This window comes from Triticum aestivum, chromosome 2D (assembly GCF_018294505.1).
Source record: "Triticum aestivum cultivar Chinese Spring chromosome 2D, IWGSC CS RefSeq v2.1, whole genome shotgun sequence".
NCBI lineage: Eukaryota > Viridiplantae > Streptophyta > Magnoliopsida > Poales > Poaceae > Triticum > Triticum aestivum.
Genome location: NC_057799.1, coordinates 509,613,716 through 509,685,804, shown reverse-complemented (window position 1 = coordinate 509,685,804; position 72,089 = coordinate 509,613,716).

The window sequence follows — 72,089 nt, the reverse complement described above, 5'->3', positions numbered from 1 at the left end:
ACTTGGTGATGGTGACTAGAGAATTCTGTCAATCACTATTTTATCTGGAATATTAACTCCCACTTGATTCAAGCGATTGTAGTACCCAGACAATCTGAGCACATGCTCACTAGTTGAGCGATTCTCCTCCACCTTTTAGCTATAGAACTTGTTGGAGACTTCATATCTCTCAACTCGGGTATTTGCTTGAAATATTAACTTCAACTCCTGGAACATCTTATATGGTCCATGACGTTCAAAACGTCTTTGAAGTCCCGATTCTAAGCCGTTAAGCATAGTGCACTAAACTATCAAGTAGTCATCATATTGAGCCAGCCAAACGTTCATAACGTCTGCATCTGCTCCTGTAATAGGTCTGTCACCTAGCGGTGCGTCAAGGACATAATTTTTCTGTGCAGCAATGAGGATAATCCTCAGATCACGGATCCAATCCGCATCTTTGCTACTAACATCTTTCAACATAATTTTTCTCTAGGAACATATCAAAAATAAACACAGGGAAGCAACAACGCGAGCTATTGATCTATAACATAATTTGCAAAATACTATCAGGACTAAGTTCATGATAAATTTAAGTTCAATTAATCATATTACTTAAGAACTCCCACTTAGATAGATATCCCTCTAATCATCTAAGTGATTACATGATCCAAAGCAACTAAACCATGTCCGATTAACATGTGAGATGGAGTAGTTTCAATGGTGAACATCACTATGTTGATCATATCTTCTATATGATTCACGCTCGACCGTTCGGTCTCTGTGTTCCGAGGCCATATCTGTATATGCTAGGCTCGTCAAGTTTAACCTGAGTATTCCGCGTGTGCAACTGTTTTGCACCCGTTGTATTTGAACGTAGAGCCTATCACACCCGATTATCACGTGGTGTCTCAGCACGAAGAACTTTCGCAACGGTGCATACTCAGGGAGAACACTTTTATCTTGAAATTTTAGTGAGAGATCATCTTATAATGCTACTGTCAATCAAAGCAAGATAAGATGCATAAAGGATTAACATCACATGCAATCAATATAAGTGATATGATATGGCCATCATCATCTTGTGCTTGTGATCTCCATCTCCGAAGCACCGTGCTTGTGATCTCCATCTCCGAAGCACTGTCATGATCACCGGCGCAACACCTTGATCTCCATCGTAGTATCGTTGTCGTCTCGCCAACTAATTGCTTTTACGACTATCGTTACCGCTTAGTGATAAAGTAAAACTATTACATGGTGATTGCATCTCATACAATAAAGCGACAACCATATGGCTCCTGCCAGTTGCCGATAACTCGGTTACAAAACATGATCATCTCATACAACAAATTATATCACATCATGTCTTGACCATATCACATCACAACATGCCCTGCAAAAACAAGTTAGACGTCCTCTACTTTGTTGTTGCAAGTTTTACGTGGCTGCTACAGGCTGAGCAAGAACCGTTCTTACCTACGCATCAAAACCACAACGATAGTTTGTCAAGTTGGTGCTGTTTTAACCTTCGCAAGGACCGGGCGTAGCCACACTCGGTTCAACTAAAGTGAGAGAGACAGACACCCGCCAGTCACCTTTAAGCAACGAGTGCTCCGAACGGTGAAACCAGTCTCGCGTAAGCGTACGCGTAATGTCGATCCGGGCCGCTTCATCTCACAATACCGCTGAACCAAAGTATGACATGCTGGTAAGCAGTATGACTTATATCTCCCACAACTCACTTGTGTTCTACTCGTGCATAGCATCAACGCATAAAACCTGGCTCTGATACCACTGTTGGGGAACGTAGTAATTTCAAAAAAATTCCTACGCACACGCAAGATCATGGTGATGCATAGCAACGAGAGGGGAGAGTGTTGTCCACGTACCCTCGTAGACCGACAGCGGAAGCGTTATCACAACGCGGTTGATGTAGTCGTACGCCTTCACGATCCGACCGATCAAGTACCGAACGCACGGCACCTCCGAGTTCTACACACGTTCAGCTCGATGACGTCCCTCGAACTCCGATCCAGCCGAGTGTTGAGGGAGAGTTTCGTCAGCACGACGGCGTGGTGACGATGGTGATGTTCCACCGACGCAGGGCTTCGCCTAAGCTCCGCAACGGTATTATCGAGGTGTAATATGGTGGAGGGGGGCACCGCACACGGCTAAAATATCGTATATCAAGTGTGTTCTTGGGGTGCCCCCCTGCCCCCGTATATAAAGGAGCAAGGAGGAGAGGGTCGGCCAAGGGGAGGTGGCGCGCCCAAGGGGGGAGTCCTACTCCCACCGGGAGTAGGACTCCTCCTTTCCTTGTGGGAGTAGGAGAAGGGAAGGGGGAAGGAGAAAGAAGGAAGGGGGCGCCCCCCTTCCCTAGTCCAATTCGGACCAGATCATGGGGAGGGGCGCGGCCACCTTTTGAGGCCTTTCTCTCCTTTCCTGTATGGCCCATTAAGGCCCAATACGAATTCCCGTAACTCTCCGGTACTCCGAAAAATACCCGAATCACTCGGAACCTTTCCGAAGTCCGAATATAGTCATCCAATATATCGATTTTTCCGTCTCGGCCATTTCGAGACTCCTCGTCATGTCCCCGATCTCATTCGGGACTCCGAACTCCTTCGGTACATCAAAACTCAATAAAACTGTCATCGTAACGTTAAGCGTGCGGACCCTACGGGTTCGAGAAGTATGTAGACATGACCGAGACACCTCTCCGGTCAATAACCAATAGCGGGACCTGGATGCCCATATTGGCTCCCACATATTCTACGAAGATCTTTATCGGTCAGACCGCATAACAACATACGTTGTTCCCTTTGTCATCGGTATGTTACTTGCCCGAGATTCGATCATCGGTATCTCGATACCTAGTTCAATCTCATTACCGGCAAGTCTCTTTACTCGTTCCGTAATACATCATCCCGCAACTAACTCATTAGTCACAATGCTTGCAAGGCTTATAGTGATGTGCATTACCGAGTGGGCCCAGAGATACCTCTCCGACAATCGGAGTGACAAATCCTAATCTCGAAATACGCCAACCCAACAAGTACCTTTGGAGACACCTGTAGAGCACCTTTATAATCACCCAGTTACATTGTGACGTTTGGTAGCACACAAAGTGTTCCTCCGGTAAATGGGAGTTGCATAATCTCATAGTCATAGGAACATGTATAAGTCATGAAGAAAGCAATAGCAACATACTAAACGATCGAGTGCTAAGCTAACGGAATGGGTCATGTCAATCACGTCATTCTCCTAATGAGGTGATCCCGTTAATCAAATGACAACTCATGTCTATGGCTAGGAAACATAACCATCTTTGATTAACGAGCTAGTCAAGTAGAGGCATACTAGTGACACTCTGTTTGTCTATGTATTCACACATGTATTATGTTTCCGGTTAATACAATTCTAGCACGAATAATAAACATTTATCATGATATAAGGAAATAAATAATACTTTATTATTGCCTCTAGGGCATATTTCCTTCAATTTTGAGTGCGTAGTTATGTATGCGCGGTACGAATGCCGCCACTTGGCTGGGATTGGGACGGAAGCCAAATTGCTAGTCTAGCTCTTGACGAGCTGGGCTGTCCTGCTGTAGAGTAGTCCGGACTCGTTTGACAGTGTCCGGGAGCTCGGCCGACGAATTAAGGTTCTGCTTGAGAAGGCCGCTCTGTACTTCTGCTGCTAACGCAGCGGTGTGCTCCTCGGTACGGAGGGAGCATTCCGTGTTTCCATTGACTGTTATGACACCGCATGGTAAGTGTAGTGTGGCACCGCGTTAAATCGAGCAAATGCGGTTCGTCCAAGCAGTGCGTGATAGCCACTGCGAAAGGGGACGATATTGAAGATCAACTCTTTGCTTCGGAAGTTGTCCGGGGATCCGAAGACAACCTCTAGTGTGATTGAGCCCGTGCAACGGGCCTCTACACCTGGTATGACTCCTTTAAAGGTAGTCTTGGTGGGCTTCATTCTTGATGGATTAATGCCCATTTTGCGCGATGTATCCTGATAGAGCAGGTTCAGGCTGCTACCACCGTCCATTAGGACTCGCGTGAGGTGGAATCCATCGATGATTGGGTCGAGGACCAGTGCGGCTGAACCACAGTGACGGATACTGGTCAGATGGTCCCTGCGATTGAAAGTGATTGGACAGGAAGACCATGGGTTGTGTCAGGACCCCGATTCTAAGTCACACCGATCTAGCCTGTAACACCTCATATCGCTTACCGGCCTCACGCACGGTACTCCCACGGGTGTCGCCTTACCATGGCCCGGGACCGTTTGCGCCTTTTGGCTCACGTATATGACAGTGTCGCTAGCATCCATATGATAGAGAACCCGGGCCGACATGGCTAGTCGTGAACCCAAAGCAGCACTAACGTATGGGGACAGCCATACATGAATCAACATCGAACGTGTCGGTCAGCAGCGTGTGAATCTGGGCTGTAGCACTGGGCTAACAGGACTCCGGGAACCCGGGCTGTAGCAGGCTAGGCAGGACTCCGGATGTCACCGCGTGACATTTCCCCGAAGGGACAGACACAGGAACAAAGTGAAACACATGCCGGCCAGTCAAGTGTCCGGAGCAGTAGTGCTGGGCTAGCAGGACTCCGGTGAACCGGGCTGTAGCGGACTACTATGGCTCATGGAAGCACTAGACTACATTTCCCCATAAGAGAGGCTGCCAAGGATAAACAACTAGATTATCGGATCCCACACATACCAAGCATTTCAATCATACACACAATATGCTCGATATGTGCAAATACAACATGGCATCACAACAAGACTCTACGACTCAGAGTATTTATTCATTAGGCTCCGAAGAGCCAGATATTACAAACATGGGTCTCTCGACCCAGCATTCAGAGCATACAAGTCAAACACATGCGGAAGCTTAACATGTCTGAGTACAGACATCTATAAATGAAAAAGGCTGAGAAGCCTGACTATCTACCAGATCCTGCCGAGGGCACAAGATCGTAGCTGAGGTATCAAGCTAAACGTCGAAGTCCACACGGAACTACTAGCGAGACTGACGTCTCTCTGCAAAACATAAAATAAGCAAACGTGAGTACAAATGTACCCAGCAAGACTTACATCAGAACTATCTACATATGCATCGGTATCAACAAAGGGGGTGGTGGAGTTTAACTGCAGCAAGCCAGCTTTGACTCGGTGGCTATCCTAACTACGACTGCAAGTAACTCTTTTGAGGTGGCGCACACGAGTCCACATATTCACCATATCAATACTCCACTATGGATCCACTCCCGTCTCCCTACGAGAACGCCATCCATAGCACTCACGCTTATCTTGCGCATTTTAGAGTATCCACTTTCACTTGTCTATGAACTGTTATAGGCAACCCAGAAGTCCTTTACCGCGGACACGGCTATTCGAATAGATCATATTAACCCTGCACGGGTGTACTTCGTCACACACGCTCTCACCACTTACCGCCGTTTACACAGCATGTACTCGGCAACCTTCAAGCAGAAGCCCAGCGAGGGTGTCGGCCACAGCCTACCTAAACACTCAAGTCTCTAGTCCAGGTTTATCGCCTATTCAGGTTCCATCCACAGGGAGTCCGGCCGAGGTTTCCACATACGGCCCCGAACGATGTGTACAGGGTTCTGCGACACCAAATGGGCGCCCGGCATACCCGGCCACGTGCCTACCGCATCACAGCCCACCCCTCGGGTCAGCGCTGCCCACGGCCTCCAGCATACTACAAACACCAGAAACTACTTGCAACTCCTGGACAGAGGACAAGGGTGATTAAGAAGCCGAGAGGGTCCATTGGTTTCGGGCCCAATGTGTGGTAGTAACTGTTTCATGGATCACAAACACAGAACTCAGTTCCTGAGGACGGTTTCAAGGAGACAACCCACCATGTACTCCTACATGGCCTCTCACCGCTACCTTTACCAAATCGTGTTCACACACTTAGCTCTCAACAGTAGGACATGTTCACACACCTCCGATTCATCCCCGATGAATCAGACCTGACTCAACTCTAAGCAGTAGCAGGCATGACAAACAAGCATGAATGAGTAGGCACATCAGGGCTCAAACAACTCCTACTCATGCTAGTGGGTTTCATCTATTTACTGTGGCAATGACAGGTCATGCAGAGGATAAGGGGTTCAACTACCGCAACAAGTAACAGATGAATCGATGTTGTCCTAATGCAGTAAAAGAGAGGAGGAGCGAGAGAGTGGGATTGTATCGGAATGAACAAGGGGGGTTTTGCTTGCCTGGCACTTCTGAAGATATTATAGTTCTTCATCGGTGTCATCGACCACGTCGTCGGAGCATCGTCTACTGAGAGGGGGCGGTTACCGGCAAACAGAGAAGGACACAATCAATGCAATGCAACAATATGACGCATGATCATGACAATATGTTGTGGTTTGAGCTAATGCAGCTAGCAACGATTTAAATGGAGTTGGTTTGAACACTAGATTCAAATTTGAACTCCACATGAGGCATTTCAAATACCATTGATTCAAATTGTCATATACAGTGGTTGTAAGTTGTTCAAACATGCATGACAATGCCATAAACAGATTCTTCATATTTTTCTGATAATTTTTCATATATAATTTATTTCATTTGGAGTTACGGTTGATTTTCTATGATTTTTAGAAGTTTAGGCAATTTTCTGGATTTTCTAAATATTTAGAACTAAACTAATTCCGGAAAATGCATTACTGCGTCAGCACTACGTCAGCATGACGTGAGCGAGTCAACGGGGCAGCCCAGGTCAAACTGACCAGTGGGGCCCGCGTGTCAGTGGCTAACTGAACTAACCTAGTTAGATTAGCACTAACCTAGGTTAAACTAATTAAGTTTAACCTAAACTAGATTAACTAGCCGGGCGGGGCCCGCATGTCATAGACTCAAGGGAGGTCAAATCCCCTGGTCAACCGGGGCTAACCCACCGGCGGTCAAAGTGGTCAACCCGCCGGCGTTTAGCCGCCGGCGAGGCCGAACGCGGCGGAGGGCATCGGGAATCGCCCACAGGCGACCATTTGCATGACGGAGAGGCTCTACGTGACGAGGAGACTCGTCTGCGTCCAGTGGTGCTCACAGCAGCAGCTCTAGTGGCCTAAAACGATGGCGGCGGTGACTTGTGCGGCGGCCGGAGTTCGGGCGTCAAGCGGATCGGCGTTGCATGGAACGGCAGGAGCCGCGGGTGGTCGCAGTCGACTCCTGGGAACGTGCTGAGCACGGTGGCGCGCTCGGTTGTGAGCTTGCGCGGCTGTGGCCACGGCTACGCCATAGCCGGCGGCGAGATGCTTCGATCACGGTTGGGGATCGGGGCTAGAGGACGAACGCGTCGACGGGGAGAGGGGCGACGGGCGTAGGAGCTCACAGCGGTTCCGCAGGGTTGGTCAGTGGGCTCGGGGAGAGGCCGGAGCAAGCGGGGCGGCGATGAAGATCTCCGGCATTGCACAGCTCGACGAGGAGGAAGAGGGGTACTAGGCGGAGCTCTTCGGCATCTCAGAGCGTCGCCGGGATGGCGGTGTCCGCGGTGGTGGCGAGCGGCGGCGACGAACCCGTTCGGGTGGGTGAGAGAGAGAGGTCCAGGGGAGGGAATGAACACGGGGGAGAGCGGGAGGGGTCGAGGGGAGCGCGTGGCGTCTTCGAGGACGTCCAGGGAGAAGCGGCAAGCACGAGGTGGCCGGGGCGCGTGGGCGTGCACGACGGCCACACGCCTCTCGTCCTACTGGCGAGAGGTGGGAGATGACTAGCAGCGGCGCTGGGCTGGGCCGGCCAGGTGGGCTGGCCAGCTGGGCTGCGACGGGTGAGGCCAGGTAGGTTTCCTTTCTCTCTCTTTTTTTTATTTGTTTCTGTTTTCTAATATTCTGTAGTCTTTAGGGCTTTATTAAAAATACTTAGACACTTCCAAAAATCATGAAACTACTCATGATCACTGTTGGGAATATATCCTACAGTAAACATTTTAGTTTATGATTATTTGAGCATTTAAAATATTTAATAGCATTTAAATGCCCAAATGCAAATAGAGTATGATTTAATCCAGAGCCCAAATATGTCATGGAAAAATGTGCATCACCTCTGGTTACTGTTTCCAGCATTTTCCAAGAATGATGAACATTTTTGAAAGCCATTTGGATTTACTGGAAATATTTTAGTTGAACCTAGTGAATTCCTTTAATGCTAGGGTTTAGGCAATCCCCATTTCAAGTTTCTGGAAAAAAAGAAACATGATGCAACACTCTAATGCATGAACTAGCTAGGATGTGACAGGTTGAATTTTGGGGTGGCTGGCTCCATTGCGTAGACGTCCCTGAGCGCACGCTTGCGCTCCCTCTTGGGGATTTGGGTGGCGTATATCATGTTCACCGTTTTGACCTGAGGGGGAAACTTCTTCTGTCCCCCTGTGTTCAGTGGACGGGGCTCCTCATCATCGTCCTTGCTTTGTGATCCCTTCTCCCTGTTTTCGGCAATTAACTTGCCGGCCTATTTAAAAACCCAACAGCCTCTGTTGGTATGATTGGCTGGCTTGTCGGGGGTGCCGCGTATCTGGCATGGGCGATCGAGTATTCGGTCCAAACTGGATGAGCCCGAATTGTTCTTTTTGAATGGCTTCTTCCGCTGGCCGGACTTGGAGCCATTGAATCTAGCGTTGACCGCCGTGTCGTCGGTATTATCACCGTTGTTTCGATGCTTGGGTCTGTTGCGTCGGGGCTTGCCGTTGCTATTCCTCGCTTCCACAGTGCCAGGTTCGCTCACATTGTTGTTGCTACGGGCTAGCCAGCTATCTTCGCCCACGCAAAAGCGGGTCATAAGTGCCGTAAGGGCTGCCATGGACTTCGGCTTTTCTTGGCCGAGGTGTCGGGTTAGCCATTCGTCTTGGATGTTGTGTTTAAAGGCCGCCAGGGCTTCGGCATCCGGACAGTCGATGATCTGGTTCTTTTTGGTTAAGAACCTACTCCAGAGTTTCCTGGCTGACTCTCCGGGCTGTTGAATTATGTGACTTAAGTCATCGGCATCCGGAGGTCGAACATATGTACCTTGGAAGTTGTCAAGGAAGGCCTCTTCCAAGTCCTCCCAGCTGCCGATGGAGTTTTCGGGCAGACTGTTCAACCAGTACCAGGCTGTTCCTTTGAGTTTTAGTGGGAGGTATTTGATGGCATGGAGGTCATAGCCGCGGGCCATATGAATGTGAATAAGAAAATCCTCAATCCATACCGCGGGGTCTGTTGTCCCATCGTATGATTTGATGTTTACGAGTTTGAACCCTTCTGGGAATTCGTGATCCATTACCTCGTCAGTGAAGCAAAGGGGGTGTGTGGCGCCTCTGTATCGGGCCACGTCGCGATGTAGCTCGGATGGAGTCCGTCTGCGGTTCTCGGCCCGGGCGTGAGTATGATTGTTGCGTCCGACTAGATAGCCGTTGTCGCGTGTCGGGGCGCGTCCCCGTGATCCATAGATTGATCTGTTCTGACCTGCTCTACTATCCAAGCCCTGCCACAGGTCGTAGGTATGTCCCCAACCTGTTTTATCTCTGCCTTTACGGTGAGGTGGGGCGGGCTGGTGTTCGGCTTGAGTTGCCGCTTTGTCCCGACCACGTGGTGGTCGGTCAGCCGCATGGTGCGATGATGGTACGGGCTCCAACGCCTCATCATCGAACTGAGGTAGCAATTTACGCTTCGGGTAACTTCTGGCTGGGCGCTTGAGGCTGTATCCTCGGCTGCCAGGACATCAGTCCATCTATCATTGAGCAGATCTTGATCAGCTTAAAGCGCTCCTACTCGAGAGGTTCCTCAGGCACGATAAAATCCTCGTTACCGAGGCTCACCTCCTCCTCGGAGAGCGGAAGATCATTATTGTCCTCCGAGTCTTTGTGTATGGCCTGTTCATCAGGGCTAACTTGCCCGTCTTCCCGTTCGTCCTGTTCGGAAGTTGCCTCAACGGGGTCTTCATTGTCTTCGGCACCGTCCGGAGTGTTATCTTCTCTTTTGCCGGTATCGCTGTCTTTTGCACGGCGTGATTTAGAGCGGCGCCGCTGATGTCGGTGTTTTGGCTGTATCTCGGGAGGTTTATCCTCGACTGGATCCTTCTTGCTGTCACCATTGTTCTCTTTAGGTGTGTCCACCATGTATACGTATACGAGGAAGTGGCCGTCCAACATCCGGTACACGGCGGATTTTGGGCCTCCTCTTCTCCGGCATCGTCGTCCATACCGTCGATGTCTTCGGAGCCGTAATCGAGCATGTCGGTTAAGTCCTCGACAGTGGCTATGAAGTGGGCGGTGGTGGGAAACGAAATTCTCCGTCATCAGCCTCCAGTTTGAACTGGATATAATTCGGCTGAGAGTCCCCCGCTAAGGAGAGTGTTTTTAATGAGTTTAGCACGTTGCCTAAAGGCGAGTGCCGGAAGATGTCCGAAGAGCTGAATTCGATGATCGACACCCAATCAAGCTCGTCGTGCGCGGACGCACATGCTTCGGAACCTGTAGCCGGAAATGTGTCCGAGGTTCCGGTAACACAAATCCCACTTGAGGTTGGGTCTGTGTGCGGCTCCAACGCCGCTGAGTCCGCGGCCTCCGTGGCGGGGTTGAGCCTCCCGTCCTCGGATGGCGTGATCTGCTCCGGATCTGGGGCCAGAGCAGTTGCACGCGCTATCTCCTGGGTATGGTCCGATGACAGATTTAAGTCATGTTCATCGCGCTAACAGGGAGCGGCTGCCGCGGTCTCGAATCCGTCAAAGATCAAGTCTCCGCGGATGTCCGCGACATAGTTCAAGCTTCCGAATCTGACTTGATGACCAGGGGCATAGCTGTCGATCTACTCCAGATGGCCAAGCGAGTTGGCCCGCAGTGCGAAGCTACCGAATACGAAGATCTGTCCGGGGAGGAAGACTTCTCCCTGAACAGCATTGTTGTAGATGATTGACGGGGCCATCGAACCTCTTGACGACGACACAACGGTACTCTCAATGAAACCACCAATGTCGGTGTCAAAACCGGCGGATCTCGGGTAGGGGGTCCCGAACTGTGTGTCTAAGGTCGATGGTAACAGGAGACGGGGGACACGATGTTTACCCAGGTTCGGGCCCTCTCTATGGAGGTAATACCCTACTTCCTGCTTGAGTAATCTTGATGAATATGAGTATTACAAGAGTAGATCTACCATGAGATCATAATGGCTAAAACCCTAAGAGTCTAGCCTGTATGACAATGATTCTTGCCTCTACGGACTAAGCCCTCCGGTTTATATAGACACCTGAGGGGACTAGGGTTTTACAAAGTCGGTTACAGAGAAAGGAATCTTCATATCAAGACGCCAAGCTTGCCTTCCACGCCAAGGAGAGTCCTATCCGGACACAGGAGAGAGTCTTCGGTCTTGTATCTTCACAGCCCATCAGTCCGGCCCACGTACTATAGTCCGGACGCCCGAGGGCCCCTTAATCCAGGACTCCCTCAGCTAACAGCTGGGTCCACGGCCGCACACAAGGAAATGCCTCCTTATTACGCGCAAAATAATGATTCCTCCACCTGACATCTACGACCCACCAGAAGGGCCTCTGTATTTCGTGAAAAAAATGTTCCCCCCGCTGACAGGTCAGACCCACCAGCTATATCTTCGCACGCAAGGAAGTGCCTCCTTATTACGCACAACAAAATGAATACTCCCCCTGCTAGCTAGGACCCAGCATAGTGGGAGGCTGACTTGTGGGCCTACTAAGTTGACGGGGATGGAGGGCTTTGTCAACTTAGTCAATATGAATGATTCTAGCTCCAGTGACCGTACGATGTCCATCCAACGGCCGTAGAGCTTTTTCAACCTCTGGTCTTCTTGCTCCAGCTGCCTAAAGCAGCGCTGGTCGTGCCGTAAGCTCCTGCCTCCAGTGGCAAGCTGTGATGCTGCGGAGGCCTCACCGCCCCCTACTATTCCCACCACTGGCCAGGCCCTGCGGCGACGGCGGCCTCACACCACAGCCGAACCAGTGAACCCTCATACTCCTCTCCGCGTGGGCATCCATTGCCGCGTCTTCCCCGGCTCCGCGTCATCCCCTTCCTAGGCCTCGCCGCCATCCACCGCCCTGGTGCTCTCGGCGCGGCGTGGTCAACGTGGTCAAGGAACGACTTCCATCGGAAGAGTACTATACGTGGAGAGGCTGACAGCTGGGTCCACGATCGCAGCAAGGAAGTGCCTCCTTATTACGCGGAAAAAATGATTTCTCCACCTGACAACAGGGACCCACCGGATGGGCCACCGTATTTAACGAAAAAAAAACATTTCCCCCCTGACTGCTGGGACCCACCAGCTACATCTTCGCACGCAAGGAAGTGCGTCCATATTACGGGAAAAAAGATTTGCCCTTGACTACTGGGACCCACCAGCTACATCTTCGCACGCAACGAAGTGCCTGACAGTCAGGACCCACCTGGTCGAAGCATACGTAGCATTGTCATTCTGGTCGCGAACGTGTACGTACATACTGGTCGACCGGTCTGTCTTCAGGCTGCAGCGATGAACCGTGGCCGTGTAAGGAAGGGCACGTGTCGTAGTAGAGGCGCGCATGTAGCATGTCACGCAGTCCCGTTAATATCATGTACACGTACGTACAGCGGCCAAGGTGTAAGAAACTAAATACGGCCACGTACGTACATACGGGTGGGGTCTCGAACGCCTACTCGCACATACGTACGGCCAGGGCTCGTGTACATGGCTGGGTTGGAACGGAAAAACTGCGTCATCGTGTTCATGGTGAGGCAACGGAATGCGTCGTGTTCATCGGGAGGCAACGAAATACGTCGTGTTCATCGGGATCCAACTGGCTTGGATGGAACAACCGGTCGAAACGAGGCCTGGCATACGCAGAACGGAGGAAACGGCCTTATGTTCGACCGGCCATGGTCGAAACGGGATCCTGTTCATCTGGAGGGGTCTGGCATACCGCAAAGCGGAGGAAACGGACTTCTCTTGGACCTCCTACAGTCGAAACGGGGTCCTGTTGATCGGGAGGGGTGTGGCGTACCGCAAAACGGAGGAAACTGACTTGTGTTGGAGCGCTACGGTCGAAACGGGGGTCCTGTTCATCGGGAGGGGTGTGGCGTACCGCAAAACGGGACTCCACGGGATACTGTTCATCTCCACCGTCGACCTCCTCCAGCCTCCACGGGCTACTGTTCATCCACCGTCGACCTCCTCCAACCTCCACCTGCAACTGTTCATCCACGGGCTCCTATTCATCCAGCCTCCACCGCTCCTCCACCGACTACTGTTCAACCAGCCCTCTCCACGGGGTCCTGTTCAACCGCCCCTCCACGGGCTACTGTTCATCCAGCCCTCCACCGGCTACTGTTCAACCAGCCCTCCACGGGATCGTCTTGTTCATCCAGCCCTCCACGGGGTCCTGTTCGTCCACCCCCAACCGACTCGATAGATCGGGGTCCTGTTCATCCAGCAGCAACGGCCTCTACTACCACGGGGTCCTGTTCATCCACCCCCACCGGGAACTATTCATCAAATCCCCCCCAACAACGCTCACTGTTCATCCATAGGCAGCATCGATCGGCTTCAGTTAGCAGCAGTAGCGAAGGAATCGCTCGATTGGGTTCAGTTAACAGCCATCGATCGATCGCTCGATTTCAGTAACGCGTAGCCTGCAGTGCAATCGGTCAGGTTCAGTAGGCGAACGCCTCGCTCGGGTTCAGTTAGAGCCCAATGCCTTGCACCCATGCGCGTACGTGTACGAGAGAAACACGCAAACCTCCATGCATCGCTCAGCCCCGACCACCCACCATAACTGGGAACTCCCGATATTTTCCTCGCCCTCGCTTCTACCATGGTTTTTTTCGTCATGGACGCCCCAAAGAATGTCATGCAGTTGCGTCTCCGGCCCGCCCAGGACAAAAAGCCCATTTTCTGTCATGATTTTTTGTCATAGAAGTAGGAGCCCACCACATCTATGATGATACTGGGTTTTTTCACAATTATCATCATAGAAGTGTCATAAGCATGACAGGAAAAAAATTCGTTCGGCCCAAAATGTCACGGATGTGTCTTTTTTTGTATTGAAAACAGAATCTGTCAAAAACAGAACAGTCTGTAGCAATCTGGATATTTTGGATACTTCTATAACTCCAAAATTCTAAAATAGGACCATGTGAAAAATTTGTATATTAATCTTCTGCAAAAAGAATCAACTCAAAAGCACTCTTCTGATAAAAATGAGAACTATTTTCGTGAGCGCAAAAGTTTCTGTTTTCCAGCAAGATCAAATTAACTATCACCCAACATGATCCTAAAGGCTTTGCTTGGCACAAACACTAATTAAAACACAATCATAATAGTAACATAATTGTGCAAACACTCAAGAACATGAAGCAAAAAGCAAAAATAATTTTTATTCATTGGGTTGCCTCCCAACAACCGTTATCGTTTTACGCCCCTAGCTAGGCATAAGATTTTATTGATGCTCACATGAAAGATACTAATTGAAGCACAAAGAGAGCATCATAAAACATGTGACAAACACACTTAAGTCTAACATACTTCCTATGCATAGCCATTTTATAGGAAAATAAATTATCAAGACAAGCAATTTCTAGCATATGCAAAGAAGAAGAAACAAACAATAGCAATCTCAACATAACGAGAGGAAATTTAGCAACATGAAAATTTCTACAACCATATTTTCCTCTCTCATAATAATTACATGAAGGATCATAAACAAATTCAACAATATAATTTTCACATAAAATATTCTTTTCATGATCCACATGCATGCAAAGTTGACACTCTTCCAAAATAGTGGGATTATCATCAAATAAAGTCATGACCTCTCCAAACCCAATTTTATCAAAAATTTCATAAGATTGAACACTCTCCAAATATGTGGGATTATTTTTAGCTAAATTTGACACTCTTCCAAACCCGCTTTTAATATTATCGTAAGCATATTCATCATGAAGCTTAAATAAATTTTCAAGATCATAGGAATCATTATCACCCCAATCATGATCATTGCGACAAGTAGTGGACATAACATAACAAGAATCCCCAAGCTTGGGGCTTTGCATAACAATAACACAATTTTCATTAATAGAATTTATAATAACATTATTCAATCATGCTTTTTATCCAAGGATCTATCATGAATCACTTTATAAATTCCTTCTTTTAACACTTCATCACAATTTTCAGATTCATGAATCTCAAGCAAAACTTCATAAAGATAATCTAGTGAACTTAATTCACTAGCAATTGTTTCATCATAATTGGATATTTCAAAAAGATTAGCAAGTGGATGAGGATCCATATCAATAGGCAAACGGAAAGAAGGAAAATAAACGACAAATTTTGGTGAAGTGGGGGAAAGAAAATGAGAGGCAAATGGCAAATAATGTAATTGCGAGGAGATGAGTGCTACCTCTTGAGCACTGTGTTGGTTTTCCCTTGAAGAGGAAAGGGTGATGCAGCAAAGTAGCGTAAGTATTTCCCTCAGTTTTTGAGAACCAAGGTATCAATCCAGTAGGAGGCCACGCACGAGTCCCTCGCACCTACACAAACAAATAAATCCTCGCAACCAACGCGATAAGGGGTTGTCAGCCCCTACACGGTCACTTACGAGAGTGAGATCTGATAGAAATGATAAGATAATATTTTTGGTATTTTTATGATAAAGATGCAAAGTAAAGAAAGCAAAATAAAAATGGCGCCAGAAATAGCTTGTTGTCGGGAGATTAATATGATGGAAAATAGACCCGGGGGCCATAGGTTTCACTAGTGGCTTCTCTCAAGAGCATAAGTATTACGGTGGGTGAACAAATTACTGTTGAGCAATTGACAGAATTGAGCATAGTTATGAGAATATCTAGGTATGATCATGTATATAAGCATCACGTCTGAGACAAGTAGACCGACTCCTGCCTGCATCTACTACTATTACTCCACACATCGACCGCTATCCAGCATGCATCTAGAGTATTAAGTTCATAAGGACAGAGTAACGCTTTAAGCAAGATGACATGATGTAGAGGGATAAACTCATGCAATCTGATATAAACCCCATCTTGTTATCCTCGATGGCAACAATACAATACGTGCCTTGCTGCCCCTACTGTCACTGGGAAAGGACACCGCAAGATTGAACCCAAAGCTAAGCACTTCTCCCAGTGCAAGAAAGATCAATCTAGTAGGCCAAACCAAACTGATAATTCGAAGAGACTTGCAAAGATAACCAATCATACATAAAAGAATTCAGAGAAGATTCAAATATTGTTCATAGATAAACTTGATCATAAACCCACAATTCATCGGTCTCAACAAACACACCGCAAAAGAAGATTACATCGAATAGATCTCCACGAGAGAGGGGGAGAACATTGTATTGAGATCCAAAAAGAGAGAAGAAGCCATCTAGCTAATAACTATGGACCCGAAGGTCTGAGGTAAACTACTCACACATCATCGGAGAGGCTATGTTGTTGATGTAGAAGCCCTCCGTGATCGATGCCCCCTCCGACGGAGCTCCGGAATAGGCCCCAAGATGGGATCTCACGGGTACAGAAGGTTCCGGCGGTGGAATTAGGTTTTTGGCTCCGTATCAGGTAGTTTGGGGTACGTTGGTATATATAGGAGGAAGGAGTACGTCGGTGGAGCAACAGGTGGCCCACGAGGGTGGAGGGCGCGCCCGGGGGGGTAGGTGCGCCCCCCTACCTCGTGCCTTCCTGGTTTGATGTCTTCGCATAGGGTCCAAGTCCTCTGGATCACGTTCGTTCCGAAAATCACGTTCCCGAAGGTTTCATTCCGTTTGTACTCCATTTGATATTCTTTTTCTGCGAAACTCTGAAATAGGCAAAAAAACAGCAATTCGGGGCTGGGCCTCCAGTTAATTGGTTAGTCCCAAAAAATAATATAAAAGTGTATAATAAAGCCCAATAATGTCCGAAAACAGAATATATATAGCATGGAACAATAAAAATTATAGATACGTTGGAGACGTATCAAGCATCCCCAAGCTTAATTCCTGCTCGTCCTTGAGTAGGTAAATGATAAAAACAGAATTTTTGATGTGGAATGCTACTTGGCATAATTTCAATGTAAATCTTCTTAATTGTGGTATGAATATCCAGATCCGAAAGATTCAAGACAAAAGTTTAATATTGACATAAAAATAATAATACTTCAAGCATACTAACTAAGCAATCATGTCTTCTCAAAATAACATGGCCAAAGAAAGTTATCCCTACAAAATCATATAGTCTCGCTATGCTCTATCTTCACCACACAAAATATTTAAATCATGCACAACCCCGATGACAAGCCAAGCAAATGTTTCATACTTTTGACATTCTCAAACTTTTTCAATCTTCACGCAATACATGAGCGTGAGCCATGGACATAGCACTATATGTGGAATAGAATGGTGGTTGTGGAGAAGACAAAAAAGGGAGAAGATAGTCTCACATCAACTAGGCGTATCAACGGGCTATGGAGATGCCCATTAATAGATATCAATGTGAGTGAGTAGGGATTTCCATGCAACGGATGCACTAGAGCTATAAGTATATGAAAGCTCAACAAAAGAAACTAAGTGGGTGTGCATCCAACTCGCTTGCTCACGAAGACCTAGGGCATTTTGAGGAAGCCCATCATTGGAATATACAAGCCAAGTTCTATAATGAAAAATTCCCACTAGTATATGAAAGTGATATCATAGGAGACTCTTTATCATGAAGATCATGGTGCTACTTTGAAGCACAAGTGTGGTAAAAGGATAGTAACATTGTCCCTTCTCTCTTTTTCTCTCATTTTTTTGGGCCTTTTCTTTTTTTATGGCCTCTCTTTTTTTTCGTCCGGAGTCTCATCCCGACTTGTGGGGGAATCATAGTCTCCATCATCCTTTCCTCACTTGGGATAATGCTCTAAAAATGATGATCATCACACTTTTATTTTCTTACAAGTCCACAATTACAACTCAATACTTAGAACAAAATATGACTCTATGTGACTGCCTCCGGCGGTGTACCGGGATATGCAATGAATCAAGAGTGACATGTATGAAAGAATTATGAATGGTGGCTTTGCCACAAATACAATGTCAACTACATGATCATGCAAAGCAATATGACAATGATGGAGTGTGTCATAGTAAATGGAACGGTGGTAAGTTGCATGGAAATATATCTCGGAATGGCTATGGAAATGCCATGATAGGTAGGTATGGTGACTGTTTTGAGGAAGGTATATGGTGGGTGTATGATACCGGCGAAAAGTGTGCGGTATTAGAGAGGATAGCAATGGTGGAAGGAAGAAAAGTGCGTATAATCCATGGACTCAACATTAGTCATAAAGAACTCGTATACTTATTGCAAAAATCTACAAGTTATCAAAGCAAAGTATTACGCGCATGCTCCTAGGGGGATAGATTGGTAGGAAAAGACCATCGCTCGTCCCCGACCGCCACTCATAAGGAAGACAATCAATAAATAAATCATGCTCTGACTTCATCACATAACGGTTCACCATACGTGCATGCTACGGGAATCACAAACTTTAACACAAGTATTTCTCAAATTCACAACTACTCAACTAGCATGACTCTAATATCATCATCTCCATATCTCAAAACAATTATCAAGCATCTAACTTCTCTTGGTATTCAACACACTCATAAGAAAGTTTTTACAATTCTTGAATACCTAGCATATTAGGATTATTTAAGCAAATTACCATGCTGTTTTGTAGGACTCTCAAAATAATATAAGTGAAGCATGAGAGAACAATAGTTTCTATAAAACAAAACCACCACCGTGCTCTAAAAGATATAAGTGAAGCACTAGAGCAAAAACTATATAACTCAAAAGATATAAGTGAAGCACATAGAGTATTCTAATAATTTCCGAATCATGTGTGTATCTCTCAAAAGGTGTGTACAGAAAGGATGATTGTGGTAAACTAACAAATAAAGACTCAAATAATACACGACGCTCCAAGCAAAACACATATCATGTGGTGAATAAAAATATAGCTCCAAGTAAAGTTACCGCTGGAAGTAGACGAAAGGGGGGATGCCTTCCGGGGCATCCCCAAGGTTTGGCTTTTAGGTGTCCTTATATTATCTTGGGGTGCCATGGACATCCCCAAGCTTAGGATCTTGCCACTCCTTGTTCCATAATCTATCAAATCTTTCACCCAAAACTTGAAAACTTCACAACACAAAACTTAACAGAAAATCTCGTAAGCTCCGTTAGCGAAAGAAAACAAAAGACCACTTCAAGGTACTGTAATGAACTCATTCTTTATTTATATAAGTGTTAAACCTACTGTATTCCAACTTCTATATGGTTTATAAACTATTTTACTAGCCATAGATTCATCAAAATAAGCAAACAACACACGAAAAACAGAATCTGTCAGAAACAGAACAGTCTGTAGTAATCTGTAACTAACGCAAACTTCTGGAACTCCATTCAGCCAAAATAGGACGACCTAGAAAATTTGTTTATTGATCAGCAGCAATTGGAATCAATATTTTATCACGTTCTGGTGATTGTTAACAATTATTTTCATGAACAGAAAGTTTCTGGAATTTACAGCAAGATCAAATAACTATCATCCAAGAAGATCCTATAGGTTAAACTTGGCACAAACACTAATTAAAACATAAAAACACATCTAACCAGAGGCTAGATCAAATATTTATTCCTAAACAAAAGCAAAAAGCGAAAAACTAAAAATAAAATTGGGTTGCCTCCCAACAAGCGCTATCGTTTAACGCCCCTAGCTAGGCATAAAAGCAAGGATAGATCTAGGTATTGCCATCTTTGGTAGGAAATTCATAAGTGGCTCTCATAATAGATTCATAAGGTAATTTTCTTTTATTTCTAGGGAAGTGTTCCATGCCTTTCCTTAACGGAAATTGGAATCTAATATTCCCTTCCTTCATATCAATAATTGCACCAATCGTTCTAAGGAAAGGTCTACAGAGAATAATAGGACATGAAGGATTGCAATCTATGTCAAGAACAATAAAGTCTACGGGCACATACTTCCTATTTTCAACAATAAGAACATCATTAATTCTTCCCGTAGGTTTCTTAATAGTGGAATCCGCAAGGTGCAAGTTTAAAGAGCAATCATCAAAATCACGGAACCTAGCAAATCGCACAAAGTCTTTGGAATCGTGGAAACACTAGCACCCAAATCACACAAAGCATAGCATTCATGATCTCTAATTTTAATTTTAATAGTAAGTTCCCACTCATCATAAAGTTTTCTAGGGATAGAAACTTCCAACTCAAGTTTTTCTTCATAAGATTGCATCAAAGCATCAACGATATGTTTGGTAAAGGCTTTATTTTGATATAAGCATGAGGAGAATTTAGCACAGATTGCAACAAGGAAATACAATCTATCAGAGAGCAATTATGATAATTAAATTCCTTGAAATCCACAATAGTGGGTTCATTAATATCTAATGTTTTGATCTCTTCAATCCCACTTTTATCAATTTTAGCATCAAGATCTAAAAACTCCGAATTTCTGGAACGCCTTCTAGGTAAAGGTGGATCATATTCAGTCCCTTCATTATCAAGATTCATATTGCAAAAAAAGATTTAAGAGGGGACACATCAATAACTTTTAGATCTTCATCTTTACTTTCATAGAAATTTGAAGAACACGCTTTCACAAAGCAATCTTTCTTAGCACGCATCCTAGCGGTTCTTTCTTTGCACTCATCAATGGAAATTCTCATGGCTTTGAGAGACTCATTGATATCATGCTTAGGTGGAATAGATCTAAGTTTCAAAGAATCAACATCAAGAGAAATTCTATCAACGTTCCTAGCCAATTCATCAACTTTAAGCAATTTTTCTTCAAGCAAAGCATTGAAATTCTTTTGCGAATTCATAAATTCCTTAACACTAGTCTCAAATTCAGAAGGCATCTTATTAAAGTTTCCATAAGAATTGTTGTAGTAATTACCATAATTATTAGAGGAATTACTAGGATAAGGCCTAGGATTAAAGTTTCCTCTATACGCGTTGTTACCAAAATTATTCCTACCAACAAAATTCACATCCATAGGTTCATTATTATTCTCAATCAAAGTAGACAAAGGCATATCATTAGGATCAGAAGAAACACTCTTAGTAGCAAATAATTTCATAAGTTCATCCATCTTTCCACTCAAAACATTAATTTCTTCTATCGCATGTACTTTTTTATTAGTAGATCTTTCAGTGTGCCATTGAGAATAATTAACCATAATATTATCTAGGAGTTTAGTAGATTCTCCTAAAGTGATTTCCATAAAAATGTCTCCCTCGGCCGAATCTAAAAGATTTCTAGAAGCAAAATTCAATCCGGCATAAAAATTTTGTATAATCATCCACAAATTCAAACCATGCGTAGGGCAATTACGTATCATTAATTTCATCCTCTCCCAAGCTTGTGCAACATGTTCATGATCAAGTTGCTCAAAATTCATAATATCGTTTCTAAGAGAGATGATCTTAGCGGGAGGAAAATATTTAGAGATAAAAGCATCTTTGCACTTATTCCAAGAATCAATACTATTTTTAGGCAAAGATGAAAACCAAGCTTTAGCACGATCTCTAAGCGAAAAGGGAAATAGCTTCAATTTAACAATATCATTGTCCACATATTTCTTCTTTTGCATATCACACAAATCAACGAAGCTATTTAGATGGGTAGCGGCATCTTCACTAGGAAGGCCGGCGAATTGATGTTTCATGGCAAGATTCAACAAAGCGGTATTCATTTCACAAGATTCAGTATCGGTAAGAGGAGCAATCGGAGTGCTAAGGAAATCATTATTGTTGGTATTGGTAAAGTCACACAATTTAGTATTATCTTGAGCCATCGTGACAAGCAAGCAATCCAACACACTAGCAAACAAGAAGTGAGCGAAAAAAGGCAAGTGGAAAAGAGAGAGGGCGAACAAAACGGCAAGGGTGAAGTGGGGGAGAGGAAAACGAGAGGCAAATGGCAAATAATGTAATGTGGGAGATAAGGGTTTGTGATGGATACTTGGTATGTTGACTTTTGCGTAGACTCCCCGGCAACGGCGCCAGAAATCCTTCTTGCTACCTCTTGAGCACTGCGTTGGTTTTCCCTTGAAGAGGAAAGGGTGATGCAGCAAAGTAGCGTATTTCCCTCAGTTTTTGAGAACCAAGGTATCAATCCAGTAGGAGGCCACGCACGAGTCCCTTACACCTACACAAACAAATAAATCCTCGCAACCAACGTGATAAGGGGTTGTCAATCCCTACACGGTCACTTACGAGAGTGAGATCTGATAGAAACGATAAGATAATATTTTTGGTATTTTTATGATAAAGATGCAAAGTAAAGAAAGCAAAAAAAGCGGCGCCAGAAATAGCTTGTTGTCGGGAGATTAATATGATGGAAAATAGACCCGGGGGCCATAGGTTTCACTAGTGGCTTCTCTCAAGAGCATAAGTATTACGGTGGGTGAACAAATTACTGTTGAGCAATTGACAGAATTGAGCATAGTTATGAGAATATCTAGGTATGATCATGTATATAGGCATCACGTCCGAGACAAGTAGACCGACTCCTGCCTGCATCTACTACTATTACTCCACACATCGACCGAGACAAGTAGACTGACTCCTGCCTGCATCTACTACTATTACTCCACACATCGACCGCTATCCAGCATGCATCTAGAGTATTAAGTTCATAAGAACATAGTAACGCTTTAAGCAAGATGACATGATGTAGAGGGATAAACTCATGCAATCTGATATAAACCCCATCTTGTTATCCTCGATGGCAACAATACAATACGTGCCTTGTTGCCCCTACTGTCACTGGGAAAGGACACCGCAAGATTGAACCCAAAGCTAAGCACTTCTCCCATTGCAAGAAAGATCAATCTAGTAGGCCAAACCAAACTGATAATTCGAAGAGACTTGCAAAGATAACCAATCATACATAAAAGAATTCAGAGAAGATTCAAATATTGTTCATAGATAAACTTGATCATAAACCCACAATTCATCGGTCTCAACAAACACACCGCAAAAGAAGATTACATCGAATAGATCTCCACGAGAGAGGGGAGAGCATTGTATTGAGATCCAAAAAGAGAGAAGAAGCCATCTAGCTAATAACTATGGACCCGAAGGTCTGAGGTAAACTACTCACACATCATCGGAGAGGCTATGGTGTTGATGTAGAAGCCCTCCGTGATCGATGCCCCCTCCGGCGGAGCTCCGGAACAGGCCCCAAGATGGGATCTTACGGGTACAGAAGGTTGCGGCGGTGGAATTAGGTTTTTGGCTCCGTATCTAGTAGTTTGGGGGTACGTAGGTATATATAGGAGGAAGGAGTACGTCGGTGGAGCAACAGGGGGCCCACGAGGGTGGAGGGCGCGCCCAGGGGGGTAAGTGCGCCCCCCTACCTCGTGCCCTCCTGGTTGATGTCTTGACGTAGGGTCCAGGTCCTCTGGATCACGTTCGTTCCGAAAATCACGTTCCCGAAGGTATCATTCCGTTTGGACTCCGTTTGATATTCTTTTTCTGCGAAACTCTGAAATAGGCAAAAACAACAATTCTGGGTTGGGCCTCCGGTTAATAGGTTAGTCCCAAAAAATAATATAAAAGTGTATAATAAAGCCCAATAATGTCCAAAACAGAATATAATATAGCATGGAACAATCAAAAATTATAGATACGTTGGAGCCGTATCAATGAGATTTGTGATTAGGAACCTGGTAGATGTTGATGATGTCTCCCCAGCAATGGTGCCAGAAATTGGCGAGTTGTTGGGAGACTATCTTGACTTGATCCCCCCCGGCAACGGCGCCAGAAATTCCTTTTGATGTCTGCTAGAACTACGTCAGTATTTCCCCAAAGAGGAAGGGATAATACAGCACAGCGACGGTAGGTATTTCCCTCAGTAATGAGACCAAGGTTATCGAACCAGTAGCAGAACCAAGCAACACTACGTAAACAGCACCTGCACACAAATAACAAATACTCGCAACCCGACGTGTTAAAGGGGTTGTCAATCGCTTTCGGGTAACGGCGCCAGAAATTGCAAACGGGCGTGAGAGAGTTGTAAATATTGATAGATCGAGTGTTAAATAAAATAAGGTGCAGCAAGGTATTTTTGTATTTTTGGATTAATAGATCTGAAAATAAAAGCAAGGGAAATTAGATCGCAAAGGCAAATATAATAAGGAAGAGACTCGGGGCCGTAGGTTTCACTAGTGGCTTCTCTCGAGAAAAATAGCAAACGGTGGGTGAACAAATTACTGTTGGGCAATTGATAGAACTTCAAATAATCATGACGATATCCAGGAAATGATGATTATATAGGCATCACGTCCAAGATTAGTAGACCGACTCCTGCCTGCATCTACTACTATTACTCCACACATCGACCGCTATCCAGCATGCATCTAGTGTATTAAGTTCATGGAGAAACGGAGTAATGCAATAAGAACGATGACATGATGTAGACAAGATCTATTTATGTAGCAATAGACCCTGTCTTGTTACCCTTAATAGCAACGATACATACGTGTCAGTTCCCTTTCTGTCACTGGGATCAAGCACCGTAAGATCCAACCCATTACAAAGCACCTCTTCCCATTGCAAGATAAATAGATCAAGTTGGCCAAACAAAACCCAAATATCGGAGAGGAAATACGAGGCTATAAGCAATCTTGCATATAAGAGATCAAAGAAGACACAAATAACTTTCATGGATAATAAGATAGATCTGATCATAAACTCAAAGTTCATCCGATCCCAACAAACACCCCGCGAAAAGAGTTACATCATATGGATCTCCAAGAGACCATTGTATTGAGAATCAAACAAGAGAGAGGAAGCCATCTAGCTACTAACTACGGACTCATAGGTCTACAAAGAACTACTCACGCATCATCAGAGAGGCACCAATGGACATGATGAACCCCTCCGTGATGGTGTGTAGATTGGATCTGGTGGTTCTGGAACTTGCGTCGGCTGGAATTGATTTTCATCGACTCCCCTAGGGTTTTTTGAATATTAGGGTATTTATAGAGCAAAGAGGCGGTTCACGGGCACCCGAGGTGGGCACAACCCACCTGGGCGCGCCTAAGCCTCCAGGCGCACCCTGGTGGGTTGTGCTCCCCTTGGAGCACCCCCTAGGTGCTTCTTCGGCCCACCGGATGTCTTCCGGTCCAAAAAAATCCACAAAAAAATTTGTTGCATTTGGACTCCGTTTGGTAATGATTTCCTATGATGTAAAAAACATGCAGAAAACAGCAACTGGCACTTGGCACTATGTCAATAGGTTAGTACCAAAAAATGATATAAAATGAATGTAAAACATCCAAGAATGATAATATAAATGCATGGAACTGATACGTCTTCGTCGTATCTATAATTTTTGATTGTTCCATGCCAATATTCTACAACTTTTACATACTTTTGGCAACTTTTTATACTATTTTTGGGACTAACATATTGATCCAGTGCCCAGTGCCAGTTCCTGTTTGTTGCATGTTTTTTGTTTCGCGGAAAATCCATATCAAACGGAGTCCAAATGGAATAAAAACTGATGGAGATTTTTTTGGAATATATCTGATTTTGGGAAGTGGAATCATTGCGAGACGATGCCCGAGGGGGCCACGAGGCAGGGGCGCACCCCAGGGGGGGCAGGCGCGCCCTTGATCCTCGTGGACACCCCGTAAGGTGGTTGGAGCCCTTCGTTCGCCGCAAGAAAGCTAATATCCAGATAAAAATCGTGTTCAAATTTCAATCCAATCGGAGTTACAGATCTCCGGTAATAAAAGAAACGGTGAAAGGCCAGATCTGAGAGTGCAGAAACAGAGAGAGACAGAGAGACAGATCCAATCTCGGAGGGGCTCTCGCCCCTCCCACGCCATGGAGACCAAGGACCAGAGGGAGAACCCTTCTCCCACCTAGGGAGAAGTCCAAGGAAGAAGGAGAAGGAGGGGGGCTCTCTCCCCCTCGCTTCTGGTGGTGCCAGAACGCCGCCGGGGCCATCATCATCACCGCGATCTACACCAACACCTCCGTCATCTTCACCAACATCTCCATCAACTTCCCCCATCTATCTACAGCGGTCCACTCTCCCGCAACCCGCTGTACCCTCTACTTGAACATGGTGCTTTATGCTTCATATTATTATCCAATGATGTGTTGCCATCCTATGATGTCTGAGTAGATTTTTGTTGTCCTATCGATAATTGGTGAATTGCTATTATTGGTTTAAATTGCTTGTGGTTATGTTGTTGTCCTTTGGTGCCCATCATATGAGCGCGCGCGTGGATCACACCATAGGGTTAGTTGTATGTTGATAGGACTATGTATTGGAGGGCAAGAGTGACAGAAGCTTCAAGCTAGCATAGAAATTGATGCATACGGGATTGAAGGGGGACCAACATATCTTAATGCTATGGTCGGGTTTTACCTTAATGAACGTTAGTAGTTGCGGATGCTTGCTAATAGTTCCAATCATAAGTGCATAGAATTCCAAGTCAGGGATGACATGCTAGCAGTGGCCTCTCCCACATAAAACTTGCTATCAGTCTAGTAAAGTAGTCAATTGCTTAGGGATAATTTCGCAACTCCTACCACCACTTTTCCACACTCGCTATATTAACTTTATTGTGTCTTTATCTAAACAGCCCCTAGTTTTTATTTACGTGCTCTTTATATTCTTGCAAACCTATCCAACAACACCTACAAAGTACTTCTAGTTTCATACTTGTTTTAGGTAAAGCGAACGTTAAGCGTGCGTAGAGCTGTATCGGTGGTCGATAGAACTTGAGGGAATATTTGTTCTACCTTTAGCTCCTTGTTGGGTTCGACACCCTTACTTATCAAAGGAGGCTACAATTGATCCCCTATACTTGTGGGTTATCAAGACCTTTTTCTGGCGCCGTTGCCGGGGAGTTATAGCGTGGGGTGAATATTCTCGTGTGTGCTTGTTTGCTTTATCACTAAGTAGTTTTTATTTGCTTTTCTAAGTTGTTCTCTATCATTATTTATGGATATGGAACATGAAATACCAAAAAAATTAGGTGTACTTGCTACTCATGGAGATGGGGAACCTCCTAAAACCCTCGATGATGGTTATGTGAAAAATATTATGTACTACTTTGATAATCCTGAGAAAACCCCATTCAATTATGTAATGGGAGACACGTTGGATCAACATGAATACTTTAGGGATTATCGCTTAACTCAAAAAGGGAAACTATTATGGGATCAAATTCATATGTTGCATTGGTATGCTCGGGACTATGCTTGAGATATGATTATACTTGTTGCTCTAGGATGAAGGCTCCACACCTTCCCTTTTCATGCAAATTTAATGATGGTAAAACCTTGGCTTCTTACGCTAATGGTATATATGATTACTATGATGTGGAACAAATAGAAGAATTCGTTGCATTTATGGGTGCTTATGAAATTGAATCTTTATTAAAGAGTGTGAAAATCTTGATGATGCTGTTTACAGACCTGAAAATTTTGCCATACTTCAATATTGCTATGAGAATTATGAATTCAATTCCGATATTGATGATTTTATTGAGAAAGTCTCCGCTGTCCAAGAAGAGACTAATATTTTGCAAGAGCCTATGGAAGAAGAAATTGATGACATTGTGAGCTCATTGGATGAAAAAGATGAGGAGGAGAGCGAAGAACAAACGGAGGAAGAGCGGATTGATCACCCGTGCCCACCTTCTAATGAGAGTAACTCTTCAACTCATACATTGTTTAATTTCCCTTCGTGCTTACCGAAGGATGAATGCCATGATAATTTTTATGATCCTGTTGATTCTTTTGAAATATCCCTTTTTGATGATGCTTGCTATGCTTGTGGCCAAGATGCCAATATGAATTATGCTTATGGAGACGAACTTGCTATAGTTCCTTATGTTAAACATGAAATTGTTGCTATTGCACCCACACATGATAGTCCTATTATATTTTTGAATTCTCCCGACTACACTACATCGGAGAAGTTTGCCCTTATTAAGGATTATATTGATGGGTTGCCTTTTACCGTTGCACATGATGATTTTGATGGATAAAATATGCATGTGCTTGCTGCTCCTACTTGCAATTATTATGAGAGAGGAACTATATCTCCACCTCTCTATGTTTCCCACATGATAAAATTGCAAGAAACTGTTTATACTATGCATTGGCCTTTACTATGTGTACATGAATTCTTCTTTTATAACATGCCGATGCATAGGAAGAGAGTTAGACTTCGTCATTGCTTGATATATGTTGCTTTGTGCTCACTACTAAATTACAAGTCATTGTTAATTAAAATTGGCTTTGATATACCTTGGGATCCGGGTGGATCCATTACTTGAGCACTATATGCCTAGCTTAATGCCTTTAAAGAAAGCGCTTCCAGGGAGACAACCTGGAAGTTGTAGAGAGTCATTTATTTATGTTGTGTGCTTTTATAAAGTTTAAAAATAAAAATAATGTGCCAAGGTTTGCCTTTAGGATGTTTTAGATTACTTGTTCGTTTGTGCGGTGCAGAATAGAAACTTTGTCGGTAGTGCGTGATTTTACATTTCTTACTCGAACGTCAAACGGTTCCGAAACTTTATGCAATGTCTTTCTATACAAAATTTTTATTTTTCAAAATTTTGGCAGAATTTTTGGAGTACCACAAGTATGGTGAATGTTCAGATTACTACAGAGTGTCCTGTTTAAGACAGATTCTGTTTTTGATGCATAGTTTGCTTGTTTTGATGAAACTATCGATTTCTATCAGTGGATTAAGCCATGGAAAAGTTATATTACAGTAGCTACAATGCAAAAACAAAATATGAATTGGTTTGCAACAGTACTTAGAGTAGTGATTTGCTTTATTATACTAACGGATCTTACCGAGCTTCTGTTGAGTTTTGTGTGGATGAAGTGTTCGAAGATCGAGGAGGTCTAGATGTGAGGAGAAGGAAGAGAGGCAAGAGCTCAAGCTTGGGGATGCCCAAGGCACCCCAAGTAAATATTCAAGGAGACTCAAGCGTCTAAGCTCACTACAAAAAAAAGACACAACCGTGACATTTTGGGCCGAACGAAATTTTTTTCTGTCATACTTATGACACTTCTATGACGATAATTGTGATAAAACCCGGTATCATCATAGATGTGGTGGGCTCCTACTTCTATGACAAAAAATCATGACGGAAAATGGGCTTTTCGTCCTGGGCGGGCCGGAGACGCAGTTGCATGACATTCTTTGGGCCGTCCATGACGGAAAAAACCGTGGTAGAAGCGAGGGCGAGGAAAATATCGGGGTGTTCCCGGTTACGGTGGGTGGTCGGGGCCGAGCGATGCGCGTTTCTCTCGTACACGCACGCGCGTGGGTGCGAGGCGTTGGGCTCTAACTGAACCCGAGTGATTGCACTGCAGGCTACGCGTTACTGAACCCGAGCGATCGATCGATGGCTGTTAACTGAACCCGATCGAGCGATTCCTTCGCTACTGCTGCTAACTGAACCCGATCGATGCTGCCTTTGGATGAACAGTGAGCGTTGCTGGGGGGGGTTTGGATGAACAGTTCCCGGTGGGGGTGGATGAACAGGACCCCGTGGTGTTGCCTCTGGATGAACAGGACCCCGATCGATCGAGCCGGTTCGGGCTGGATGAACAGGACCCCGTGGAGGGCTGGATGAACAGGACCACCCCGTGGAGGGCTGGATGAACAGTAGACGGTGGAGGGCTGGATGAACAATTGCCCGAGGAGGGGTGGTTGAACAGGAGCCCGTGGAGAGGGCTGGTTGAACAGTAGCCAGTGGAGTAGCGCGTGGTGGAGGCTGGATGAACAGGAGCCCGTGGATGAACAGTCGCAGGTGGAGGCTGGAGGAGGTCGACGGTGGATGAACAGTAGCCCGTAGAGGCTGGAGGGGGTCGACGGTGGAGATGAACAGTATCTCGTGGAGTCCCGTTTTGCGGTACGCCACACCCCTCCCGATGAACAGGACCCCCGTTTCAACCGTAGCGCTCCAACACAAGTCTGTTTCCTCTGTTTTGCGGTACGCCACACCCCTCCCGATGAACAGGACCCCCGTTTCGACCGTAGGAGGTCCATTTCCTCCGTTTTGCGGTACGCCAGACCCCTCCCGATGAACAGGATCCCGTTTCGACCGTGGCCGGTCGAACACAAGGTCGTTTCCTCCGTTCTGCGGTACGCCAGGCCTCGTTTCCATCGGTTGTTCCATCCAAGCCCTCCCGATGAACACGACGATGCATTCCGTTCCGACCCAGCCGGTAGGCTCCCCATGAACACGACGACGACGTAGTTTTTCCGTTCCGACCCAGCTATGTACACGAGCCCTGGCCGTACGTATGCACGAGTAGGCGTTCGAGACCCCGCCCGTATGTATGTACGTGGTCGTATTTTCTTTCTAGCACACTGGCCGCTGTACATATGTGTACATGCTACGTGCGCGCCTCTACTACGACACGTGCGTGCCTCTACATCGACCAGTATGTACGTACACGTTCGCGACCAGAATGACAATGCTACGTACGCTTCGACCAGGTGTGTCCCGACTGTCAGGCACTTCCTTGCGTGCGAAGATGTAGCTGGTGGGTCCCAACAGTCAGGGGGGCGAATCATTTTTTTTGCCCGGACGCACTTCCTTGCATGCAAAGATGTAGCTGGTAGGTCCCAGCAGTCAGGGGGGAAACGTTTTTTTCGTGAAATACAGTTGCCCGTCCGGTGGGTCCCTGCTGTCAGGTGGAGGAATCATTATTTTCCGCGTAATAAGGAGGCACTTCCTTGCTGCGGCCATGGACCCAGCTGTCAGCCTCTCCACGTATAGTCCTTGTCCGATGGAAGCCATTGCTTGACCATGTTGACCATGCCGCGCCAAGAGCACCAGGGTGGTGGACGACGGCAAGGCCTAGGAAGGGGACGACGTGGAGCCGGGGAAGACGGGCAGTGGATGCCCACGCGTAGAGGAGTATGAGGGTTCACTGGTTCACTGCGGTGTGAGGCTGTCGTCGCCGCAGAATAACAGGGGGTGTGGGTGAGTAGAGGGATGGCCTGGCCGCGGTGGGAGTAGTAGGGGGCGGTGAGGCCTCCGCGGCATGACAGCCGGCCACGGGAGGCAGGAGCACGAGGCACGACCAGCGCTGGTTTGGGCGGCTGGACCAAGAAGACCAGAGGTTGAAGAAGCACTACGGCCGTTGGATGGACATCGTACGGTCACTGGAGCTAGAATCGTTCATATTGACTAAGTTGACAAAGCCCTCCGTCCCCGTCAACTTAGTTGGCCCACAAGTCAGCCTCCCACTATTGTGGGTCCTAGCTAGCAGGGGGTATTCTTTTTATGTGCGTAATAAGGAGGCACTTCCTTGCGTGCGAAGATATAGCTGGTGGGTCCGACCTGTCAGCGGTGGGAACATTTTTTTCATGAAATACAGAGGCCCTTCCGGTGGGTCCCAGCTGTCAGGTGGAGGAATCATTATTTTGCGCGTAATAAGGAGGCATTTCCTTGCGTGCGGTCGTGGACCTAGCTGTCAGCCTCTCCACGCACATTCTACTTCTGATGGTGTCGTTCATTGACCATGTTGACCACTCCGCGCCGAGCGCATCCAAGGTGGTGGACGACGGCGAGGCCCTGGACAGCAACGAGCCGGAGATGGGAAGACGCGGGAGTAGAGTCGCAGACGGAGAGGTGTACGAGGGTTAACTGGTTCTGGTGCGGTGTGGTTCGGCAGTTGGTGGAGAAGAACAGGAGGTGTGGAGGGGTGGGGGGATGGCCTGGCCCACGGTGGAGTAGCGCTGCACAGCGAAGCGTGCTAAGCAGAGCTGCTAGCAGCAGGAGGCGGCAGCAGGTGGTCCCGGCGGCGCTGGAGGAAGAAGACGGGAGATTGAAGATGGATGTCGGTCGTTGGATGTAAATCCAACGACTAACGATGTCAGAATCATTTGTTGACTAAGTTGACAACGACTTGCATTGGCTTCGACCTATTGGCCCACATTTCAGCCTCCAAAAATGTGGCACGTATTCAACCCAACTTTTCAGAATTTACAGTCTTTTTTTGCCGGGTAGAATTTATAGTCAATTTGATCTCTTTTTTTAATTACAGTCCATTAGCTGGGCTGGGTGAACAATAATTTAGCATCCACACGGCCCATTTATGTTTTTCCTAAAAAATTACAGGCCATTTGCACTTTCTCGAAATACACGATTTTGCTGGGCTGATTCTAATTATAATGTTGGGGTGGGCGCAACAATGTTATCAAAAAATAAACCGGGGTTGAGCATTTTATTATATATATATATATTTATTTATTTATTTATTTAAATAATAAGTGATTATTACATTGGTCCTTAAATCTTACCAAGCTTTTGTACACAATCACCAGGATTTTCGTTGCCAAAAAAATCCAGGATTTTATTGTTAAGAAATTATTTTTATAGGTTAATAAGATGTGGGATATTGTTTTCTTACATATGTAAGTATCTGTTAAATATATGATGACAATAACAATAATATATAATAACATATAAAATAATTTAAATATATATAATATAGTTAGAAGGGAAACATAAGTTGGACCAGGCGTTCCTATTCTTATATAGAAAAATAGAACAGACCTCTGTGTTTTCTTCAAAAAAATACATAAATAGGGCTGCCGATGTTTCAGGAAAAATAAAACCTCGGATGGGAGGTCCATAGGCCAGTCGATACATGACGGCCCTCAAGAAAATACAAACAGGCCTATGGACCTCCCATCCGAGGTCGTGGGTTGCGCATGTTAAAAAAGCAAGCCTAGATGGGGCAGCCCAAAACCCAGCTGATACTTGCTGCCCCACTGATACTAAATGATACCTGTCAGCTCCCCGGCTTCGTTGTGAATTTATCTCCTATAGTAACTACGTTGAAGCACCTAAAAAAATGTAACTATGTTGACAAACCCGTGGGCCCCAACGTCAGTATAGCATTAGGAGGAAGTATTTTTTCGATGAGGCACTTGCTTGCGTACGGCCATAGACCTGGTGGGTCCCGACTGTCCGCCTCTCCACGTACAGTCCTCTCCAGATTCCTCTCGTTTTTCAGCATGTTCACAACGGCAGACAGCGGCACCGCGGCGAGCGCACAAAGGCCCAGGAGGAGATCCGACCACCTGAGGAAGTGCCTTATTAGTAACAAAACAACTGAACTAGCCTAGTGGCCGAGTAACACTACCCGACAGCTGTTCCGCCCGGGTTCGATTCCACCTGTGCAAAGAAAATATCTCCAAAATTTTTGCCTCTGCCTTTATTGACATGTGGGTCCCAATTGTCATCTACGCACACCACGTCCCACACTTGCCAAAACTTCGTCCCTCGTTTTCTCTGTTTTTCGCACACTCGACATTGTGTGGGCATTTTGAAAATAGCATATCTTTTTGACTGTGCATCATATGAAGATGTGCTATGCATGAATGTTGATCAGCATGATGTTAACTGGCTGGTAGTTTCAGTTTCGACCATGAATAAAACTTCCAACATGATGTTAACACTGTTTGAAAAGGTCGTGTTAATATAAATGCTCTGCCTCTAAAAGTTGCAGTTTCTTATCTGAAACTGAAACTTGCAATTTCTTCTCTGAGAATCACATTGTCTGCACTTTTATACTCCTATGAAACTACATTTTTTTATATGCTAAAAATAGATCTCTAGAATTCATAAAATACTTCATATGCTCAATACTGCAAATCTGAAATTCAAAAGACATTCATATCTGAAAGTACTCTCAAGATACACAACACAAAACACAATTCACAACCTGCAAATACTAACAACCCTAAGCTCCTTCTGACAATTCACAACCTGCCCGACTATTGGGCTGGGGGGCAGTCCCTCCTATTCCTTGGCGGCAGACAGCCGCCCCGTGAGACGATGTGAACGGCGAGGGAGAGGATGGCGGGGAAGCGTCGTCGGGCCAACTATTTTTCTCCTCTTGCAGTTGGGTTCGATCGACGAAGACTCCATCGGCTCGCTCTGGCACGACACCCTCACAAACGGCACCCTGTAGATGCTCGATCCTTCAATCTCTGGTGGATGCTCCATCTGGGATCGATACTCCCACCACCGCTCCCTCGTGATCGGATTCGGTGAATCTGTTTGCTCCATGGCCCAGAGGAGCAGCTCTATGTACTCCCGCGTGACTCCCTCCGGGAGTATCGCCGCCTTTTCGCTCTGTTGCAGATATTTGGCCATGGATGTCGCCGTCGCCGCTAGTTGGTCCTTGTTGTCAAACCAAGACTGTATCTCCAACATCCTAGCTAGCTTCACAGGGTCGCCGTCTGCGATCCTCACGTATCGGTTGTACTCCTCCATCGATCTACTTCTCCACAGCACCTTCACTCGTCGGCGGTGGTTTTTGAATGGAAGAGGAGAGGAGCAGCGCTGGTTTTGGATTAGAACGGGAGAGGAGTGACGCTGGTTTTGGATTGGAACAGGAGAGGAGGGGCGGTGGTTTTGAAATGGAAGAGGAGAGATTGGAACAGGAGAGGAGCGGCGGTGGTTTAAGAGGAGAAAAGCGGAAGAGCGGCGCTGGTCTTGGAAGTATTTTTTTTGTTTTGCTTATTTTGGGTCAAAGTTTGACCACGTACTGTATTTGACAAGCAAAATGTGAATGTGTGTCACCAAAAATTGTATCGTTTGGTTCGTATCTGAATGTACTTTCAAATTATATTATTTTTGCAACGTATAACATATATTTTATTTACGAAAATCATGGTCAGTTATGACCCAGAATAAAAGGGAGACTAGTTAATGTGGGGTTGCTTTCTTAATTGAAGGGTAAATTGATTTTGATTTTGATCCAGTCACAGCGCGCCGGCCCTCTCGTCCAATCCTAAACCGCTGCTGCACGCTCCTCTCCCTCTTCTCCATTGCAAAACCACCTCCTCTCCTCTCCATCACCTCCATTCAAAAACCACCGTCTCGCCTCTCCCTCTTCTCCATTGCAAAACCACCTCCTCTCCTCTCCGTCATCTCCATTCCAAAACCACCGTGTCGCCTCTCCCTCTTCTCCATTGCAAAACCACCTCCTCTCCTCTCCATCATTTCCATTCCAAAACCACTGTCTCACCTCTCCCTCTTCTCTATTGCAAGACCACCGTATCTCCTCCCATCTTCCAAAGCTAGCACCGGACCACTCAGAAGGACATTTATGGAGAGGATGCAGTAGCGAATCAGGCAGATCGCCGGCGGCGACCAGGCAAAGTTAGCCAGGTTGAAGGAGATCCTTACTTGGTTTGACAATGAGTGGGAGATTTCGAGGACGGTGAGGGCCATGTGGCAATGTATGCGAACGAGCGAGACGGCAGCGATGAGGGCGGCGATGTACATGTACTCCTCGGTAGCAGTCATGCCGCGGTCCTTCGAGTTCATCGAGTATCTCCTCTAGGCGATGGAGCAGACAGATTCGCCTGAGGCAAAAGTCAGGCGGAGGTGGTGGGCATAAAGGTTGAAGGTCGAGCACCCAGAGGATAACGAATCGATTGAGTACGGTGTGCCGTTCGTGAGGGTGCAGAGCCAGCCAGAGCCACAAGAGTATTCGTTCTCCCACCACAAGAGGAGGCCAGATGGCGCAACGTCGCTTCCCCGCCGTTCTCCACGGTTCCATTATCTACATTGGAAATGAAATGATAGAGAGGACACTCGCTCTATTTTAACTGTATTATTACTTCACTTTATCAGTGACACTAGGGTCGAGCAGGTGGCAAACGAGGTGTACCGTGCGTCGTAAGGATGAAGGCCGGGGGTGCTTAGACTGGGATGCTGAAGCTGGCTCTTTCAGTCCCTATCTTCCCCCTGATGTTTCTGTGGTAGCATTTGGGTTGTAATCCAAACTTGGTCGAGCTGGTGCTGCATCCCCCTAACTGCCTAGCTTATGTGGCGAACTTGTCTCCTGCTAGTACTCAGTCCGTTCTAGTAGTAGTTGCATAACTGCCCGTTTACACTGAGATGTTGTTGGATAATGGTTCTCTATGGTTGGGTTTCTTTAATGAAATCAGAGGGAACCCCCTCTTTCGATATATAAAAAAATAGTGGCACTAGCAGTGCCAAAACATTGCCTCAAATTAATAGTGCCACTAGATTAAGGTGCAAAATAATAACATTACTGCTTTATCATGGCAGTGCCAAAACAGTAGCACAAGAGCAGGATCAACATGCAGGTTCTTTGGCAGACGGTCAGACCAAAAAGGAACATACCTCGTGATGGGAACCATATCTGCAGTCAACGCCATCATAGAAGGGATGACACCAGTCACCAACATGGATGATTCAATTCATGGGACCTTTTTGTGCAATTCACCTAAAATGAAGCAATGTCCCATGAGCTAGCAGCTTCTTCTTCTTCTTCTTTTTATGAAAAGGGATCCAGCCCCGGTTCCATTTCCATCAGAAAACGAAACCCACAGAGCTTCTTCTTCATTAGTTGCAATAAAATTGAGCAACATCAAGGTTGGTCGTGAAGCTCCTGTAATGTTCAACTATAATTTGGATATCATTTGTGCAGTTTAACTAAGATCAAGCGTGAAATGTATATCTCTGTTTGCACAAAAAAGGTGGAAAGGAGGGTGACTAACAAGTGATGAAACATGCTTCAAATGAAAAAAAGCATGTTCCTTATCTGAATGGCAATCATACAAGGACAGTAGCAATTTCTAGCAGCATTGCTAGATATTAGTGTGGGCATTAGGATTAACTATGACAACCGTTAAATACGACATTACTTTAATGGTGCCGTTGCTTCATTTTACCAGCAACATTACATTAACAGCTGCTACAGAGTCGGTATTTGGGCACGGGAGAGTAGGCGGACCAGGACAGTTGCATCTCTAACGAAAAGAAGCAACTTATCTTAATGGGAAATTTAGCAGGACATGAAAAAAAGTGCCATTGATTCATATTACTGGAGGCATTACATTGAAAATAACATTGGTTTAACATGTCCTTACTTTTAACAGTGCGACTGCTACATTTTACCAGTGGCATTACATAAGAGCGGCTCGGGGCAACAAACATCAGAAGAGGATATCTGGGTTGGTCCCATTTTTGTTCGGTATATAGCCACCTTATACTGTGTGAGGCTAGCAAATCTAGTGCTGGACTTACTCTGTTGACTTGTCCCACAATCCCCACTTTCATTCCTTTTTGAAGCAATAGATCGGGTTTATATTGAGTTTGTACTGCGTTCCCTTTATTTCCCTATTAGACCTAGAGACCAGTTGGATAGCCAGTCTCTGCTACTTTTCGCCCCCATTATTTCCTCTTTCGACCAAGTCCTAGATTCAGGTAACAAATCTTCCCCCACCCCCACCCCCTTTCTTCCTTGTTTGAACCAAGTACCACTAGATTCGAGTGCATGAACTAGTTTTACCTCTTAACAGTAAAAAATTAGGTGGTTTACGAACAGCCGATCGATCCTATCTACGACGGGGCCTGAGAAATAGTAAAAGATACAAATGCAGCGACGTCAGGAGCTCGGGAAGTAGAGCAAGGCCGGTTTCGAAGGAAGTTATACCTGAAGGTCACCGGATCTGCCCACACTACTGTAGTGAGGAAGAAGGGGTGGGAGGCCCTCCCTCGCCAGCGATGCTTGGGAGAGAACGGCAAGGCACGCTGACTGGGACGCACCGGCAGTGGGTAAGAGCTGTCGCCGAGGACGACCGCGTGAACGTTGCACCTTCTCACCTTCCCCGGCGGAGAGGATCCGGCTGGATCTGTGACCAGCGATGAGTAGAGAGAGAGAGTGTGCCACCGCTGTCGTGCTTAGATCTGGAGAGGACGAGACAGTGTGAAGAGAGCAACACAAGCAAGCAAGCACTGAGGCTCCTACCTATATAGTGGAGTACTAGTTTTCTTTTGTCTATCGGCCGGAGCCGGCTTGACCTCGGCAATGACTGTCGAGAAGTCTTCATGCACGTGCCCCGGAGGCGCAGTTGTCGTCATTTTGATCTGAAGCACCGGATTATAACATATAACATGAAAAAATGCCACATGACAAGAAATCATAACCTCACTGCCCAAAGGAGACAAGATGAATCCCGACGGACAAACTAGACGAGGATCAAAGCTCAAATTAAAGATAAACTCGTAGAAAAGGGGTCCGCCGATAGATGTCCTAATTAACATAACTGACTTGACCTAGATAGCAGCCGAGTAGTCTTCGTGCATGTGCCCCCAATGACTAGCCCAACTCAGTTGTTGTTGTTTAACCCTCACAGTGATCCGAAGCACATGACACCTAATTTTGCGAGATGACAAGAAACTTTTTTTTAGATTTCTCACCAGAACTACAGCCCTGTACAACACAGCCTGCACGCTATGTAGACGATAGCCAATCCAGGCGTGTCTGCTGGAGTCTGGTCACATGCATGGACGAATTGATCTTCCGTGTCTTGCCGGGGAGTGTGCCTATGGTCGGTTCTCAATTGCGGTCCCACATGTGTGTGCAAACGCAATATGACGCGCGTTCCATTCGGAGAGCAGCGTGCCAGACCGACCGTCTGGGTGCAACGCGAACGCAACGGGCGTGCTGTATACTCCGTACATGTGTGCCGCCGTTTCTTGAGGCTTTGCTCCATGGCGCAATCCATGGATACAAAATTAGTATACTGTACTATTTAAAAGTCAAGGGCGGGGCTTTTCCCGCGCGGTAGGCGGGGCAGTTCCACCTAGTCGGTTCGACAGAGACGTGAGAAGATGAGGGAGTAGGCTGCTGTAAACGTAGGGCTGTGTGATTTGACAGTGAGTTACTGCTGGACAGGTGGGGCCCGGTGATTTGACTTGCCATTATCATTTTAACTGCGGCGCTACGACCGGCGTGAGTCTCCTGATTCCTGACCACCTCCATACAGGTGCCTCTCCCGATGCTCCACCGTGTAGAGGCTGGCTCTTGCTTGAGAGCCCACTCCTCCACTTTTTCCTTGCCTCTTTCCCCCACATATGCAAAAATGCCATGTAAAGCGGGCTTATAGCCCACTATTGTACTTGATCCTACAGGTGCTAAGCCTGCCACATAGGCATAAAGTCTGATGTGGCAAGTTAATTAAGAAGAGAGAGACTATTTTGGTGACCCCAGGAAGAAACGGTGATAAGCACGTGTACCTAGATGAAGCAAACTTAGCAACAAAAAACTAAGCACCCTATGCATTGGGGACTTTAGTTGCTAAGCCATTTAATGCCCATAGTACCTCATCTAAGCACCATTTCATTGGAAGAGGTCACTCCTTGGCAATGCAATAAATACTACGAAGAAAGAGATAGAGAGAAGTAAACAAAAAATACTCTTATAGCCAACCTTATAGCTAACCTTGTTGTATGAGTGACTAAGTGATGACTATGTATGACATGCCAACATCAGATAGCCTAACGCACCGTGTTAAATCTCCAAGGGCGCGACCGCGCGAGCGAGGCGACGGTCGTGGTAGGCGCGACCATGCTACGGGCTGCTGGCAGCCCTTGGATCTGAGATCGAACGGTCGCATGCTAAGTTGCTGAAAATTTGCAGAATAACCCTCCAGGATAGGATATTCACCCATAGGTCTAGAATCACGCCATGCAACCGTTCGATCTCAGATCCAAGGGCTCTCGGAAGCCCGTATCATGGGAGAATGGAAAGCTTCGTATCACCTGTAATTTTCCCGACGCTTGACATGACATCGAAAGCCATTTAATTGGGCGTCGAGTAGACGTGACATCTAATTGGGCCCCCATAGTACTGTGCATGAATCCATTTATCCACCAGGCAAGCCACTACCCTGCCATTCGCACGCGCCCCCCACTCGACATTTTTACAATCGATAAACCGCTCCTAGTCGTCCCGTCCTTTCACATTACGGCGGTTCCACTAATCCTAACCCTCCTCCCAAATCCATGGCATCCCAAATCTCCATGATCGGCGGTGAGTACAAAGTTAGAACCATCACCGGCGATGAGTTCGACGTCATCTACACCCGTTCCGCAACGGTGAAAGAATGCCTTGCTCGCTTCAAACACATGTTCGAAACTCAAATGATGAGTGGGTCGCTGGGCTAGATGTTGAGTACACCACAGTCCTGGGAAGCGAGAAGAATCTAAAGGAGGCAGAGAAGAAGAAGCCCGCCATGATCCAGGTTTGCGTGCATGACTTATGCTTGGTCTACCACATATGCCATGCCGACATTGAGTGCGAGGAATTTAAGAAGTTCCTCAAGGGCGGCCGAGTCAAATTCATTACTGTAGACTTTAGGAACGACAAGGAAATCCTGGGTCGGATAGGCCTCGTTGTAGGCGACCCCTTCGACCTCCAGAAGGAAGGGCTGGTGCCCTCCCTTGATCAGCCTTCAATGCTGACCCTGCAGAAGCCATGGTTCATCCTTCATACGGTGAACTGAAGAAACCTCCGCACACGTTTCATCGTGCATGGCAGTGGATTGTACTAGATATAGACCACATCCACTACGCTGCAATGGATGGCTACCTTTGTTTCAATAACTACAAGGGTTGGATGAAGAGCAAGAGCCAAGTGTGCGGTTCAAGCAAAGAAGTATCGCCCAAGAGGAAGAGGGGCAAAGACGAAGTCGAGGACGTGGACGAGGACTCCAAGTAAGGTGGCAGTGTTGTTGCTCATGGTGGTTCTAATGCAGTGTCTACCAGATTAGTTGCTTAGTTTAATTTCTGGTGTGCTTAGTTTTATTTGAGGGGTGTGTTGTGCTGAGCCCCCAGCAGAACTATGTTATGTTTCTTCTCGTTATATTTCATACATTTCATCTTTTAGTTGGTATAGTACTACCACTCGTTTCTTCACATTATATACGTACAATATATATGGCCAACATCATATAGCCAGCAGTTTAGTTGTCAAAGAATTTCAGGGTGCTTAGTTTTGTCAAAGAATTTCAGGGTGCTTAGTTTTATTTGAGGGGTGTGTTGTGCTGGACACCATTAACTTATCATTGTGAGAATCGGCTTATTTTTGTCATGTAACATGGTCAACGGGTTTGACGTGAAAATAACAATGTCTAATGGCATTTCTGAGCAAACATCTAACTTAACGATGGCATTTTTTAGATATCTAATTGCATTTTTGAGCAGGCATCTCACGGATCGATGGCATTTTTTGAGTAGTTGTAACTTTTAATGGCAAAACTGAGTAGTGATACACAACTAGTGGCATAAATAATAAGAACACAAGAATTAAATAGGTATGCTAATTTCGTTATTTCTTTATTTCTTTATACCTTTGTGTGCGAAACAATATACGTTGCCTCCCCCCAGATTTTCTTTACAGAGGCAACATAGAACTATATGAGTGCCCTGTTAAAGTTTGGAATTATTCTGGGTTTGTTTGGCCTTTTTATACATTAATTGAGTTTCTGGTCATTTAATGTGCATAATTCAAATTTGAACTACAAGCACATGCTCCCGTGCACCAAAGTTGATTGAAAAATCACATGTGTGTCCTCGGGTGAATTTCTAGGTCCCATGCAAGAAATGGGAATGAAATTCAAACATCTGGGCATCGTGGTTCGGCTGAGAACATTAAGCTTGGTTTCAAAATTCTTGTAAATCCAAAACATGCCTGAAAATCATGAAACTTGGCATGGTGTCATGTCATGGTACTACCATGCTGTGGTAAAAAAAATTGCAGAATAGGAACAAGTTTTGGTATAAGTTTCTTGCAAACCGGAGCTTCTCTTAAGAAGGCTCGTGGTTCTGAGAGGGAACGTGTCACCTTTGTGTGCATAATTCAAATTTTAAATACAAGCACATGCTCCAGTGCACCAAATCTGGTTGAAAAATCACATGTGTGTCCTTAGGTAAATTTCTAGGTCCCATGCCAGAAATGGGAATGAAATTCAAACATCTGGGCATCATGGCTCGGCTGGAAACATTGAGAAACTTGGTTTTTTAATTCCTGTAAATCCGAAACACGCATGAAAATCATGAAACTTGGCTTGGTGTCATGACATGGCACCAACATGTTGTGGTAATTTTGTTGTCCGATTTGCGAAGGCGCACACATTAACAATCAACAAAGTCATTTTGGAACAATTCTTGTCACGTTACAATCGGAAACAGAAGTATTATTGAAATCGTGGGCGTTCTATTTACCATTTACGTGCCGCCATGCGTCCCCTTTTTTTATTAGCTAGGAGACGTCGTGCAGGGAAGCTATTTGAGTACGAGAGGCGTGAGATCAGACCCCTGCGCGTGCTTATCGGGAGGAGAGACCTTTGACCTCCATCTGCCGTCCACCTCTCTCCCAAGGTCTCCATTAATGGCGCCCGAGCCTCTGTTTAATGGCGTGGCAATGTCTCACTCGACTGAGATTTAAGAGAGAAAAAAGAAAATTCGGAAAGAAAATTTTGCACAGATCTTTGATGTAAGATCCGACGGACCTATATAGCATCTACTGCGACTTATAGCAAGACTGATGAATATATATAAGGACGACGAGAGTGGATAATAATTGTCTTACATAATTAGGAAGGTAATAAAAAAAGCCACATGCGGCTACGTGCGAAATACACAAGGGCAAAAGAAGAAGGAAGACACATACAATGATCTGGCTCGCTGATCTCTACTTTCTTTATGCGCTGCAGGTCGCGGAGACTAGTTCTCGCAGCGGGCGATGATCTCTTTCATCAGTTTCATGTCCTTAATACGCTGCTTGGCAGCATCCATGGATTCCTCCACCAGCCTGTTGCGCTTGATGCGGAGCATGGCATTCTCGTCCATAAGTTTCTTGATGATGACGCCCGTCGTCTGCAACAAGGTAACGGTCTCCTCCTCCTGCTTCGCCCTTTCAGCGATCTTCGCCCTCAGCAGGTCGTGCTCGCCCTGGAGCTTCACATTGCCCTCCCCTAGTTGCCGGATGACGCCGGTAGCCTCGTCCTGCAACCTCGCCCAGCCGGAGATCTGATCCATCTGGCTATGGACTGTCGCATGCATGCACCTGTAAGACTCCTCGCCTGCCCGCGAGAAATTTTCCTAGGCCGCCGCCGCGCGGCGGGACCTCCGTGCTACTTCGATGGCGCGGCGGGACATCTCTGCTGCTTCCGCAGCGTGGCCGAACCAGACTGCTACATCGATGGCGCGGCGGGACCTCCATGCTGCTTCGGCGGCGCGGCGGGACCTCTGTACTGCTACTGCTGCGCGGCTGGACATGTCGGCTGCTTTCGCGGTGAGGCGGGACATCTCTCGTGCTTCCTCTTCCATGCTCACCTCTCCCTGGTGGAAATCTCTCGACCCAGAACTCACGCTGGCCATGGCTTGATTGACTTGATTGCTTTTTGTGGATGAGTTGTTGAGGAGGAATGTGCAGTCATCTTAGCATAGTACATAGTATTTATAACCGAGTACTACTAATACGCTCCTAAGTGGGAAACCGTTTAGATTGTGATCGGTGTGAACAAGTTTGCAATTAAATATAGCGTGGTAGTAGTAATTTGGAATGTGACGAGACGCGCTCAAAATTTATTGACGGTTCTAGTTTCGAAGTGCGACACTATTCCCGGATGGTGTAACATCGGCATGTTTTCTCGGCCGTGGTGTAGCATATGCCATGGTACTAGTTCTTTTTCTACTGTTGTATGCGTGCAAAAGCTGGCACCGTCGGATACATATATTACGCTTGGCGTTCGACAAGAATAGCCTCGTGGCGAGCTATAGACTAGTCTTTTTTTCAGACGCATTACACCTATCTCTCGGGACTTCTCGCACGCACCATCACTGCTCCCTAGGTCGATGCCACCCACATACACTTGTACTCTGAGAAGAGGTGCACGCACGCACTCGTCCTCTCTCACACACGCATCTATAGCTACAAATTGTAGTGTTCTCAACCATCCGATTTGCTCTATCATAGGTTTCACGTTGCTCCTTGGCCTTGAGATTGAGAAGTAGGGATGAAAATGGAGTGGAAAGTTTCCGCTTTTCCGGAGGAAAAATGGAAACAGAGAGGAAATATGAAATAGAAATGGAAATTTGCAAAACGGAAATGGAAATGGAATTTTTTATGCGGAAACAGAAACAAAAACGGAATGGTGTTTTCCGATAGAATAGAAGTGGAAATGGAACTTTCTATTTCCGTAAATATGGAATTTCTGTTTCTACTATAGGCCTATGGCTGCTTTGTAGCCCAACTACCAAATAACACACAATGACACAATGAGTAGAATCAGCAGAATGGATCATTTGAGGGCCAAGTTTTACTACCACACACATACTCAACTAGACCCTATACGGAATTGTCATGTGCTACTATAATACTATCCTATATTGCTAACACAACCATATTATTTTGTAGACATGTTAACAATTCCATAAATTTGTTTGTTTTTTGTCTATATTTCTCTATGATTCAAGGGGGTTTTAAGTTCTTGTCAACAAACCATTTTGTTTCCGTGTCCGCTGTGTATTCGCTCTGTGTCTATTTCTGGTAGTATTTGTTTCCGGTGTTTCTGTATTCGTTTCCGCTTCTGCAAAAAAATATGGAAACAAATATGATAGCACCCAGTTCCGTCCGTTTCTGCGCCGTTTTCATCCCTATTGAGAAGTTTAAAACGCGGAGGCTAAGATGGAGGCGCGAGGTTTTGGTTAATGTGCGGGCCGCACACGGCACCAACACGACAAGAGCTTCGTCTGCCTGGTGCGCATGCAGTCGGGTGACTTGTCCAAGTATAGACACAACCAGGCCCTCGTTGGTATCCACGCCTCGACTTTGGCTGGTCATAGTGGAGAGTAACATAGACTAGTTACTAGTCTATGTTACTAGTACCTTCATAGTGGGTAGTGTCATATACTATATGCATAATTTGGCGACGAGCGCTCTCTATATGTACCACCTTTTTCTTTAATTTCATCTTGTTAGTTTTGCTCCATGGCGCAATCCATCGATACTACTACTGTACAAATGTATACATTTTTTAAAAGGCTAGAGGGTGGGGCAGTCTAGCTTGGTCCTTTTCACGAGAGGTGAGGGCCTTTGTGATTTGACGGCTCATTACTGCTGGAAGGCGGGGCCTTGTGATTTGACTGCTCGTATAAATGTGCCGACGACCTGAGGAGGAGCAAAGAACCATGCGGTATACTCAAGTTTTCCACTGGAGTAGTACTATGACGGAGGAGCACGAAACACGGCAGCCCAGTGCCATATGGCGATAAAAAATGATCTAATTTGCTAGTCATCTCATTGTTAGCATTGTTCTATTCATGCCTCGCAGAGAACGTGACACGTGCGGCGAAACACCTGAAGCAAAAGAAGAAACACAGGAGCAAAAGAAGAAGGAAGATTATCACCCCAAATGATCTAATTCTCCACGGAGTCGTAACTACTTCTTCATTGCCTCCACGACCTCCATCTCCTTGCGCACCTCCTCCGCCATCTTCTTCATTCTGTCCATGACGCGGGATTTCTCGATGCGAGCCTTCCTCATCTGTTCCACGGCCGCATTACGTACCTTGACAGCAGCCGGGTGCTCGATGTGGAGCTTCGCCAATTCCTCCTTCTGTTCCATGACGAGGGCCTGCAGCATCTTCATCGAGGAACTACTACTCTCATGCAGCTTCTTCCAGCCGGCGTTCTTCTCCTTCAGCAAGTTGAGCTCGTGGCAGCGCTTCGCCTTGTCCTCCTGAAGTTGCAGGATTTCGCCGGTCACCTTCTTCTCCGAGGCAATGCTCTTCTTCAGCAGCATCACCAAGCCGGCGGTCAACTCCCCCTGCTTATTGAGCTCAGCGGGCATGTCGTCGAGGCTCTCCTTCAGCAGCTCCACGAAGCTGTGGGTGAACTCCTTCTGCTTATTGAGGTGCTTATTGAGCTGATCGGGCATGCCGTCGAGGGATAACGACTCCAGCGCCGCCAGCTCGGCATGTTCTCCTCCGCGGCTAGGGAGCTCCTGGGAGCCATCGCCAGCCCGTGAGAGATCTTTGGAGGTCTCTGTGTGGCAGCGAGCCCTCTTTTTTTCCGCAGCCTTGGTTGCCGCTCCCTTGTTACGAGTAGTTCTCGACCTAGAGCTCTGCGCACCGGACATGGCAAGGACGGACGAAAAAGAAGCACTTATGAGGAGGAAAGGTAGAGTAATTTTCGGTTAGGTAGTTCCCCTTTTTATAACCTAAGTACTAGCACTAGTACTAATACCTGCATAGTGGGAACACGTTCAGGTTTGGTACGTACTAGTAGGTGTGAGCAGGCTTGCACTTAATTGTAGCACTAGTACTTTCGAATGTGATGGGAAAAAGGAAAAGATAAATTGATGGGTTTTGGTTTCGAGGCCTGAAACGGCTCCCGATGAGTTTAGTGGAACATAAATTTCAAGTAGACTACACTGCTCAGATGCGTAAATATTATGTTACTGTCAAAAATTGGCACAAAATACGAAGGAGACCAATGGAAGTACTACTAGCAACCCATGATTTAACTACTCGCATGCGCGCAGTGGAGTAGTAATGTCTTTCATCCGTCCTCACGTCCACTCAATTTGCATGCGCTGTATTAATTGACCATCAATGAAGTGAAGGACTTTACATGCATTAAATTATCACATGGGGTGGATCTTGGTACAAAATTGCGTCCGCCCGTGTACCCGCGTGTGCATGCGAGGGAATGAGTGCGTGTCTGGCGTGCGTGCACATATTCGCTTCGTGCATGTACCGCCAGTGTGGCTCAGGGAGGACGAGTACATTCTTCTGGAACCAGTAGCACGTCACTGTGATCAATCCACACAAGGATGTCGTGACAACGCCTCCACATGTGCCACGTGGCTTCATGAACTGTAAGAGAGACACTATGTAGTGTGCCATTGTGTTTTGCACATACTCGAAGTACTAGTAAGGTACACGTGCATTGCACGCGTCAGATTTTGCAACCAAATTATGAATAAATACCACACTATAGCATGTAAGCTCTGAGTCATATATGCCTGATGTAGACCTTCGTTTAATTCTTATAGTTCATCTCATTCAAAATCAATTAGTTTTTATAAAAAAACCTAGGGCCTCTTTGATTCGTAGGATTTCCAAAACGCGGGAATAGGAAGAACATGGGATTAGAGTGGAATGTCATCTTGAATCCTACAGGATTGTACGAGTGTTTGATTGTGCATAGAAAAAACGCAGAATTCTTTCAAAGAGGTTTGAGTGGATGGGATGTTTCCTATGAAATCTAGTGCAAATGAATCATATGGAAAAATTCCTATGGTTTACAATCCTACGAATCAAACAACCAAGATAGGAAAAATTCCTAAGGATTAGAATCCTCCAAAATTCCTTTGAATCAAAGAAGCCCTTAATCTATTTTATGATTCATGGAATTGTGCGTTGTAAAGCATAAAGTAAAAACAAATAATGGCAATTCAACTAGAAAAAAAGTTTGGGCAGTTATGATACGGAAGATTCTAGAACAAAGGAGAACCACTGTTGTTTTGAGATTTGTGCATTATGCTTAAGTTCAACCATGGAGTCTGCTAGATTGTACATGTGGCAAAATCCGATGGGGGGCTAGAAGACGGTGCGAGGGGCCGAGTGGAGGGAGACTATGAAGGAGTGCACAACTGCGAGATCGATATTTAGAGAGAGGGGGCGAGAACGTGCGCTGTTGCGCGCAGTGGTGGAGCCATGAGAAGTGTCCCATGAGCTAGGGGGCCAAGCATTGCTAATCCTTTACGAGGAGGGCCAATTCATCAACTTAAACCATTTTTACCAGCAATTGTCTAATGATCACATTCGTATTAGCCTCGATATATAGTGATGTTGGGGGGGGGGCAGGGCCCTTGCTGCCCCCTGTCTTCGCCATTGTGCGCGCGTCTGAGAGATGAAGCGGAAGTCATGGATGATGAGAGGGGGGCGTTGGATATATAATTAATGTGGGTTTATTAGCTATATATGTAATCCTATATAGAGAGGTATAGATTGATCGATGTGGACATGGGAAAGAGGGTGAGACCTCACTAGATATATAGATTGATCGGTTTATGTGGAAAACTATGAAAGACCTAGCTATATATACACACACATAGACGAACATCGATCATTGCGCATGCACGTGAGAGATAAAGAATGCCCAATATGATGGAGAGGGGGATGTGTGTGTGTGTGTGTGCCTTCATGGGAGACCGACCTGAAGAAAAGATTGCATGTGTGCGATGGATAATGCCGACTAGTAGTGTGTGTGCATGCATGCACGAGAGAACGTTAGTGGTACAATTAAAAAGAGAAGACCAATGTGTGGGTGTAAAAGACTATGTGAGGTCATAATCAATGTAAAGTTGAATTCAAATATTTGAATAAGAGATCATGATGTTTGAAACCCATGCATGCATGAATATAACGGAGATCTGCGCGGTGTGGTTTGGAAACAAGCATGTTGTAATGTATACACATTGAACAAGGTCGGACTGGTTTGAATTTGAGATACCAATGGCAGACATCGTTTGGCCACATTGCATCCGTGCATGGACACACTATTCTAATTGGAGATGATGGGTGGCTTTCACATCACATATCTATATCTATACCCCTATATATATATTATATTATATATTTTTTATATAGTGTGCAGATAACTTTAACTTTGAAAGATGGTCGTTGGATGAGGCCGATCCGATGGTGCAGAGCAGGCAAATCTGAGCACTACTGGCCATTGGATATCATCTAGATTCCACCAGATTTTGCCACATGTACAATCTAGAAGACTCTATGGTTGAACTTAAGCATAATGCACAAACCTCAAAACACAAGCACTTCTTCTTTGTTCTAGAATCTTCCGTATCAGAATTGCCCAAATGTTTTTCTACATGATTTGTTTTTACTTTATGCCTTACAGCGCACAATTCCATGAATATTAAAATAGATTAGCTTTCTTATAAAAACTAGATGATTTTGAGCACACGGAGTAACGGGAAATATGATTATTTTATCTTTTTGCATATCTTTTTTATTCCATGAATCTTCGCCAAAAAGGTTGTACACTTGTTGCATATCTTTTTTACTCTACATCTTATATATATTGTCCACTGAGCACACGGAGTAACGGGAAATATGATTATTTTATCCTACTATATGACAAGCAGTGAGGTACCAGGAAACTTAGCTATCCGTGATGGACTCTCTTGAACGCCATCATTATTTATCTCTGCGCATTTGAGCTGTGCATTTGTCAATGGCCCTGGAGTTGAGCTAGTAGGGCAGTGGCCTGGGTCCAAAGTAATAGATGTAGCACAAAAACATTTTTTTAGTGTAGGCTTTTCCTTGCTCAAGCTTGCGTACTAGAATCGCCAGTGCTTGAAAGGAAAAGTGAATGAAAAACATAGGAATTGGAAAGTTCCCTATGGTACTACTTTTCATGAATTTGGTGCAAAGGAATGGAGCAAAGGAAAACTGTAGGATTTGTTCCTTTAGTGTCCCCTTGAAAGAAAAACCATAGGAATTTTAATTTCCACTTGTCCTCCTTTTCAAATTCCTATTCATGAAGCACAAGACTAAGAGATAGTAGCATAATAGCATTATAACCATACATTTTCTTGTGGTCTGACTTAATCTCACCATGCTTCTTTGCATCCTGTGATCTTCCAATTCTTGTGAACCAAACACCCAGATTGGCAGAAATCCTGTGTTTTTAAATTCTCTGTTTTGCATGTGCGTTCCTTGTCGACGTTCTGGGAACGGGGGTCCCCAAACTTGCCTGCCTGCGGCCCATGGTGTGGCTCTGCGAGCGGGCCCGTACGGGCCATCTTCACCAACAAGCATTCAAGACCCTCGCGAGGGGCCAAACCTCACGAGGCGGACGACGCAAGACCTCTTCGAGAGCGGCCTCACCAGGTTGGCTCGCGAGGGGCGGAGAGTTCAAGGCAAGGCAAACCTCGCGAGGTTCCCGTGACGTGAGCCATGACGATCGAGACCAGGCAGGCGCCAGCGCGCACAGTGTCCTTGTTACCCCTTTGGTGCAAGGGAGGCAAGCGCAGGCGCGGAGTACTGAGCCTCAGGCAAAGGTTTCCATATCGGTGCAACGAGACCAAGACCAGTAGGACGGCAAGACGGAGGTCGCCATGGAGCCCAAGGCGGCGTCACCACCAGAGCCTTTTGCTAGCGAAGACTGATTTTGTAAGGATAAGCTGTACTAGCTGTCCCCTTTCAAATTGGCCATTGTTGGCTCCCTTCCCACTCAATATTTGGGGAGAGGACCAGGGCCTCTATAAATAGGACTAGCCACCACAGTAGGAGGCATCTGATCTTTAGCCGATCCTTAGCCACACACCAAGCACAAGAACACCTCAACCTCAGGAGGCTATTCTTCCCCTTGTAACTGTTAATCCTTAGCCCTAGAGGCAATCCACCACCATCACACTGGAGTAGGGTATTACACCACAACGGTGGACCGAACCAGTATAAATCTTGTATCCCTTGTGTTGCGAGTTCGTAGAGTTAGTCCTTGAGATCTTAGCGAAGCTAGGACGTGGATCGGTAGGGGGATATCTTCGTGCGCACATCAGTGTTCGAACCTTGAGGGTTTTGCCGGAACCCGTGATCCGACATTTGGCGCGCCAGGTAGGGGTGCGCCGTAGCTTTCCTTCCGTCGGTCTATGCTCCTCCACCACCGCGCTCCACCCTCATGGCAGGCGTCCCGCTCCCGGCTCCGACAGCTGACACCGACGACGGGGCCAGGGGGCTCCGAGCCCTGGCCCCCACCTTGCGGCAGGTGCAATGGCCGCCCAAGTTCAAGCCGGAGAGGCCGCCGCGCTACGACGGCGCGGCGGACCCGTCAGCTTTCCTGCTGGCATATGAGGAGGCCGTCCTCGATGCCGGGGGCGACGACAAGGTCATGGCCAACTGGCTTCCCATGGCCCTCACTGGCGCACCGCGCGCCTGGCTGCTCAACCTCCCTGGATCCACGGTGGCATCTTGGGAGGAGCTGCGCGGCCTCTTCACTGCGCGCTACGCGACACCGGCGCACCACGCGGTCGCGGCCCTACTAGGCGGCTCTCAAGCACCGCCTTCAGATCGCCATATCAAGCCATTCCTTCACCAAATCGGCCCCGCTTACATGCACTCGGGGGCTCTGCCGGGCTGGGCTGCGCCCGAGGCCGACCTCAGCTTCGACTCAGAAGACCACCCCGTCATCACCGCCAGCTCGGGTATGCTCCCGATGCTTTGCACGCCCACCATTTGCAACGTGGTCGTCACCAAGACTCTCATCGACGGCGGCGCCGGCCTCAACGTGCTCTCCGTGGAGGCCTTCAGCCTTCTTCACGTACCGCTCGAGCGGCTCAGCCTCAGCAAGCCTTTCTCAGCGGTTGGCGGCGGCGCCGCCAACTCCCTGGGGCAGATCCGCCTCCCTGTCACCTTCGGCACGCGCGACAACTACCGCACCGAGCTGGTCGACTTCGACATCGCCCGCATCAGCCTCCCGTACAACGCCATCCTCGGGTACCCAGCTCTGGCCCAATTCATGGTAGCGACCCATCCGGCCTACAACCTCATGAAGATGCCTGGAAGCAAGGGCGTCCTCACCATCAAGGGGGACGCCAAGGAGGCCTTGGCGGTGCTCAAGCTTGCCCTCAAGACCGCCGCGGCGGCACAGCCCGTCGGCGCGGGAGCCTCCGAGGCCAAGGGAGCCGCACTAACCAAGAAGAAGCAGTTGTTCACCCAAGATAAGGCGGAAACCAAGCAGGTGTCGGTCGATGAGGACGGGTCCTCAGGAGCCACCTTTACCATAGGTGCCGGCCTCGACCCAGGCCAAGAGGAAGCGTTGGTGAAGTTCTTGCGCGCAAAAGGAGATATTCATGGGAACCCAAGCAGCTAGTGGGGGTCCCGAGAGAGGTGATTCAGCATCACTTAAGGGTGTGCCCCAATGTACGCCCTGTGAAGCAGCGAGCGAGATGGCAGTCCACAGAAAAGCAGGCCTTCATCATCCAAGAAACCCGCAAGTTAGAGGCGACGGGTGCCATTCGCGAGGTTCGGTACCCCGAATGGCTGGCAAACCCTATCATTGTGCCAAAGAAAGGCGGGAAGGAGAAAATGTGTGTCGACTTCACCAACCTCAACAAGGCCTGCCCCCAAGATCCGTTCCCGCTTTCATGCATCGACCAGATCATCGACTCCACCGCCGAGTGCAACCTGTTGTGCTTCCTGGATGCGTTCTCAGGGTATCACCAGATCAAGATGGCAGTAGAAGATGTAGAGAAGACAGCCTTCCTGACCCCGTGTGGGGTGTACTGCTACACTTGCATGCCCTTCAGATAGCGTAACGCGGGCGCAACCTTTCAGCGGCTGATGCACATCGCCTTAGGGCGGCAGCTCGGGAGAAACGCGGAGGCCTACGTCGACGACATTGTGGTGAAGTCTCGGGAGGCGAGAACCTTGATCCAAGATCTGGAGGAGACTTTCGCGAGCCTGCGCCAGGTGAACTTGCGACTTAACCCGGAGAAGTGCGTGTTTGGTGTCGCTTCCGGCAAGCTGCTGGGTTTCCTCGTGTCCCACAGAGGGATTGAGGCGAACCCAGAAAAGATCAAGGCCATTGAAGACATGAGCCCACCGCAGACCCTCAAGGAAATGCAGAAGCTGGCTGGTCGGGTGACTGCGTTGGGGTGCTTCATCTCCAAGCTAGGGGAGCGCGCCCTACCCTTCTTCAAGCTTATGAAGAAGAAGGGCCTGTTCGAGTGGACCCCGGAGGCCGACCGAGTTTTTCAAGACCTCAAGAGATACCTGATCAGCCCTCAGGTGATGGTGGCGCCACGGCCCCTCGAGCCCCTAGTGCTTTATCTTGCCGCCACCCCATACTCTGCCAGCGCAGCTTTGGTGGCGGTTTGGGAAAAGCGCCAAGCCAAAGGCGTGTCGCGCCAAGCTACGCCGCCAGCCGAGACGACGCAAGATCATGAAGGCGCCGCAAGAGCCGTAGCAGCATCCACGGAGGACCAAGCTCGGCAGGACGACGCCACCGAGATCCCAACAAGCGATCAAGCGTCGGGAGCTCCACCACCTCAGGAGACGCCCCGACTCCCGCAAGACACGAGCCTCACCAACGCGCCAGCTCTCGTCGAGCACCCGGTGTATTTCGTCAGCACGGTGTTGCGGGACGCAAGGGCATGATATCCCATGCCTCTGAAGCTCTTACTCGCGCTCTTGGTGGCCTCGCCTAAGTTGCGGCATGATGTCTACTACACAACCTTCTTCTTGTAGACGTTGTTGGGCCTCCAAGTGCAGAGGTTTGTAGGACAGTAGCAAATTTCCCTCAAGTGGATGACCTAAGGTTTATCAATCCGTGGGAGGTGTAGGATGAAGATGGTCTCTCTCAAACAACCCTGCAACCAAATAACAAAGAGTCTCTTGTGTCCCCAACACACCCAATACAATGGTAAATTGTATAGGTGCACTAGTTCGGCGAAGAGATGGTGATACAAGTGCAATATGGATGGTGGATATAGGTTTTTGTAATCTGAAAATATAAAAACAGCAAGGTAACTAAGGATAAAAGTGAGCGTAAGCGGTATTGCAATGCTAGGAAACAAGACCTAGGGTTCATACTTTCACTAGTGCAAGTTCTCTCAACAATAATAACATAATTGGATCATATAACTATCCCTCAACATGCAACAAACAGTCACTCCAAAGTCACTAATAGCGGAGAACAAACGAAGAGATTATCGTAGGGTACGAAACCACCACAAAGTTATCCTTTCTGATCGATCTATTCAAGAGTCCGTAGTAAAATAACACGAAGCTATTCTTTCAGTTTGATCTATCATAGAGTTCGTACTAGAATAACACCTTAAGGCACAAATCAACCAAAACCCTAATGTCACCTAGATACTCCAATGTCACCTCAAGTATCCATGGGTATGATTATACGATATGCATCACACAATCTCAGATTCATCTATTCAAACCAACACAAAGTACTTCAAAGAGTGCCCCAAAGTTTCTACCGAGAGTCAAGACGAAAACGTGTGCCAACCCCTATGCATAGGTTCATGGGCGGAACCCGCAAGTTGATCACCAAAACATACATCAAGTGAATCAATAGAATACCCCATTGTCACCACGGGTATCCCACGCAAGACATACATCAAGTGTTCTCAAATCCTTAAAGACTCAATTCGATAAGATAACTTCAAAAGGAAAACTCAATCCATTACAAGAGAGTAGAGGGGGAGAAACATCATAAGATCCAACTATAATAACAAAGCTCGCGATACATCAAGATCGTGCCAAATCAAGAACACGAGAGAGAGAGAGAGAGAGAGAGAGAGAGAGAGAGAGATCAAACACATAGCTACTGGTACATACCCTCAGCCCCGAGGGTGAACTACTCCATCCTCGTCATGGAGAGCGCCGGGATGATGAAGATGGCCACCGGTGAGGGATCCCCCCTCCGGCAGGGTGCCGGAACAGGGTCCCGATTGGTTTTTGGTGGCTACAGAGGCTTGCGGCGGCAGAACTCCCGATCTATTCTGTTCCCCAATGTTTTTAGGGTATACGGATATATATATATAGGCAAAAGAAGTCGGTCAGGGGAGCCACGAGGGGCCCACGAGGGTGGGGGCGCCCCCAGGGGGCAGGCGCCTCCCTGCCTCGTGGCAACCTCGAAGCTTCCCTGACTTCAACTCCAAGTCTCCTGGATCACGTTCGTTCCAAAAATCACGCTCCCGAAGGTTTCATTCCGTTTGGACTCTGTTTGATATTCCTTTTCTGCGAAACACGGAAACAAGGGAAAAACAGAAACTAGCACTGGGCTCTGGGTTAATAGGTTAGTCCCAAAAATAATATAAAAGTGCATAGTAAAGCCCATTAAACATCCAAGATGGATAATATAATAGCATGGAACAATCAAAAATTATAGATACGTTGGAGACGTATCAGCATCCCCAAGCTTAATTCCTGCTCGTCCTCGAGTAGGTAAATGATAAAAACAGAATTTTTGAGGTGGAATGCTACCTAACATATTTATCAATGTAATATTCTTTATTGTGGCATGAATATTCAGATCCATAAGATTCAAAACAAAATTTTAATATTGACATGAAAACAATAATACTTCAAGCATACTAACAAAGCAATCATGTCTTCTCAAAATAACATGGCCAAAGCAAGCTATCCCTACAAAATCATATAGTCTGGCTATGCTCTATCTTCATCACACAAAATATTTAAATCATGCACAAGCCAAGCAATTGTTTCATACTTTTGATGTTCTCAAACCTTTTCAATCTTCACACAATACATGAGCGTGAGCCATGGACATAGCACTATAGGTGGAATAGAATGGTGGTTATGGAGAAGACAAAAAGGAGAAGATAGTCTCACATGAACTAGGCGTATCAACGGGCTATGGAGATGCCCATCAATAGATATCAATGTGAGTGAGTAGGGATTGCCATGCAACGGATGCACTAGAGCTATAAGTGTATGAAAGCTCAACAAAACAAACTAAGTGGGTGTGCATCCAACTTGCTTGCTCACGAAGACCTAGGGCATTTTGAGGAAGCCCATCATTGGAATATACAAGCCAAGTTCTATAATGTAAAATTCCCACTAGTATATGAAAGTGACAGCATAGGAGACTCTCTATCATGAAGATCATGGTGCTACCTTGAAGCACAAGTGTGGTAGGATAGTAGCATTGTCCCTTCTCTATTTTTCTCTCATTTTTATTTTTTAATTTTTTTTATTTGGGCCTTTCTCCTTTTTTATGGCCTCTTTTTTTCGTCCGGAGTCTCATCCCGACTTGTGGGGGAATCATGGTCTCCATCATCCTTTCCTCACTGGGACAATACTCTAATAATGATGATCATCACAGTTTTATTTACTTACAACTCAAGAATTACAACTCAATACTTAGAACAAGATATGACTCTATATGACTGCCTCCGGCGGTGTACCGGGATGTGCAATGACTCATGAGTGACATGTATAAAGATAATGAACGGTGGCTTTGCCACAAATACGATGTCAACTACATGATCATGCAAAGCAATATGACAATGATGGAGCGTGTCATAATAAACGGAACGGTGGAAAGTTGCATGGCAATATATCTTGGAATGGCTATGGAAATGCCATAATAGGTAGGTATGGTGGCTGTTTTGAGGAAGGTATATGGTGGGTGTATGATACCGGCGAAAGGTGTGTGGTATTAGAGAGGCTAGCAATGGTGGAAGGGTGAGAGTGCGTATAATCCATGGACTCAACATTAGTCATAAAGAACTCACATACTTATTGCAAAAATCTATTAGTTATCGAAACAAAGTACTACGCACATGCTCCTAGGGGGATAGATTGGTAGGAAAAGACCATCGCTCGTCCCCTACCGCCACTCATAAGGAAGACAATCAATAAATAAATCATGCTCCGACTTCATCACATAACGGTTCACCATACGTGCATGCTACGGGAATCACAAACTTTAACACAAGTATCTCTCAAATCCACAAATACTCCACTAGCATGACTCTAATATCACCATCTTCATATCTCAAAACAATCATCAAGTATCAAACTTCTCATAGTATTCAATGCACTTTATATGAAAGTTTTTATTATACCCATCTTGGATGCCCATTATATTAGGACTAAATTCATAGCCACAGAAAATTGCCATGCTGTTTAGGACTCTCAAAATAATATAAGTGAAGCATGAGAGTTCATCTATTTCTTCAAAATAAAACCACCGTTGTGCTCTAAAAGGATACAAGTGAAGCACTAGAGCAAATGACAAACTACTCCGAAATATATAAGTGAAGATCAATGAGTAGTTGAATAATTATGTAACTATGTGAAGACTCTCTAACATTTAAGATTTTCAGATCTTACTACTTTATTCAAACAACAAGCAATACAAAATAAAATAAAATGATGCTCCAAGCAAAACACATATCATGTGGTGAATAAAAATATAGCTCCAAGTAAAGTTACCGATGAACGAAGACGAAAGAGGGGATGCCATCCGGGGCATCCCCAAGCTTAGGCTCTTGGTTGTCCTTGGATATTACCTTGGGGTGCCTTGGGCATCCCCAATCTTAGGCTCTTGCCACTCCTTATTCCATAGTCCATCGAATCTTTACCCAAAACTTGAAAACTTCACAACACAAAACTTAACAGAAGATCTCGTAAGCTCCGTTAGCGAAAGAAAACAAAACACCACTTCAAGGTACTGTAATGAACTCATTCTTTATTTGTATTGGTGTTAAATCTACTGTATTCCAACTTCTCTATGGTTTATAAACTATTTTAATAGCCATAGATTCATTAAAATAAGCAAACAACACACGAAAAACAGAATCTGTCAAAAACAGAACAGTCTGTAGTAATCTGTATCAAACGCAAACTTCTGGAACTCAGAAAAATCTGCCAAAATAGTAAGACCTAGATAATTTGATTGTTGATCTTCTGAAATTGGAATCAGTATTTTCTCACGTTCTGGTGATTTTAAACAATTGCTTTCGTGAACAGAAAGTTTCTGGAATTTTCAGCAAGATCAAATAACTATCATCCAAGAAGATCCTATAAGTCTTACTTGGCACAAACACTAATTAAAACATAAAACCACATCTAACCAGAGGCTAGATCAAAAATTTATTACTAAACAGAACCAAAAAGCAAGAAACTAAAATAAAATTGGGTTGCCTCCCAACAAGCGCTAACGTTTAACGCCCCTAGCTAGGCATGATGATTTCAATGATGCTCGCATAAAAGATAAGAACTGAAAAATAAAGAGAGCATCATGAAGAATATGACTAGCACATTTAAATCTAACCCACTTCCTATGCATAGGGATTTTGTGAGCAAACAACTTATGGGAACAATAATCAACTAGCATAGGAAGGCAAAACAAGCATAACTTCAAGATTTTCAACACATAGAGAGGAAACTTGATATTATTGCAATATGTAGAAGCTTATGATCCTCTCTCATAATAATTTTCAGTAGCATCATGAATGAATTCAACCATATAACCAGCACATAAAGCATTCTTTTCATGATCTACTTGCATAGAAATTTTACTACTCTCCACATAAGCAAATTTAATGTCACCAATAGTAGTGGGAGCAAACTCAACAAAATAACTATCATGTGTTTGAAAATTAAGATCAAGATGACAAGTTTCATGGTTATCATTTTTCTTTAAAGCATACGTGTCATCACAATAATCATCATAGATAGGAGGCATGCTTTCATCATAGTAAATTTTCTCATCAAAGCTTGCGGGACAAAAAATATCATCTTCATCAAACATAGCATCCCCAAGCTTGTGGCTTTGCATATCATTAGCATCATGGGTATTCAAAGAATTCATACTAACAACATTGCAATCATGCTCATCATTCAAATATTTACTGGCAAACATTTTATAGACTTCTTCTTCTAGCACTTGAGCACAATTTTCCTTTCCATCAAACTCACGAAAGATATTAAAAAGATGAAGCGTATGAGGCAAAATAAATTCCATTTTTTTGTAGTTTTCTTTTATAAGCTAAACAAGTGATAAAACAAGAAACTAAAAGATTCGATTGCAAGATCTAAAGATATACCTTCAAGCACTCACCTCCCCGGCAACGGCGCCAGAAAAGAGCTTGATGTCTACTACACAACCTTCTTCTTGTAGACGTTGTTGGGCCTCCAAGTGCAGAGGTTTGTAGGACAGTAGCAAATTTCCCTCAAGTGGATGACCTAAGGTTTATCAATCTGTGGGAGGTGTAGGATGAAGATGGTCTCTCTCAAACAACCCTGCAACCAAATAACAAAGAGTCTCTTGTGTCCCCAACACACCCAATACAATGGTAAATTGTATAGGTGCACTAGTTCGGCGAAGAGATGGTGATACAAGTGCAATATGGATGGTGGATATAGGTTTTTGTAATCTAAAAATATAAAAACAGCAAGGTAACTAAGGATAAAAGTGAGCGTAAACGGTATTGCAATGCTAGGAAACAAGGCCTAGGGTTCATACTTTCACTAGTGCAAGTTCTCTCAACAATAATAACATAATTGGATCATATAACTATCCCTCAACATGCAACAAAGTCACTCCAAAGTCACTAATAGCGGAGAACAAACAAAGAGATTATTGTAGGGTACGAAACCACCTCAAAGTTATCCTTTCTGATCGATCTATTCAAGAGTCCGTAGTAAAATAACACGAAGCTATTCTTTCCATTCGATCTATCATAGAGTTCGTACTAGAATAACACCTTAAGACACAAATCAACCAAAACCCTAATGTCACCTAGATACTCCAATGTCACCTCAAGTATCTGTGGGTATGATTACACGATATGCATCACACAATCTCAGATTCATCTATTCAAACCAACACAAAGTACTTCAAAGAGTGCCCCAAAGTTTCTACCGGAGAGTCAAGAGGAAAATGTGTGCCAACCCCTATGCATAGGTTCATGGGCGGAACCCGCAAGTTGATCACCAAAACATACATCAAGTGAATCAATAGAATACCCCATTGTCACCACGGGTATCCCACGCAAGACATACATCAAGTGTTCTCAAATCCTTAAAGACTCAATCCGATAAGATAACTTCAAAGGGAAAACTCAATCCATTACAAGAGAGTAGAGGGGGAGAAACATCATAAGATCCAACTATAATAGCAAAGCTCGCGTTACATCAAGATCGTGCCAAATCAAGAACACGAGAGAGAGAGAGAGATCAAACACATAGCTACTGGTACATACCCTCAGCCCCGAGGGTGGACTACTCCCTCCTCGTCATGGAGAGCGCCGGGATGATGAAGATGGCCACCGGTGAGGGATCCCCCCTCCGGCAGGGTGCCGGAACAGGGTCCCGATTGGTTTTTGGTGGCTACAGAGGCTTGCGGCGGCGGAACTCCTGATCTATTCTGTTCCCCGATGTTTTTAGGGTATATGGATATATATAGGCGAAAGAAGTCGGTCAGGGGAGCCACGAGGGGCCCACGAGGGTGGGGGCGCGCCTCCCTGCCTCGTGGCCACCTCGAAGCTTCCCTGACTTCAACTCCAAGTCTCCTGGATCACGTTCGTTCCAAAAATCACGCAGCCGAAGGTTTCATTCCGTTTGGACTCCGTTTGATATTCCTTTTCTGCGAAACACTGAAACAAGGGGAAAAACAGAAACTGGCACTGGACTCTGGGTTAATAGGTTAGTCCCAAAAATAATATAAAAGTGCATAGTAAAGCCCATTAAACATCCAAGATGGATAATATAATAGCATGGAACAATCAAAAATTATAGATACGTTGGAGACGTATCACGGCACTACTTCCAGGGTCACCCCATCAAGGTCGTCTCAGCCTACCCATTGGAGAGAGTGCTCAGGAGCCCCAACTCTGTTGGAAGGGTCGCTGAGTGGAACATCGAGTTGCATGCGTTCCAGTTGGAGTTCAGCACTAACAGGGTCATCAAAGGAGCCGCACTCGCTGCTTCGTGGCAGAATGGACGGATGCCCCGACGCTTGAAGTAGGCGAGGACCAGTCCACCTCGCCGGGAAGTGAGGCGCCTGATGGATGGGTCATGTATTTCGATGGCGCCTCCGCGCACCAGGGAGCGGGGGCTGGAGCAGTACTTATCTCGCCCACCAAAGACAAGCTCTACTACGCCGTGCAGCTTTGCTTTCAGCGGGACGAGAAGGTCTCCAACAACATCGCAGAATACGAAGGCCTCATAGAGTGCCTGAAAGTTGCGGCATCTCTGGGGGTGAAGCGCCTCACTATTAGGGGCAACTCGCAGCTCCTCGTCAACTTCGCCAACAAGGTATACGAGCCGAAGGACGAGCACATGGAGGCATACCTCGCGGAGGTGCGCAAGATGGAGAAGCAGTTCCTGGGCCTGGAGTTGCGGCACGTGCCCCGCGGCACCAACAAGGAAGCTGACGACATCGCCAGGAGGGCATCCAAGCGGCAGCCCCAAGAGCCTGGCGTCTTCGAGGAGCGGCTCTTCAAGCCATCGGCGACACCGCCACTTTCAAGGACAGCTCAGCCTTAGGAGGAACTCCCGCAGCCGCCTGCCACAGGAGCCCCAGCCTGTGGCCCGACTTCGGGAGCGCGCCTACTCTTGGCGCTTGAGCCCCAGGAGGGATGCTGGACCAAGGAATTCAAGGAATACCTGATGCAAGGGGCACTGCCGGAGAAGGAGGAGGATGCGGAGCGCGTGGCCCGGTAAGCCACGGCATACTGCATTCGGGACGGTGAGGTTTACAGGAAGCGACCAAATGACGTTTCACTACGTTGCATCTCCAGGGATCAGGGGAAGGAGTTTCTCTCTGACATACACGCTGGGGATTGCGGGCACCACTCGTCATCACGGACCCTCGTCGGCAAGGCATTCCGCAACGAATTCTACTGGCCCACGGTGCTCAACGATGCAACCGAGCTGGTGAAGTCCTGTGAAGCCTGCTAGTTCCACGCCAAGCAGATCCATCAGCCGGCTCAGGGCCTCCAGACCATCCCACTCACATGGCCGTTCACGGTCTGGGGGCTGGATATCTTGGGCCCGTTCCCTCGAGCGCCTAGGGGCTACCGCTACCTCTACGTCACCATTGACAAGTTCTCCAAGTGGGCGGAGGTGGAAGCCGTCCGCACCATCCCAGCGGGCTCCGCGGTCAAGTTCATCAAGGGTCTCGTGAGCCGTTTCGGGGTCCCCAACCGCATCATCACTGATAACGGCTCACAGTTCACTAGTAATCTCTTCAAGACATACTGTGCTAACCTTGGAACGCAGATCTGCTATGCTTCGGTGGCACACCCCAGGAGCAATGGTCAGGCCGATCGCGCCAACGCAGAGGTCCTGAGGGGCCTCAAGACCAGAGCTCGAGGCCTGCGGTAGGGGCTGGTATGACGAGCTCCAATCCGTGCTGTGGTCCATCCGCACCACCGCCACCAAGCCAACAGGCGAGACCCCATTTTGTCCTCATCTATGGAGCAGAAGCGGTCCTCCCTCACGAGGTCAAGCATCGCTCTGCACGGGTCCTGGCGTTTGATGAAGCGCAACTGGACGCCACGCGGGGGATGGACCTCGTGCTGGGGGAGGAACGCCGCCGCGAAGCCGCACTACGGGCGGCAAGGTATCAGCAGGCACTGCGGCGATACCACTGCCGCAACATCCGCTCCAGGACGCTCGAGGCGGGTGACCTCGTCCTGAGGCGGGTCCTCTCCAGGGAAGGGCTGTATAAGCTCTCACCCATGTGGGAGGGCCCGTTCAAGGTCGTCCATGTCTCCAGGCCTGGTGCCGCGTGTCGGTGTCAAAACCGGCGGATCTCGGGTAGGGGGTCCCGAACTGTGCGTCTAAGGCGGATGGTAACAGGAGGCGGGGGACACAATGTTTACCCAGGTCCGGGCCCTCTCGATGGAGGTAATACCCTACTTCCTGCTTGATTGATCTTGATGATATGAGTATTACAAGAGTTGATCTACCACGAGATCGTAGGGGCTAAACCCTAGAAGCTAGCCTATGGTATGATTGTTGTTGTCCTACGGACTAAAACCCTCCGGTTTATATAGACACCGGAGGGGGCTAGGGTTACACAGAGTCGGTTACAAGGGAGGAGATCTACATATCCGTATTGCCAAGCTTGCCTTCCACGCCAAGGAGAGTCCTATCCGGACACGGGACGAAGTCTTCAATCTTGTATCTTCATAGTCCAACAGTCCGGCCAAAGGATATAGTCCGGCTGTCCGAGGACCCCCTAATCCAGGACTCCCTCAGTAGCCCCTGAACGAGGCTTCAATGACGATGAGTCCGGCGCGCAGATTGTCTTCGGCATTGCAAGGCGGGTTCCTCCTCCGAATACTCCACAGAAGTTTTTGAACACAAGGATAGTGTCCGGCTCTGCAAAACAAATTCCACATACCACCGTAGAGAGAATAATATTTCCACAAATATAATCTGCTGACAGCTTTTCATAACGTGATGTACTGTCGTGGTCTGGTCATGACGAACCGTTTTTCCGAGCCTGCCACTGCATGTGCCGCGAGGCAGTTTTATTGGCACGTCCTGTCAAAGCAGAGATCGTGTCCCTTTTTTCACAGGATTCTCATCAATACGGGCGTGGGTAACCCCATCGTGCCTGCTGGTATGACTCCTCGATTTTAGGCAAGTTCCAAACGGCCACGTGGAGGACGCTCGATATTCACCCTCTTTATAAAGGGGCCAAGGCCTGTCCTTTTCTTCTCGCACTCGATCGAATCCTTCCCCCACCTCGAGTTCCAACACCCAAGGCTCAGGAGGCGCTTCGGACCTTCAGCCATGTCCGAATCCAACCTTCAAGGTCGGTGGTGCCCTCCTCTATCATAGAGGAGGACATCAAGACGCTAAGAGAAGCCAGGTATCTGACCGCCGAGATCTCGCACAGGCTGCCTGCTCGAGGGCAGGTCGTTCCTACTCCCGAGCCCAACGGGAGTGTCGTATTCGTTTCCCACTTCCTCCGAGGGCTAGGTTTTAGTCTAGATCCCTTCGTTAGAGGGCTCTTGTTCTATTACGGGCTCGATTTCCATGATCTGGCCCCGGATTCCATCCTTCACATCTCGTCGTTCATCGTCGTGTGTGAGGCCTTCCTCCACGTCACCCCACACTTCGGCTTGTGGCTCAAGACCTTTAATGTGAAGCCGAAGATGATTAATGGGCGACACGCAGAATGCGGAGGTGCCATAATAAGCAAAGGCGCCGGTGCTCCATGGCCAAAGGGTTCCTTCCCGGAGGTGTCCAGCTTATGGCAACGGGAGTGGTTTTACATCACAGCTCCCCGTGGTACTAAGTGGGTTGCCGCTCCTGCTTTCCGCTCGGCCCCCCCGCCACAACTGGCCATGGGTCAATAAGGGGCTGGACTGGGGGCCAGCAAATGATGTGCCGACGTTGCAGAGCCGCATCCGAGATCTCCTCGAGAGAGATGTCAGCCTTATCAAGGTAATGCAAGTCATGCTAGTTCGTCGAGTCCTGCCTTGCAAACGTCGACCTCTCCGTATGTGGGAGTTCAACCCGGAAGGATCGTGAACTATTTAGCACTTCTTCGGCATGACGCACGAAGAGATGTATGGATTGTTCTTCGGATCACAAATAAAGTGTCTGGACACCACTGAGGATGCGGGTCTGAGCTGCAATCGTCCAGATACCCAAGTAAGTAATTCTTCGGCCGAACATGCTGTCTTTTTATTTATCACAACATCATTCTGAGAAGACGCTCTTTGACCAGGACTGGGTAAAAAAGGTGAAGATGATCAGGTGTTCGGCCCCCCTTCCCGAAGGCCCAACAGATCCAGTACTGGCCAGAATGCTTGAGCTCGCGCCTTATCAAGGGAAGATAAATGGGGGAATAAAGAAGCCGAAAGCGAGCCTCACTCATTATTCATCCAAACCGGGGGAATTAGTGCCTCCGCGAAGGAGGATAACCAAGAAGAAGAATCTAAAATTCCTTCTCCCCAAGGAAGGAAGAGGGCCACCTCTGAAGACTTGGAAACAATGGTTTTCAAACGAGGGAAGAAACCTTCGTCAGGGGGCCCTACCCCAGAGGGCATCCTTACCGCACAGTACCCGCAAGGGGACCAGCCCTCCACCGAGCTGTAAGTAAACAAAAGTACTTCATAGTAAATATACCTTGCTTTATTTCTGAGAACAATAACCGAGGTGTATGTCTTGTAGTCCGGATCGTAGCCCTTCTCGACAGAGTTCGTCTTCGGGGGATCTTCTTCTGGAGATGCTGGAGAGCGAAACGCCTCCCCGTGCCTCCCCGCCTCATGAGGCGGACGACCCTGAGGTGTCGTCACGGAGGATTTCTCCTGATCCGCCCAGGCCAGAGGGTAACCCTTCGGCCACCCGAAGTCCGGAGTATTCGGCTCCTAAGGAGAGCAACAGAAAGAGTCCGGGACTGCCCAGTGCGCGACCAGACACACTGATGAATCTTCTGGAGCAAGCGGCTATTTCAGAAACGCATCGTACGCTAATGGGTACGGTGGTTGAGAGGATTTCATCCGCCGAAAGTGGGTTGCATGAAGCTTTTATGAGCCTGCTGAGAGGCTTTGAGGTACGCAAAGTAATATGTATTTTTTGACGGTACCGCACACGCTAGGTGTGCCCTATGCAGATAGTAGCCCCTGAGACTCTGGTTGCTGTCAAAAAGGACGAAAAATAGAGGATCATAGTCCCAGGTAATAACCATGCTGCTTTCATGTGCAGGCGGCTGAGGGTCCGGTGGCTAGCCGGACTGGTGAGTTTGCCGAACTGAAGCGGCAACTTGATGCGGCAGATGCCGACATCGTGCTTGTAAACAAGCGGTTCAACAAGGCACAGGGTATGTATTCTCCTATGATCAACACATATTAAGAGGAGCATGATGCTAGTATCTGTAATATGCTGTGGCTGCAGATGGAGCTGCCGCCGTGGAGACCCTTCGGGCGGAACTTGCCCGAGCCAAGGAACAAGCCAAGAGGAGTGATGCGGCCGCCCTAAAGGCGGTCGAAGAGCTAAGAGCTGAACAGGCTGCCCATTGCCAGAGCAAAGAGAAAATAGCCAAGATGGCTGTTGAGCTGAAAGATGTCGCCGACCGTTATGAGCTTCTTGAAAAGGAAAACCGAACGAAGACGGCGGACCTGGAGAAAGCCACGGCAGCAGCCAAGGAAACCCGTTCTAAAATCAGAGCGGTGAATGAGGAGCTACGTCAAGCCGGAAATATCACGGCTGGGAAGCCCCTTTTGTTGCGGACAAAGTTCGGAGATCCTAAGTATGCCCTTCTGGATCAATTATGGAGTTCTGCGGACGCGTACCTGGATTTGGCAGCAAATGCTGCTGATGCGACCAAGTTTTTCGAAGATCAAAAAGATCACGAAGTGGAAAAGTTGTTCTGGTCGCAGTTCAATGCTATGGCGCGTCCGCTGCTGTTAAATGAGCAAATGGCCGAGTGGGCCGAGCTCCATAGGTTGTCCGGCTTGCCATGAGGTCTGTTGTGGATCATCTTTGGCCGGAAGGACCAAAGCCGAATAGTTATTTTGGCTTAGTGCAACAATTCCTTGGTGCTGTGCCGCATATCGACGCTGTGAAGAGGTCGGCGTGCATAGAGGGTGCGCGGATGGCTCTTGCCCGTGTCAAGACATACTGGGCGGAGATGGAGGCCACCGCTATTGCATCCTAGAGTTCGGCGGTAGGCCGGGTACCGGCTGAGCACTATTTTGAAGAAGTCTTAGAAGGCGCTCGTTTAATAGAGGCTCGTTGCTCGAAGAGTATCATGTTCTAGTGACATGTATCCCAATTGTAAGAACAATGTTATTTGAATTATAAAGGCTGTGTTTATACTTTTGCCTGAAAGTATTATTATGCCTCCCGTGCGGTCGTTTATGTATGTATATATATATATATATATATACTGAAAGTTTGCAGTCGTCGGCTTCAGCCCCCATGCATATAATGCGGGGTGTTCGCAAAAGCGCGTCTTCACACTTGATCCAACGTCTTGGTCCATGAAGGAGGTGGTAGCGCGGCGAACGAGGCAATCAGACTATATTGGTTTAACACTTTCACTTAACCATAGGAGTTTGATAGTGGGGCTACGATATAGCCCCTGGTATTTCCGCGGCTATCCGAATACGGTGCACGTACGTACATGACCAGGGAAACCGGTCCTTCGTTAATGCGGAGGAATCCCGAAGATTCCGATGAGTCATCGAGTGGTTGACCAATCTCACACTTTATCATGACAGTTAGTTTTCGGCTTTCTCTACTGAGGTGCTCGTCCGGGTGAACCAGGGCACAATCGCAGTAGTTCTCCCGGTGTCACCTTAGCTGATAGAGCGGAACGTAAGGTAGCAAACTGCGGAAGCCGGGCAAACCCAACATTTGACCAAAGACATGATTCGGAGCTGATGCATATAAGGCCAAACTCGCGACGCCGAACACTCCCTAAGGTATTTGGTCTTTACAACATATGCCGGGCTGAGTGACGCCCTTGATAATGAACCCCAAGTGTCCAGGTACGTGCATTATTCTGATGTGGCGAAATGCCAATAACGTCAGCATCCCTCTCGGTTATACTGAGTATCCGGAGGATGTGAAACAACAAGAGACAGTAAAAAAGGTTTACACAGGGTCTTAATCTAAAAAATAAACCTTTGAGCGGGGCCCTGCTGCACGTCTGCGCCTGTGTCTCCGTTGTGCCGTATCCTGGAAGGGTGCGGCACGATTATCATTGTAGTCCTTTTTACGTGCGGGAAGCCCCTGGTACCGCCTATGGGGGTATATCCATCAAACCAATCTCATGTTTAACTAAGTGGTTACAGCTAGTGATGCGCCGGACTCGTCTAGCCGTGTCCGCGGTCTTGACGACCTATCATTTATTCTGGTTGGAGAGGCCGTTTAGTGTTCAGCTGCTAAAGCCGCCACACGTTCTTCCGCGCGCGCGGAACACTCAATATTTCCGCTAATTGTGATGATGCCACGTGGACCGGGCATCTTAAGCTTAAGAGAAGCGTAATGCGGTATTGCATTAAAACGAGCGAAAGCTGTTCTTCCGAGTAGTGCTTGATAGCCGCTTCGGAATGGAGCGATGTCGAAGGTTAACTTTTCACTTCGGAAGTTGTCGGGAGAACCGAATACAACCTCTAGTACTAGAGAGCCCGTACATCGGGCCTCTGGGCCTGGTATTACTCCTTTAAAGGTAGTATTACCGTGGCTGATTCTTGTCGGGTCTATCCCCATTTTGCGTACTGTGTCCTGATATATCAGATTAAGACTACTGTCGCCGTGCATGAGGACTTGGGTGAGATGGTATCCGTCGATAATTGGGTCTAGCACCAAGGCAGCCAACCCTCCGTGCCAGATACTTGTCAGATGATCCCTGCGATCAAAAGTGATCGGGCGGGCCGACCAAGGGTTGGACCTAGGGGTGACGGGCTCTACGACACGTATGTCTCGGAGTGCATGTTTGCTTCTCCTCCTCGTCACGTGAATCATGTTCACTGTTTTGACCTCTGCTGGGAATTTTTTCTGTTCCCCAGTGCTTTGCTGGCGAGGCTCGTCCTCGTCTTCACTTGGTGTATCCCTCTCCTTGTGTTCGGCGTTTAACTTGCCGGCCTGCTTGAAGACCTAGCATTCTCTGTGGGTGTGATTTGCAGGTTTATCGAAGGTGCCATGAATCTGACATAATTTGTCTAGAATCTTGTTTAGGCTGGACGGTCCATCTCTATTGCCTTTGAAAGGCTTTTTCCGCTGACCGGGTCGAGAGCCCCTAAATCCGGCGTTTACCGCTGTGTTGTCTGGGCTGTCTTCGTTATTCCGACGCTTGCTTTTATTACGTCGTGGTTTTCCATTACCATCCCTGACTTCAGATGTTCCTGGGTCGCTGGTGCTACTACGGGCCAGCCAGCTATCTTTGCCCGTGCAAAAGCGGGTCATAAGGCTTGTTAGGGCTGCCATTGTCCTTGGTTTTTCTTGGCCGAGGTGTCTGTCGAGCCATTCGTCTCGGACGCTGTGTTTGAAAGCTGCTAAGGCTTCGGCGTCCGGGCAGTCGACGATTTGGTTCTTCTTAGTGAGAAATATGTTCCAAAGCTTTCGAGCTGACTCTCCGGGCTGTTGAATTATATGACTTAAATCGTCTGCATCCGGAGGTCGGACATAGGTCCCTTGAAAGTTAGCCCTAAAAGCATCCTCAAGCTCCTCCCAACTTCCAATTGAATTTTTGGGGAGGCTCTTCAGCCAGTGCCGAGCTGGTCCTTTCAACTTGAGGGGCAAGTATTTGATGGCGTGGAGATCGTCTCTGCGAGCCATATGAATATGGAGGATGAAGTCCTCAATCCAGACCCCAGGGTCTGTTGTTCCGTCGTACGCCACTATGTTCATGGGTTTGAATCCCTTTGGAAATTCGTGATCCAGCACCTCATCGGTGAAACATAGGGGGTGCGCGGCACCCCTGTATTTGGATGTGTCATGCCGTTCTGACGGTTGTAGTGTTCGGTTTTGATTATGCGCTGGAGCGCGCTTCCTAGATCCGTAGATGGATCTGGTCGCGCCAGCCTTTTGATGTGTGTCCTCGCGTGGGTCGTGTTCGGACAGCGGATCCGTACTATGTTCGCCGTTCCCTGGTTCATCCTGCTGTATCGCTGGGTCAATGTGGTCGTCGTTTCCTCTGGAGTCGACTGGGGTGTTATTTTCTCTTGCGTTGTTATCGCTGTTTTTGCCGAGGCGGGATTTGGAGCGACGCCTATGCCTTCGCTTTGGTTGCTTCTCGAGGGAGCTATCCTTCGCTGCATGCTTCCGTTCCTCGTCATTGTTTTCTTTGGGGGTGTCCACCATGTATATGTCATACGATGAGGTGGCAGTCCAGCGCCCTGTGGGCGGTGGTTCTTGTTCGTCTCCTGCATCGTCGTCCATACCGTCGATGTCTTCGGAGCCGAAGTCGAGCATGTCGGTTAAATCGTTGATAGTGGCTACTAAGTGGGTGGTGGGTGGGGCGCGAATTTCTTCGTCATCCGCATCCCATTCTAGCCGGACATAGTTCGGCCAAGGGTCTCCTGACAGGGAGAGAGACTTCAACGAGTTTAGTATGTCGCCAAAAGGCGAGTGCTGAAAGATATCCGCGGAGGTAAACTCCATGATTGGTGCCCGATCGGATTTGATGGGCACGGACGCAGGCGGCTCGGAGTCCGTGGCCGGGGATGAATCCAACGGTTCGGCAACACGGGTCTTGTAGGAGGTGAAGTCAGTATTCGGCTCTATCGCCACTGAGTGTGCGGCCTCCGTGGCGGGGTCCATCCACCCGTCCTCAGATGGCGCAATTTGTTCCGGATTGAGGGCCAGAGTGGTTGCAGGTGTGATCTCCCGAACACTGTCCGACGGCACAGCTAAATCATGCTCGTCGTGATTGTGTGGCGCACCTGACATGGGCTCGAATCCGTCAAAGATCAAGTCTCCGCGGATGTCGGCAGTGTAGTTCGAGTTTCCAGACCTGACCTGATGGCCAGGGGCGTAGCTCTCGATCTGCTCCAGATGGCCAAGCGAGTTGGCCCACAGTACGAAGCCGCCGAATACGAAGATATGTCCGGGGAGGAAAACCTCACCCTGGATCGCATCGTTGCCCATGATCGAAGGAGCCATCTAGCCTTATGGTGATAGCACAGTGGAACTCTCAATGAAAGCACCAATGTCGGTGTCAAAACCGGCGGATCTCGGGTAGGGGGTCCCGAACTATGCGTCTAAGGCGGATGGTAACAGGAGGCGGGGGACACAATGTTTACCCAGGTTCGGGCCCTCTCGATGGAGGTAATACCCTACTTCTTGCTTGATTGATCTGGATGATATGAGTATTACAAGAGTTGATCTACCACAAGATCGTAGGGGCTAAACCCTAGAAGCTAGCCTATGGTATGATTGTTGTTGTCCTACGGACTAAAACCCTCCGGTTTATATAGACACCAGAGGGGGCTAGGGTTACACAGAGTCGGTTACAAGGGAGGAGATCCACATATCCGTATTGCCAAGCTTGCCTTCCACGCCAAGAAGAGTCCTATCCGGACACGGGACGAAGTCTTCAATCTTGTATCTTCATAGTCCAACAGTCCGGCCAAAGGATATAGTCTGGCTGTCCGAGGACCCCCTAATCCAAGACTCCCTCACCGCGTGCCTGGAGATACAGGACGGGGTACCCATCCAGAACGCCTGGAACATCCAGCACCTCCAGAATTTCTACCCATGAAGAAAGGCCCAATGCCTGTGAAGATCCCCGCCCGTGACAGTCTCACGTAATAACGAGTGGGGATGTACACGCCCCGGAGTCTCAAGAGTGATGCCCTCGAGCCTCGGGGGCTCCCTCCCACGTCCTGGTGGCAGCACTTAGCTCCGCGCTGGTGAGAAGACTTGAAGACTAGACTAGGTGCCGGACGCGGCTTTTCATTTGCTTTCCGTAGTTGGCTCGTCTCCTTTTTAATTGAAATTTGCTTCTGGTGTTCCTTGCTGATTTGGTTCCGTCGCCTTTTGCCGCTATTTCCGACTCCGGTTTAACCTGTTCTCTCTCTCTCGCATTCCTCGTGAGGGGGCTAGGCAGGTGCCCTCATGAGCGTTTTTCCTTTTCTCTGCCTTCCGTCTGTTTTTTCGCGAGGCACCCTCATTCGAGCCCACAAGTTGGCGCATCTCTCCTAATCCGTGCCCCTCGGGTACCGCGATATGAAGCGCTGGGTCAAGGCTCGGGTGAACGATAAGCCTCCTAGCGAGCTTCCTAACGATTTTTTGGCAGTTCCTAAGTGCCCATTGAGTCAAGGAAGGCCTTGACAGGCACCAGGAAACAAGTGCCTCGTGAAGAGGAGGCTACCCTGAGCGTGCCAAGCTAAATTGTCTCTACACAAAACAACGGCACAACACAGAAACGATAAGCATAACATAGTGATTGAGGAATCATGGTTCGATACACGCCCCTCCGGGGCCCATACTGGTTTCTTTTTTGATACAGGAAGGAAAGGAAGAACAAGATAAAAGCGGCGCCTGCCCCTACAGTGGTTCACGGGGACGGGCTCTTGGCGACGTCCTGAGCTCAGCTGGACCCCTCCTCGTGCTTCACGGAGGCGCGGCGACGAGACGACCCGCTGCCACCTTCGAAGCGGGCGCGACGGTGTGGCGGCTGGTCGTAGCCACCACTGCTGGAGCTGTCGCCAGGGGAAGAGCCACCGTAGCTGGACGAGATGCGGTCGGCACCAAGGGCGGGTTCGCCCTCCTCCTCGTCCCGACCATCGCCAAGGCCGAGCACCTCCTCGCCGTCGTTCACCTCGGGGCAGCACCCGGCGCGGCGACCATCTTCCCCAAACACCCTCACGTAGAGGGTCACATCACCGTGGTACTTAAAATGGAGGGTGCACCGCCTGCCCAGGCCGCGCGCGCGGGCGAACGTCTACCAACCGCGGGCCAGAGCTATGTTGCCCATGACAGAGACCTCGACTGCAACCCAAGAAGCCCTGCTGCAGCAACCGTCCGCCTGCAGCCAGAGCCCACCTGGACCGGAGGCTGGCAGCTCGTCGGTGAAGAAGCGCGGGAGCTGAAGCCAGTTGCCGGCCGGGTTCTCTGTAACGCCCACGATGCGGCTATATCTCCCACGTGTCGAGGCACGACTTAGAGG